The sequence below is a fragment of the Diospyros lotus genome, chromosome 8, assembly GCF_014633365.1.
Source record: "Diospyros lotus cultivar Yz01 chromosome 8, ASM1463336v1, whole genome shotgun sequence".
NCBI classification, from domain to species: domain Eukaryota; kingdom Viridiplantae; phylum Streptophyta; class Magnoliopsida; order Ericales; family Ebenaceae; genus Diospyros; species Diospyros lotus.
In genome coordinates this window covers 10,994,098-11,054,887 of record NC_068345.1, presented here as the reverse complement: position 1 = coordinate 11,054,887, position 60,790 = coordinate 10,994,098, and the positions used below count along the sequence as shown (strand labels likewise).

The following is a 60,790-nucleotide window of genomic DNA, read 5'->3' as shown; positions in this document are numbered from 1 at the left end:
TCATACAAAATGATTTTGCCCTTTTCTTCTTTTATGAAAATATTTTCTTTGATTGTTAAAGTCATTTTTCAATTCTTTCACTTATTTGTTAAGATTTTCAAGAGATACTTTAAACATTGGTTTTTCTCTTAAAATTCATCTTTTTGAATTTTCCTAAAATCATTCTCAGTTTTCAAAGACTTTACTTCATTTTCTAAAGACAAAATTTTCCTTTTTAACAAAGCATTTTTCAAAATTAATTTCTTAAAATCATGGATTAGTTCATCAAAAGTATATTTCAATTCTTCAAAAGAGAAATTATCTTCATGTTGAGCCATCAAACATATATTGTCATCACTTGATTTATTGTTTGATGTGGATTGATCTTTAGCACTTCAAGTTGCAAGTGTTTTCTTCTTGGATTTTTTCTCTCTCTCCTTAATCAATGGACTTTCTGTTTTGATATGTCCAATTATTTTACACCCATAACATTTTACTTCCCTTTTAAATTGCTCCCCTTAAACTTATCCTTCTATTCCCTTGTGTTTCTTCTTTCCACCAACTTTTTCCATCCAATAAATATCTTGAACTTTCTTGTGAGTTATGTTATATTACCATCCTCCTCACTTCCTTCTTCCTCACTTGAAGATTGTGAAGTTTGAAAGCAAAAGACTTATATTTTTTCCTTAAATTCTCATTTTCTTCTCTCTTCATCATAATGAAATGAGTCAGGAGAGATTCAATCAACTCATCAAAAGATAAAATATCTAATTTTTTGGCCTCTTGAATGATCGTTACTTTGAGATCCCACTCTTTGGGTAGACTTCTTAGTATTTTTCTAACCTTCCCCTCATTTGAGTAAGTTTTTCCTAGAGCTTCTAAATTTATGACAATATCACTAAATTTTGTAAACATATCCTTAATTGATTCCTAAGATTTTATTGAAAAAAGCTTATACTCATGCATAAGTAAATTTATCTTTGTTTCCTTGACTTGATTTGTACCTTCATGAGTGATTTCTAATTTGTCCCAAATCTCTTTGGTTGTTTTGCTCTTATGTTTTGGTTTTGATAGTGAAAAACCACACTCTCTCATAATGAGAGGCATATTATATTTTTATTTTGTGCATTTACCTTGTATCAACTTATAAGTCTTATAAGTTGTTTATCTTCAAAATATAAATCAATTTCAACTCGTCTTCAAATGCAAATCATTTATTTCTCAAAATATCTTGATGCAACTTAAAAGATTCTCCTAAATTTGATTCAAATGTGGTTTAAAATGTTGGAGAAAATGGAGCAATTTCTTTTAAGAAGCTAAGGACTAACTGTTGATTGGTTCTAAGGAAATGTCAACCATTTTTGTCCTTACTGTCGACCAACCTTCATAGGTTTTTGATCGATCGTTAGGTCTTGGCCAAGTGCGGTCTACAGCTATTGCATAAAAATTGGTAAACTGTTTTTTAGCATGTCGATAGTTTTTGCTCTTTATATTAGCCGTTTTTTGAAATTTACACATTAACCTATCGATAGATTCTATGAATCTATTAACTGTTTTTCTTGCAGACTTTCCAACGACTAGTTTTGGAAGCTCATTTAATGCCGCCAACTACCACCAAATGCCAATTTTTTTTTAAATAGCTCGTTAAACTCTATAAATATAGATCTGATGGAGTAATTAATAGGGTTAGAGAATTTATTACAAGCATTCAAATCATTCAAGTGCTCAATTATTCTATACTTTTGCTCTCAAAGACTTTGTATTTAATTTGTATCATTTGATTTCAAGTTTTGTATTTGATTTTGAGAGATCTTTTAAGTAAGAGATTTATCTCTTAAATTCTCTTCTACTGTAAAATCTCTTGTATTTTCCTAGAATGGTTGCTAAAGGGTCTACTTGAATAGTAAGAAATTGTAATGTCACGACCCTAAATTGAGTCTAGGTGTTTTTAATATTTAATGTTAATGTAATGGCACTCTAAATGTGGGTTTAAGTGTTTTAACACTTGATGATAATCTATTTTGATGGCATAAAAAATAATGTTGGATTAGTATGAAACTTTCTTCGGGGCATGAGATCATGAAATTAAATGAATGGGCCAAAATTAATTAGTTAATGAGTTCATGGGTTTATCAGATGGGCTATTTAATTGTTGGGTTGGGCTTGGGCCCAATGGTGAAGGAATTTAAATATTTTATGTGGATAGGAAAAAGAAAATTGAAATAAAAATGTGTGTCAAATACCAAAAATGCCCTAAAAGGATTTTCTATAATGAGATAAAGGAAGGGAAAATCAGTCTTTTTGGGGGAGGGGGCAGCGCAGCCTGCACTGTTCCTTCTGCTTCTTTTTTTTCTGATTTTGGCCAGAACGCATCTCCTATTTCAAGCAATGCATATCCTCTCTTTTCCCTCCTTCATTGTTCCATTGCAATCTCTCTCTCTCTCTTTCTCTCTCTTTCGTTGTCATCTTCTTCCTCTTTCATTTCTCCGTTTGCTCTTCCCTTCATCTGTTATGTACCATGTCCCTGTTCTTCTTCTTGAGGTGAGTCAAGGTTCAGAAGAAGCAACCTCACACTAGTGTTGTCTCTTCTCCATCTACCAAGTTCTCTTACCCATTTTTATTCTAGTGCAAGTTCTTCTTTTCATCTATCTCGTCTTTATCTTCTGTTGAGCTTCTGTGTGGAAGAAATATATACATATATATATATATATATATTGGTTTGCTACCATTGTTTACTGTTACATTATTTCATACACTTAGATCTTTGATTCTCGATGAGTTGTGGGTCTCGTTGATGTCTCTAAAGGGGATTTAATTATCTCCAAGTTCTTTCAGTGAATGGCATTTATTTGGGTTTGAATCAATATAGAATCCTTGCTTGTTCTATATCTATGTAAAAATAAGTGTTAAGCTATAACCGAATGTGCATTTTCCTCCATGCCTCATTCGAATCATATACATATACATATATTCAGCACCCCATTTGAACCGCCTACTTTCATATATATACATACGTATGCGTAATTAGAGAAGCTGCAAGTCTGGGAGCTCTCCTCTGTTTTGAGCAGCCTCCTATAATGTTGGGATAACCATATGTATACTCCCTGTTTGATTTTAATCGCCACTTAAGGTATGCATATATACCCACGATCCTATAGCTCCTCACTTACATATATATCTATACATATATACATACCCAACCAGCATTCAAATGCCCAGGCCCCTATGATTATTTGGAAGCCTATACACACATGTACATATATATGTTCATATAATTACCCACACCCAAGCTATTGGATGCCCTACTCAAAGCAAACCCTTTTGCATTCACTTATATATTCAAAGCTCGCATTCATAGTTGGCAGAAGCTTGGGCATAGTCGACAGAAGCTTAGCCATAGTTGACTATCCATAATCCCATAGTCGGCTATCCATAAGCCGCAGTCAGCAATCCATAAGTCCATAGTTGACTATTCATAAGCTCATAGTCGACTATCCATAATCCATAGTCGATTATCCATAAGTTCATAGTCGACTATCATAATTCCATAGTCGACTATCCATAATCCCATAGTCGACTATCCATAGACATAGTCGACAGACCATAATCCCATAGTCGACCATCCATAGGCATAATCGACAGACCATAATCGCATAGTCGACTATCCATTTGAAAAATTTGAACACTTTTCATTTCCTAGCTTCGTTTCTTTTGAAAGCAAGTTGAGATTATCAAAAGGTTATATGAAGATTGATTTTCATATAGTCATTATCAAAACTATTTTATTTTCTAAGAGTAAAATATCAATTGATTTAATGAATTCTTGAAATAATTACTATAGCATGTGCATACTTGATATGAGTGAACAGCTATCCAGTATTGTGAGATGGGTATAAAATAAATATAAATATGGCAACAGCTTGTGAGATGAAAATCTTTTTGGGTTGCCATTCTTTATTATGATTGAAATATGAGCATAAATGCAAGTAGTTGTATATTGGAACCAATTAAATGAATTCAAGGCAATTATAAGAAGGGAAAAATAACATATTAAATCTCTAATACTCCCCAAATGTTGAATCAAGCTTTAATCTTAAATAGCATCTCCCAAAATTACTTCTAGCTTATAATTTACATCTTAAACGTGGAAAATGTTATGAAGTAAGATATGTTGAATTTATCTGATGATGGAAAAATGCTCGGTATGGGTAAGTGATGTTGAAACTATGAATATTGCAGAAACAAAACTTGAAATACATGTGGTTGTCAAATGCATACATGTACATGTTACATATATATATATATATTTTGCGCACCTATTATTTTGCGTGGATGGAGAAAGGGTACCCTAGAGCACTTGGCACAGGACGAGGTGGCCATAGCCCATTAGGTTAGCTCCATATTTATTTGTGAGATTTTATTGAAATTATGCTCTTTTGCATGCATCGATTTATGACTTGAGAGCTGGGAAAATTGAATTGATAATGAAATGACGCACTTTTGCATGTATTGATTGATGGCTTGCGAACCTGTGAGAATTGATAATGATATTGAAATTTTATGCACATTTGCATAGTGATACATGGTGACATGATATATTAAGTTGAATTGATAAATTCATGAATTATGAATCTTATATATAATTGTGGAGTCCTCGATTACTCTTCTTGGTGTCATCATGTTCTTGGATCCTATATATTGTCCATTGTTTCTCGAACTTGTTGAGCCTTGTGGTTCACTTGATCTTCTTTGTCATTCCAGGTAAAGGAAATATTGTTATTGGGGGCAAGTCTAGTAGAACTGTAGTCTAGGGATAATGATGTACGGAGACACGTCCTAACTTCAAAGATCCTAGTTAGTGATTTGGTGAAGTTTTATAGTGATGAGAATCTATCATGTTTATTGGTATTTAAGCCTCTTATTATTTTGTATGGCCATCAAGCCTAAGGTTATGAGATTCTGAAAATGTAATTGAATCTTAATTTAATTTCTGCTGCTAGAAATGAAATGAGTTGTTAATTGAGTTCAGTTTTGTTCTATATCATCTCTATAATGACATTCTTTCGAATATTCTATGTTAAACGGGAATATTCGGAAGCGGGCCTTACATGTAATTTCTAGTCTTGGGACTAGAAAGCCTACTTGTGATCAAGTAGAAGGATTTAGTGAAGTTTTTGAAATTCTTAGTGAAGAGTTAAGGTAGTGGATTACGTCATTTGGCTGAACCACTCAAAAATTGTTGGTGTATTTATTGCTCTTGATTTCTTTGCCTTAAGTTTTTCAAGCATTCATATCAACCCATCTCATTGACACTAAATCCTTTCTTTGAGGCAGAAAATTTTCAAAAGTAAACCAAAGTTTTTAAACAACTAATTCACCCCACTTATTGGGTTATGGTGCCATTGCTAGATAATTCTATCACACTCCCTCATCTTTTCCATTAAGGGTAGTATGACTCCATTCATAATGGTATCATAGACATTGAAGCCTTGCATCAAATAGCATAAGATCATTTTCTTCCAATATCCATAATTGGATTCTTCAAAGAATGATGGCCTTGATGTCTTTTAACTTCCAATGATTTGTGCATTCTTAGGATCCTCCTTAAGTGGTTAAGCCAAAAATAAATAAATAAAGGAGATTGTTGCGCAGAAAAATATCAAAAAAGAGAGGTAAATTGAGTTTTTCAAAAATTAATAATTTTAGCACTTGTTGAAAACTCTTGATTTTTGTGATCTTAATAAAATGTGATTGAGCAAATATATGAAAATTTAAAATAATCAACCACAATGAACAAGAGATTTTTGTAGAGGTTCAGTTTTAAAGAGTTTAGTCCCTTCTCTCAAGATTTAGTTTGAAGCTCTTAAGACTTAACTTGAAATTTCACTAGGGAGAATCAACATTAGTTTTTAATTGGAGTTAGAACCAACAAGCAATCTCTTGCCTTAGTAAGAACCAATAGCACACAGCTAACAAATACAACTCCTCACACAATAGATGAGTAAAAATAACAAATTTACAGCTAGAGATAATATCAAACAAGTCACCAACAACTTGAAAATTTTACTAGCCAGCAAATTTCCAACACTTGAGCTTTCTCACTCTTATTTGAATGTTTTATCAAGTTTGTTCACTGTATTGTATCTTTATTTTCTATGTATCTTTAGCTTTCATACTTACCTTGTATTTATACATATCTCTAGAAAATTAGCTATTACAAAAAGAGTGTAACATTCCGTTCGAACGATAAGAATGACCGGAACAACTTATCCTGATGGGCCTATGCGAACTTTCCAGGAGGGTCACCCATCCCTGGATTACCCCAGGTCAAGCACGTTTAACTTGAGAGTTCTTTGCCAATATTTAGCCCAAAAGGTATCCAGCTGGTGTTGTTTCCTTTCTTACACTATTCTCGATATATACTAATCTCTCTGGGCTCTCGGGGTATTACAAAGAGGTTCCACCAACCAATACACTTCTAGTACTTTAGTTTTCTCACTCTTATTTGAATGTTCTATCAAGTTTGTTCATTGTTTTGTCTCTATTTTCTGTGTATCTTTAGTTTTGATACTTATCTTGTATTTATACACATCTCTAGAAAATTAGCTATTACAAAAAAAAGTAAGAAGCAAATTTGAAATTCAAAAATTCTTTCAGCATTTTTAATATCTCCAACTAGCATCTGTTGGACCAAAGAATTCAAACAAATTTTTGAAAATTTTTGCATAGAAAAGTCAATAAAGAAAATTGAAGGAACAACATTTTCAAAAGAAAGATTTTCATGCATATGATGGATCAAATAATTCAAATATATATTTGAAAATTTTTGCATAAAAAAGTCAATAATAAAAATTGAGGGAACAATATTTTCAAAAGAGAGATTTTCATGCGAAAATCAATTCATGACTTTGAAGGTTAAGGTAAAAATAATTTTTAAAAAATATATTTTGACGTGCAAAAAGAAAAGTTAGTGATATTTTAGTGGGATATTAATTATGAGAACGGTTGTGATTGAGTATTTAATTATACATGTATTATATTACACAAAGAAATTAATTGTCTTATCAAAGGGAATTTAATGGTTGAAAAGTCAAAGGGAGTAATTGAATTAAAATGGTAATTTAATATTGGAGAAATAGTCCCGTAAAGAGGTATGGCAATTTGAAATGAATCATGCTAGATGTATATCATTTTTATATATTTTAGACTATACAAAGGAATATTATGACCAAAATACCTTTTATCTCCATATGCCTCACGCGCCTCTATGCGCCTCATGATGGATATTTTTGTCATTGATATACCTTTATGTAGTCCACGATATACACAAAAATATACTAATAGCATTATTCATTTGAAATTAGAACGGCCATTTGACATGGGAAAAGTAGATTGAAGAGCCAAGGAGGGGATGGGGGAAGCAGAAGCAATGACTGTGCCTGCAAGCTGTAGAGAGAGATTGAAATTGTGAGAAAAGTCTCCCTTAGTTGCCGATTTATTAAGTGTATATATATATATCTATAATATGAAATAATATGATATATTATTATTAAAAAAAAAAGAAACAGTCGAACACCCTCTCTATTTTGGAAATGCGTTGGACGCACATGGGCAATAGACTTATTTACACACCCTTTCTTTTTCTTCATAGAAGTTGATAAAATATATCTATATAAAAATATTTTTATTACCATTAAAATCTTATTTATTTATTCTTGAACTTAATAGAGACCAATGTCTGATATCAGTTGTTAGGTTTGTGTAATCTAATGATACTACACACCCATGAGAAAGGGTGAATTAGGTGTTTATAATTTTTAAAAATCTGTAAATATTTGCAAGAGAAATATGAAAACAATGAATTATAAGTAAAAAGTATAAATCAAAATATGTAAAAGACACAAAGAATTTAGAGTGATTCGCCTCAACCAAGCCCACATCTATTACTTTAGCTCTCTGCTAGACATTTTAATCTACTATAAAATTAGTTACAAACCACAATCCTTTATACCAATTAGCTCCAAGATAGTTCTATTAGCACAATCCACTAAAAAGATACAAAAACAAGAGATACAAATCTCTTAATCACTCTCTTTGAAATTTATTTAGAACAACAATTGAATAAATTTTTATAATGAATAAAACAACTTTGATAGAAAAATGAGAGTAAAAAATAAAACATAATAAAACTTGAGAATGAATGATCTAAAACTTTGTAAGCACACTTGTTTAATCTTCTAAAACTTTAATTCTTCTTCTATTTATAGGCTTCATCGTCCCTTTTTGAAGATATAACTGTTATATAGCTGTTAGGGACAAAATCCAACCTATAGAGATCAAGTACAGTTAGCCATTGGAATTTCTACGACAAAAACGGTCAACAAATTTTCCAAAACGGTTGACTTCTTTTCAAAACTTTTTTTGGGCCGATTGACAATTTATAAAATCTGGTCAACAATTCTAAAACTTTCTACTAGAAATGATATAGTATCGGTCGACAACAAACAATTGAGAGTATGCTAAATAAATGGTCGACTATTTATGAGAACCGATCGAAAATTTGGACAATCGATCGACTATTTGTAAAGCTCGACTGATAGTTTTTACTCCAGAATGAGTGTTTTATTTTAAGTTTTGTGAAACCAATTATCATCATCAAAATTAGTACGACATAAAGTTCTTATTGAGAAAGAATCTATGTATGAGATAAAACTTTGAGAATTGATAGAATAGGAGAATTTACTTCAACTAAGTTTAATATTTTTTGTGAGAAAAATGACATTTGACGACCTTTGACAATTTTTAGGTCATCACAAGAGAATGGCGTGGCTGAAAGAAAAAAAAAACAAAACAATTCTCAACATGCTTGAAGCATGTCGAGAAGTAAAAGGAATACCTAAGGAGTTTTGGGTAGCAATAGTTTTGTATTGTATATCTCTAATCACTTTTTTATCAAATATGACACCCTAACAAGTTTAGAGTGATCCAACTGAATTAAGTTGAAGAGGGAATGTTAGAAATTAAACTTAACTTTTATAGTTATGGTTAGTTTTATAATTATGGGAAGTTATGGTTAGTTATTGGGGGTTATGTTAGTTTTTTTTTTTTTTGGATCTAGAAAGGCCTATATATATATATATGATGTATCTCTTCTATTGATGAATGAAAGATGGATGTTTTGCTTTGCATTATAAAACTTATTCCCAGTTGTTCTCCCCCCCCCCCCCCCCCCCCCCCCCCGGCGTCTCTTATTCTTGTTTTTATAATCTCCAACAATTATTCTTGTTTGTACAATCTCCAGCAATTACATCCTCAAGGCTTAAGGTCTCAACCAAAGAAATAAAACAAGAATGTGCAAAAGTGCTATCCAATATTACTTTCTTTCGTTCTTTTCATCAACTTCGTAAAAATTATACTTATACTATAATATTTGAAAGAACTTTCCAAATCGCCCCTCAAGTTTGCAAAAATTGGATGTATGCTGTAATATTTAAAAGCTTTTCTAGCTTCTTGTGTATTAAATTAGGTATTACTAATTTCATTTTTAGGATGACCGTCCTTGCGCTGTCTCCGGTGCTCATATCATTGATTACGTCATGAGAGATAAATTGTAAGTTGAGCCTTTGGCCCTTGTATAGGACGATGATCGAACTCATAACCCAACGAATTGACACCGACATATTGTTCATCTGACTACTTGACCTATGCTCTGAGACTACTAATTTCATCTTTAATAAATGTTTGTTTTGTTGTCTATTTAAATAAAAACCTATATTTTTCAAGTGAAATGCTAAGGATGGATGTGACTCGTCTAGGTTTGCTAGTTATTCTTAAAACAATTAATAAAATATTTTTTTTAAGACTTGAAAAGATTGATTTGAAGGCAAGACTCTACATAATTAGGCCTTATTCTTTTTGTTATTTTAAAATTATTTTTAATTTTTAATTTTTTAAAATAATAAAAACGTGTTTATTTTTATATTTTTAAAAATAAAAAAAAATTCTGAAGAAAACTTAAAATAACTAAAAAATTATTTTGGCTATTTTTATCACAAACACCCTTAAAATTTTCAAAACGCAAAAAACGTTATTGACAAAAAAAACACGTTTTCAAAAATTTCAAAATAAATAGTCAAAACACAAAATTAAAATTAAATTTAAAACTCAAAATTGAAATAAAAAAAGAACACTACCTTAATAATCGCATCAAATGATTCATACACAATTTACATTTCATAAATTAAATTCAATAATATTTCCACCACTTTCCACTTTTGATCAATGTGACTTCACTTCTTAAGTCCCAATTAAATTGACTCACAAGTGCTCTACCCTAAATCTTAAGTGCATGTTGACCCTACAACTCAACAGATATAAGAACTTATGAAAATGGCCCATTGACGAAAGGGCAATTGGGGATCTCATTCAAAGAAAATAGATACGTGGTATAAGCTATCTTTTTTTCTCACCTTATGCTTTAAAGTATACTTTCTCTGTGGTTAGTTATACTTAATAATTCTTGTGAATCAATTCATTTCTAACTTAAGTGTTAAAGGAGACATTATAGTGACAACCTCAAGACAAGTTCAAGTTTAGTTTTCAATTTCTCATTCTAAACCTCTTACAAAAATTTTGTAATAGAGGAGACTGTACTGCTACAACTTGGGGACCAATGCCCAACTCAGACTACTCTTCTGTAAATTTCTAATGCATCATCTTCATAAGAAGTAAAAGTAATTGTCTCGTGGCATAAGTCGAATGATAAAACGATGGACATTATGTGAGTATTAATTTGGAGAAACATGAATTCAATTTCTTTTCAAAATAAGGATGAAATTTTACTAATGATTTATCTCCTTTCATGTAATAAAGAGCATTAGCATGGGTGCACGAGACGATTGTCTCAAATAAAAATAATTTTTCACTTTTGTTGTCTAATCAAACAGAGCAAATAAATTCCTCAATTCCACTCAATTCAATTTCCTTCAATCTACATTCAAAGAAATGTTCATGATATTAATTAGAATTAAAATTCAGTAGTAAATGTGAATTAATGAGTGATAAATTTAGAGGATGGATGGATCTTTACTCCTCAGGCTGTGTGTGTCATCAAATTATCAAACAAGGCGAATCAATCAAATTCCTTCATTTCCCCTCAATTTCCTTCAATCCATACTCCATACACAAGTCCAGAAGACGAGTGATTGTGATGGTGACAGTGATTGTGACGGGTGGCAAAGGCAAAGCAAACCCGCCTTTGCTGCGAACCAGAAGAAGATTTTGTCGTTATTATGAGAAGAAGAAGAATTTGAATCTTTTGGAGCCACAGAAAACACAGACCCACGTTCCCAGGCGATCGGCGGGCTGAAGAAGACGAACGATGACGAGGGTAGTGACCATCGCAAACTTATCATCAATTCCTTACTTTCCGATAAAGCCAAAGCCGACATCACCATTATTACCTCACTCTGAGTCTGCTGCTGTATCAGTATCTTCCAAGCACTTGAGGGCAATCGAATTCATATCAACAAGAAGAATACGAAGAAGGAGATGGAACCTTTCATCGTCGGACAATCAGGCGGCGGCGGCGGTCATAGACCCAGCAACAAGCACATCGTCGGCCGACGACAAGGACGAGTCATCTTCTCCGTCGGCTTCGGAAGTGGTGAGGAATTTCTACGCGGGTATCAACGGCCACGATCTTTCCTCCGTGGAGGACCTCATCGCTCATAACTGTGTGTACGAGGACCTTATCTTTCCTCGACCGTTTGTAGGCCGCAAGGTAACGTACTTCCCTGTCCATTTCCAAATATACATGGCTGCGTTTTGAAGGGAGGAATTTTAAATGGATTTAAAATGCTTTTCATTTCAACGAGACTATGGAGGAGTCGTTTCAAATTCTTTTAGCCTACGCTTGGGAGTTTTGGAAGCGAGGGGAAGGAAAGAAAGGAAATGAAAGGGAAGGAGAGGGAAGATGGTGGAGTTACCTTGCTTTTGTTTGGATGTTTAATGAAGAAAAGGAAGGAAACTCTTTTATCTGTATTTCGGAGTTTAGGTGAAAATGAAAGGGAAGGTAAGGGTTACAGGTTACAACGCTAAATTTTCAGTATGGCTCTTACCCTTCGATTTGGGAGGGATGATATTTTAGAGGAAGTGGGGGGGAAGGTCCAATCCCCTCCCCCTTTTCTTTTAAAATATCTTCCAAACAAGGGGAATGTTTTTCCTTTCCTCTCTGAACCCTTCTTTCCCCCTTCATCCCCTCAAACCAAATGCCTTCAACAAAAGTCAATCCAAACAATGAATTTGGAATTCCAAACTCTTAACATATTTTGACTTGTGCCATATTGTTTTGAGTTTTGGACTGGATGGTCTGGACATTTTTCCAAGTTTTCAGTTCATGTTCTATCAATCAAGTAAGTTGGAAAAGAGTTGTCACTTGTCAACAAAAACTGTATTCGGATTTGGCTCAGCAGTATGACTAACAATCACAGTAGCAAACGAACAGAGTTGGGAAAAAAAGTTGAATTCCTATGTAAAGGTAAAATTTTTGCCCACAAGGTCTCAACCTAGTGAGAGACAGAGTCAGCCTTGAACAGAGAGACTAGATGTTTCAAGTTCAAATGTTTTGCGCTGCATGGGACTTAGGTGGCTGTGTACCATGCATCATTTGGGGTTTAAGGGTGGAGTCTGATGATGCTGCCACTTATCAAAAGATGGTTCTCCTTGTGGCCTGGATGGCCATTAGGTGTGTAGTGATCAACGGAGTATCAGACAGGCCACAAAACTTACCCTCATGGGCAGGGCAGGGTCCTATAGCACTCTCTGGTCATCCCTTACACTGTGTTAACCCTTTTGGTTAGCCCAAAACAGGATATTTTTTTTCCCTGCAATTCAGTTTTGTGCAAGAGGAAGGCTCAGCCTTTTACCATATAACTAAATGTCAGACTGCATTAACACATGAAAAGGATTAGTCAATGAGAGGAAAATTGCACTTCTTCCCTGTACTATTATAGAAACTTGATGTTTTAGCTCTTACTCCTAAGTCCTAATTTTATTGCCAAGTCAGCTATTCAAATGAATTACAAAATTCTGATTTTTGAATTATTAAAATTAAATTGGTAAAAAATAAAGAATAATTAATTGATATTTGTGCTTCTTTTTAAGGGGGCTTAGCTTTAATTGTGGATATTAAATAACAGTTGTCTGATAATTTAGGTAATGGTCCTGTAAATTAAACTATATACTCAATGTGCCAGTCTGTATATTAAGTAATAAGACTTCTATGTTCATAATGAATAGGAAAGATAAATGTAGTAAAATCCATCTACATAGAAAATAGAAATCCAATAAAATCAGGTAAATCCCTTCCATTGATGATAGACTTGAGAAAGACCTAGCTGAAGGGGAGAGAGATGTAGTTACATATACTGAACCTCTAGCAAAAACAGGTTGTGCATTCTAGAAACATAAATACCCTTCATATATTTTTATTTTCTAAAAAACCAACCTCAATCCCTGTTACCGATGTTTCCTTCACAATAATTACTTTCAGCTTCCATTATTTGTGCAGGCAATCCTAGATTTTTTCCAGAAGTTCATTGATTCGATCAGCACAGATCTGCAGTTTGTAATTGATGACATTTCTAATGAGGATGCATCGGCTGTTGGAGTTATGTGGCACTTGGGTATATTGAAGAATATATTCTCCTTTCAATTTCTTATTCTGCCCTTTTATGAATATTAAATTTTACATCAAAATAGACTTATAGTGGAAGTAATTACAGAATGGAAGGGAAAATCTTTTCCTTTTAGTAAGGGATGCAGCTTTTATCGGTTGGATGTGGTAAATGGAAAGAGACAGATAATGTAAGTGAACCCTTTCAGTACTGAAGGATACTTTTTAAAGAATGTCTTTATTCTATTTCAAGTATTTGGTTTTGGTTGTGATGTAGGACAGAAATTATTTTGGGTGGAAAGGGGGGCGGGCCCCGGGGGGGTCTTTTTCTTTTCTTTCTTGTTTTGAACTACCAAACCAAGTATTGGATTGTGGATATTGATTTAAAAGTATTGTTTAATAGGAATAAGAGCATGTGTTATAGGGAAAAAATTCATTATTGGTGAAAGTAGTGTAACTTATAAGAACACTACTTCTAGAAGGTTGCAATTTCAATTCACACCTACTCCCTGCACGCCTAATCAGGGAGGCAAACTTGTTTGCAGTAGTAATTTCTTGCCCAAACATGTGAGGAGCACTTTGCTTATTTGTACTTCTTGGCTAGGGTTAATTTTACAATTACGGCTCATTTTGTTTATTTCACAAGCTTGGTAGGGATAGGAGTTGTTTCCTCAAGCCACATATAGGCAGGGAGATAGCTTAGTTACTCCCTTTTTGCCCCTTTACATTCAAAGGCATTCTCATAATCTCAATGCACAAGGAAACACTTTATGAGAGTTAGGGGAGAGTCATTTTTATATGCAGTCTTACCCTTGCTTTGCAAAGTGGTTCTTCCCACATGTCGACCCGTGAGATTCTAGTCACAAAGGAGGAACCTTATCATCACTACTAAGGCTCGCCCCCTATGTTCCCAAAAAAAAAAAAAAAAAAAGGAAGAAAGAAATTAGAATTGTAAACCTTAGGTGGGAGGTTCGTAGGTAGGAGGTCAAGGTGAAGTCTTACAGCTTCTATATGGGATAACCAATGAGGTCATGCAATGTGACTTTAGGTGGAACTCTTTTGAGTCCTAGAACGTTGAACTGAAGTCCTTTTTAAGTCGTTATTTAAATAGAATTTTTATCTTGGTAAATCTCGTTGGACCAAAAGCATCCTTGCAACTGTTCTTTTTGCCCTTTTTTTTTTGGCTAAGCCTGGCCTTTGTCGATATGCAGAGCCGGTCCTGGGTTTTCTAAGGCCCAGGGCAAATTTTTTCAACTGTGCCCCTTTATACAAATTAAATAAAAAAAAATAAAAGTTATCAACTAATTAATTTTATTAAAATTATAAAAATTTACAAGAGATAAGGAAGAATACTTTAGGGCCTCATTAAAATCTTGTTTGGGAAAAACCCAATGGGACAAAGTCCCAAACGAAGGAAAAATAGTACCCCGCATTGTAAACATTACATTATTAAACGAAAACTACATATTTGAGTAGATTTCAAATTTTACAAAATCAATGGTTTATTGATATATTGTTGAGAGAAAATTAAAGGAAGAGAAATAGAGAGAATGGTGTTGGGTTTCAAATTTTTGCCGTGAAGGAGATGGGGGGTGGGGGGGAGGAGAGAGAATAGTAAGGGAATAAAGAGATTAATTTTGTGGAAGTGGAGGAGGTAGTTGGAGACAAAATGTAAAGTATAGGGGACAACTTTTGAGTGGGGGGGGGGGGGGAGAATAGGGGGGAAAAATAAATATAATATATATTTTATTAAATTTTTTCTGATCACGGGGATAAAAAAAAATATAATATATATTTTATTAATTTTTTTTTATCATTGGGCCCCCCTTAGTTGTGGGCCCCGGGCTGTAGCCTAGGGCCAAGGCCGGCTCTGTCGAAATGCATGGGTAGATACCTAGATTGGGATTGAATACTTGATTAAGAAAGGAAAATGTACCCCAAATAGTATTGCATGAGCCAGGAGCAGTGTAATTTGCAAAATGGCACTTGTCATTTGGAGGTGACTATTTCCTAATTTATCACTTTACATGTCGGCTAGAATGGGGAGTGGGAGGTTGCAAAAGTTTTACATCCAAAGTTAATGTGCTAAAACTAAAGTTTATTTTGTGTTATTATCAGATTTTATAAAAAAAAATCTTTATCTCAATTTCTTTAAAAAATATATTCTTGATACTAAATTAAATCTGCTAAGTTTATATGGGATATTCCTTGACCAAAACAATCTTTTATAACTCATTTAAAACTAATTTTATTTTTGTACTTTTAAGGTTGTAGTTCGAGCGTGGAAAAAGATTACTTGACTGGATTTTATCTTGTAAGATTCAAGTATTAAGACATGCATGGATGAGTGGTGGGTGTTTGTGGAGTGTGCTAATCAGTTTTGTTGATGTATTCTGATCCTATGCAAGACAAGTCATGGATAATGCTCGGTAAGTTGATGTTTTTTGTAGAATGGCATGTGAGGCTCATTAAACTGGGATCAGCTAACCACTTTTAGAAGCAAAGAAAGAGTGGAATGGGCATATTAGGAACTATTGCACAGTGATCTTCACTCAGATTGCACAACATACTAGGCCTGTTTCCAGCAAGTTTGAGATCATTCTTCCTTGAACTTTTGCCAGATTGTCTGTGGCCATGACTTCAATGAAAATTCTGATCTTGTTTCTGATAGATGCAAGTTCAGAAGGCCTCTTATTAGGATTTGCAGCTTATAAATGTTTTTTGCATGTTGCATATTTTCCCTTCCAAAGTCATATGTTCAACTTCAGTGATCTATTTCTAAACTGTTAAGATTTGTCTGCAAAAACTGGAATTTTGTTTCTTCCCATTCTTCAACTACCATCTTATCTTTATATTGGCACTAGAATTTATGGAATATATTCTTGATAATTCTGGAATGATAATGAGCTACTTTTTGTGTGGAAGCTACACATGTAATCACCACTACCTGTTGAAAACATAGTAAATAAAAAAGTAGTAAATGGATATACAAATAGGGGGTTCCATCATTTATAAGGTTACTTCTTAAACGGTGAGGTCTTCTCTATACACCGGAGCCTATCTATCAATTTTATTGGTAACTTGTACAGTTCATGCTCTTTGGATCTACCTATACAGTAACAGTATTTAATTATGAAAGTTAGCTGGGTAGCTGACCCTATTAGTCCATTCTTGCAAGAGTGGGAGTCTAATCTTTCTGTTTTTCAAATAAGATTTCTGTTTAATGGATAACCTTAAGCTCTCTTGAACTTTTTGAAAGTTTTTTTTTTTCTCTTAATTTTTTTAAACCCATTTAAATAAAATAAATTACTGCTTTCAGTTCTAGGTGTTAGTCCTTCCACAATTGCAATGCCTGGTAGGTACCTAATTCAGTCAACAAACAACTTGAAAAAATGTATTTTCATTCATACCACGCTGAGCAATATATTTGTTCATTGTTATCTGGGAGACTAACCATAACTTTTGAAAGCAGTTATGGTCGAGACAGTGTGGAACCTGCTGTCAAGCCAGGGGAGATGGCTTTGGTATGTTCACTTGCTTTGATATACTACATCAGTGGAGCATAGCATTTAAACTTTGTTACTGATCACTTTACAACCTTTCTGGTTTACAACAAACCTGCAAGTTTTAACTCTTTGTAAACCATATCATGGACTACAATAGTTCATTGGATTAAAAGAATGGAATAGCTGAAGCAAAATACGGTTGCCTAATGCATGTATGAGATACAATTTAAAGTTTAAATCTGCAGGTATAGGTAAAATGATTGTGCTGCAGCATAGCATGTTAAGATCCTAAATTTTTAGTCACTAATAGGAATGCCTAAATGTGATAACATGATATTAAAGATGGTTATCTGTGGCTTTTTAAGGGGAGTTTATTCTGTTGATCCAGTTTTCTAATACCTCTGATGCAAGTATAAGTTGTAGAAACTGGCACTTAGGAGCTCCATAGAACAGCTGATTGGTTCAAGGCGCATTATCATTTGTGAAGATCAAGCATGAATTTCTCAAGCACTGAATAAACCCTAAGAAATAGTTGCATGCTTCTAGGCTCAACATTTGTTTCATAAGAGCTGATGGAACTGGTGAGTGAAACAAGGAACATCATTTTCGTTGCTATACAAAGTAAAAAAAAAAAAAAAAAATGAGATAATCTTTCACATGTGCTAAGTAAGTTCTCCCTGTGATAGTTGAGTGCTAGTATATATAGGTAGATCTTCCTTTCCATTCATCCTGGTAAGATTAATCAAGTCATTGAGCGGAGTATTATATGTAGAAATAGTTTCTTCCTAGTTTTCTCCTAAGTTTTCATATGGGATTGAAACTTTAATTGACAGGAGAACAATTTGTCGTCACTAGCTCTATTGTTCGTCTTTTATTTGCCTGCTGATGAAAAGGAAGTACAAGGTCCATATATCTGGGAGTTTGAATGCTAACACCTTCCCTCTTTTGTATGAATCTTCATTCTTAGTGTGAATATGCAGGTTGCCATCAGAGGCGTCACATGGCTTCTGCAGCAGTTTCCGCAATTGGCAGACCAGTTATGAGTGAAACATGTGTTTTAGCTGTCAATAAATGGTTTATCAATTTGTAGCTTCGTATATGGCAGTACACACTCACCCATACAATTGGATGAAAAACAAGATGTTAGAGAAAAGAAATGGAATAGTCAGTATTTAGTTAATGGAACATAGCGTTTCTGGTATAAGATTGTTCCGACTGACCTGTTCCACTACTGAATCTTATTATAGCACTCAGCCATTTTAATTTGCACCCTCTTTATTCCAGCGAGTGCCCTTTGAAACTAAAGTATTTTATATCATGTAATTGGTGAGTCTATACCATTGAATATTTGGAGCATTATTGATGTAATACTATTTCTTACCCACATGTTAGAAATATGGGCCACTGGCAATAACATGCTGTTCATAACTCTCTGATTGGTGGTAGTAAATGTGGGTGCTGAAATGGACCTTTTTTTGTCTCAACGAAAGAAGCTATGTTGTAAGGAAATAGAAATGGGAAACGTTTCCAATAGAAAATGGAAATATGGAAACGGATATTTTTTTTAAAAAATAGGCATAAATAGGTTTAAAACGGGAATAGAAAATGTTTTCAAAACGTTTCGGAAATGGGAAAAGGTCACCTATGATGTGTTTTCGTGTAACATAGGAAAGAAGGTGGCGGGCCAATCAGTATAGCAATTTTCTATGAATATAACTAGAATGATCCTTTCCTTTCCTTTCTTTTCTTTTTTTTTTTTTTTTTTTTTTGGGGGGGGGGGGGGGGGGGGTTGTTTTCATGATTTCTCTTGTATGAGACTGTACTTGATGTAATAGGCTGTTAAATACACAAAATTTCTCACTTTGCAAAAATCAAGTCATTTTTATACGTCCATCTTATTTTATAAAAGGGTTATTTTCACAACTCAAAACTTATAACCTTTCTACAAAAATAATCTTGCTGAACCTGTACTTATTTAGTAACAAACCAATTCAGTTATGATTTTGAGTTGAAAGCTTGTAGGACTACAAAATTGATCTGTTGCCCGGCTGGACACTGACATGGCAACATATCATTGGATTGGGTCCCACTGCCTGTAATTGAGGCCGGCACCCTCAATGATTTGTTGTCATATCAGTATATCAGACAACAATACCAGCAATAGATTAGGGCTCTGTAAGACTATAAGAAAAGTATTATAGCTGCTGGAGAAATGCAGCCTTCTCAAATCCTTCCATTTGCTGGAATATGAGAAGCTGAGTCACTCAGCTTGCAGCTGCTTTATGACCCATAATGTTTTTTCTGTTTTTTTCCTTTTCGTTATCTCATATTACTTGAGTAACAAATTCTTTAGACTAGGAATGAAAACAGCCCTTCCAAAGCAGAAATCTCGTGCATTGGATTTGAGAAGATCAATTCAATATAAATCTACAAAATCTGTACATAGTATGACCACTAAAATTCATATATTGAAAAAGAAAAAAATTTCTCTCCTCCCCTTTATGTAGTTACTCGAAGGGAAAGCTCTACCAAGAAAAATTGTTCAGTATATTACATGATTTAAAAATGTTGTACGAATGTCATTTTCCTAGCACACCCATCAGTTGGAAGAATGGCATATGGAGGAGTCATCAGTGAGCAGAGAAATGACACTAGTTGCAGTAGATCCTGTGCCAATGAGAACAATAGAAGCAGAACTTTGTTATAATATGTCTATAAGTAGAAAAATAGGCAAATGCATAGAGATTATGATGTAGTATATTCATCGCAATTAAATAACAAGAACATATGAAACAGCAAGTGTCCTCATCTTTCCTTCTTTTTCAGATTCACCAAAACTTTTAATGGCCGCAGTTCAATGCAACTTGTTTCGACATTTGAAACAAATAACTATTACCTAACAAAAAAGCAAAAAAAAAAAAGATCCAAGAAGTATTCTAAGAAATAATAACAACAAAAGAAAACTTAATAGGTGTAATATTTCCTTTTTTTTTAATAAAATATTTAGAATTCTTCATTAAAAATGAAAAAGAAACTTTGCACTATCCCTTCAAAGTACCATTTTGAATTGATTAAGATTGTCACATGGTGTAACGGACTTTAATCCTTGCCTATTCCCTTTTACATGGGTATCACAGATTGTGACATCAAAATCCATAAAGGATGGGTTAAAGGCAGGAAAGGGTTCGTATGTTAAATATGGGTGATACTAGATTCTACCACATCTCGCCTTCACAAGTCTACACACTGCACCCTTATATCTCCTAATAAAGTGAATGATTCTCCATGTGGCAAGGCAAGTCCCATGGTCTCTCCATATAATTCTCCATAATTCTGGCCAAGTATTGGGCTAATTCAATGGATGCCAATACATACTCGTATATGAAGAGGGACTACCTCAGTCAAAGGATATCAATTTGTGTCAAGAGTTCTATCAGCTTATTCTCCTTAGAGCTTATTCTCCTTAGAGCCAACCACTGTCACATAGTCTCAAATACATCCAAATGGTAGATTACAACAACATATTCAACCTTTATCCTATTATGTAGGGTCGGTTACATGAATTCTAAACTTTCATATATTTTTGTCTTTTATCATATATTCATTTAAGCCTATACACTTTATATCAAATTTTAATATCTCTCCCAAAATTTTCTTAGATCTGCCTCTACTTATTTTTTTAACTAATTATTCCATTTCATCAACTCTCCTCACAGGAGTGTCTCTTGGTCTTCTTCTCATATGACCAAACCATCTTAGTCTAGTTTCTCTCATATTCTCCTTGATTGACACTACTCCTATCTTATTACGAATAACCTTATTTCTAATTTTATCTTTTCTTGTATGACTGTACATCCATCTTAGCATCCTCATCTCCGTTATGCTCGTCTTTTATTTGTGCTAGTATTTGATTATCCAACATTTTGAACTATATAATAAAACTAGTCTTATAGCTGTCCTATAGAATTTTTTTTTTCAGTTTTAATGGAATTTTACCATCACATAACACTTTTAATGCATTTCTCCATTTTAGCCAATCTGCCTTAATTCTATGCGTGATATCCTCGTGAATTTCTCTATCTTTTTGAATCAATGATCTCAAATATCGAAAATGATTTTTTTTTGTATGATTTGGTCTTCCAATTTTATTATAATATCATTCACTCTTGCATTCTTACTAAATTTACATTCCATATATTCTGTTTTCTTTCTACTTAATTTAAATCTCTTAGATTCTGTTGTGCCATGACAAATAGGTTGAGAAAAAAATAAGAATTTTTAAAGAATAAAAAAAAGGCTCGCGATAGTGTGCCACATGCCCATTTGCGGCAAAGTGCCGCGAGCTTCCTTTACGACAGCAACCTTGCGACAATGTGCCACGAGCCCCTTTGTGGTATATATATAAACATAAAGAAGAAGTAATCTTGTAATAAGGATATGTAGAGATCAATGTCATGATTAAAACTAAATGTCTAAGTACTCCAAATATATACAAGTCTCCCATATGACAACAAAAAATGACTAAGTGTTCTTTCTCTTCCTTGTGTATCGCTGGGTAATTGGTGCCCGACAGTGTGGGTCTGAACCAACAAGTGGGGGATTTGTGACATCTGTCAATACTGGAGGTCAAATTGTGCTCGATGACGAAAGTGGTGGACTTGAACTAACAACTAAGGGATCTGTAACCGGTACTGGAGGTGGTGGACTTGAACCGACAGGTGGTGGATCTGTGACTAATGTTGGAGGTGGTAAAATCACTATCGATGGTCGACCCACTATCAATGGTCGAACTATACCAGGTGATGGAAGTCGAACTCTCATTGGTGCTTGAGGTGGTCAAACCGACATCAGTGGTCGAACAATACCCGGTGATGATGTCAGTGGTTTAACCATACTAGATGCTGGAGGTGATGTGATAGCAATAGCTGGTGGATATATAAATGATGGGGCCCTCAAACGTACAAACAAAGATGTCGACGGTTCAATGTCACTATCACTACGTGACGATATCGATGCATGAGAGCCACTAGAAACGGATAGAATACTATATACCTCAAGACACGTCTCCATGTATCCAACTCCTAACTGGATCTACCTAATATGACGCGATAGAAAGTAGATAATGTCCTCAAAATGCACTACAAAACACAAAAACGTCAAATATCAATACTTAAATAAAATATAAACAAAAAGTTAAATATGAACTTTTAATCTTACCATATCAACCATAGTAAATCTATCTTGACCACCTACGTCAAACTCTGATCTATGTGTAGGGTTTTGAATGAATTGATGTGTAATGCGTTGATACCAAGCCATACAATCTATCGTATACTCCCATGGGACTTGGACACGTTGATTGCGTCAGTGTGTCAATAATAAGTGGATATCCCACCTAATCCAATTATCATCCACAAATTTGTAAATAACCATATATGATGACGTGGACGTATCCTGCTTGGCTTCAACAAGGGATAAATGGGGTGGAGAAATAGTTTACAGATATCCAAATTGTCGCAGAACCCTCTCAGGATGATATGGTTCTATAACGCTTCCACGCTTCATGCAACCTGATAAGAATGTAATATCAGGTAGTGAGTGATGTGCACGAGACCTCTCATATGGTGTCCAAAGACTTGTATGTGTTTTCGAATTTCAATGTCAAAATATATTAATTAAGTTGCAAAACATGCTCTACAGACTAACTACCTAATTTGCAGTTAAATTATCAAATTGCTCTCAAATAGACTGCAAACTATCGTAATCTTGATTAAGTATCCAACAATAAGCACATGACAACTCGTCAATATATGACAAGTTAGCATTCTAAGTCTAGTGAATGGAGAATGCTCATATATCCATGCATGTGTACATTAGATGTGAACAATTGTTAACACATATTTAAAGATGTCAAATATATATATATATATATATATAGGAATCTCAATTTTAAATAATTATCTCAAGTAATATTAGATATCCGCTCATCACTTTTACCTTTCTTTTGCTCGCAAAACCAAGCTATCTATAAAGATATGTCAGGCAAACAACTTCCCATGCATATGTACCTGTCATATTTAAGTCATCCAACAATGTCAGATAGCCTACTGAAACCAATGTATCACTCTTGTCAACGAACAATGTACAACCTAATAAATATAACAAGTACACCTTACTATCATGACTGATCTGTTCCTTAGAAGCTAAAGCTAATACATTCTTGAACATTTTTTTAAGCTAGTCCAACTTTACATATGGTCTCCATGTCTACTTCATCTGTCCGACTGCCACAATTGTTGACACTCCCAGTGAACGACACAATATGTCACGTGCTTCATTAGTTGTCAAATGAGGGACAGATATAAGAGTGCCGATGACTATTATCGTAAATATAATAGAAACATCATCCAACGTTATCGTCATCTCACCAAAAAGTAAATGAAATATGTTAATCTCAGGTTGCCATCTCTTTGAAAAAGTTGACACAATTATAGGATTAGCAAAACAATAAATGCATTCCATCAAAGGTGCCAAATGAGACTCTACAATCATGTCCTGAATACGTTGCTGATTATCCAATGACCACTCAGAATTTTTTTGTCTATGGCTTCTACACTTCAATAAACCTCTCTTTTGTTACAAAAATAAAACAAATAGTTAATAAAATTATAATAACTAATATTTTTATAAAATCTTTTTCATAATCCATTTCTTAATGGAACGTATCTCTCTAACCAATATGCCAATAACAACATGTTTTTTAAAGCTCTTCAAAATTGATGGATCTTCAGGACCTCCAAGAAATGGTCCAAAAAAATTATCTTTCAATGACTTCTCAGGAGTACTAAGATAGGGCTGCTCACTTGCGTCGATGGTAAGCCAAAAGCAGGTGTAGATGGCTGCTTAGGAATATGTGTCACCCAATTTGGAATGGATGCATTGGTCGAAGGCTGACCACCATGAGCCTCAACCTTTCTCCTCCTTGCGAAAGTTGTCGGACGATGGCGAGATGAAAGTGAGGGACCTCTCTGTACTCCATCTCCTCAAGTACATGCCATACCTACACAAATAAACAAATGAACATATACAATTAATAAATAATATGAGTAGCCACAATAATAACTAATTTACAGTTCATCATTCTTAATATACAATTACCACATCTTAAAGCACTTATATAGTTTGATTTGCATATCCACTTTCAATTTAATTTATTGCTCATCATATTGTCCTTTTCTTAGACTTTGTATCACTCAAATTGATGTCAAGTTGGCATCACCGGCCACCAAGAAATTTTAGTACTCTTCTAGTTTAAGCCATGCGCTTCTAACAACACCAAGTAAAAGTCTAGTCATTGCACTCCAGCCAGGCTTCAACTACAGGCTGGACCAACTCAAGCATCACTTTCACATCTCAGATCAAAAAACAGGTTTGGAATGGAAGAATAAATCAAGCCACTCATATTTCAGACAATCTCACTAGCCTGTTCCGTTTAGGATATCAATGATCTACCAATAATAGAAGGTCAAAAAGATTGGAAGCAAGTCCTGTATTTGCCTTCAATTTTCAGCATGCAACTAAAGAAAAATCATGCAACTAAGAGCACAATGATAAATAATCCTAATGTGATTGAAACTGAATTACCTGATATGTCGTGAGAGCTCACTAGCAAGAATCAGCAATTCAGCAACACTAACATTATAATCGCGTACAAAGACAACCTAACATAGCAATTCAAAATATGATATTACAGACTAGTGCACTAATCTAAATAAACTCCTTATCAGGCAACTGAAGAAGCTCAGGCTTCAGCATAGTAGACATGGTTCAATAAAAGAGAGCAATGGTTTCAGTTGTATGGGCGTTGTAACAGACTTTTGTAACTTTCCCCATGCTAATTTTATTATTCTAGGCATACTTTTGTTGCTGTGGAAGTTACAAAAGTCTGGTTGTAGTTGAAGCCTGTCAGTTGCCATGCCATATCTGCCTTGGTGCCTGATTGGGTGCAGGGCATAACCAATAGTTATGAGCAGACAAGCTGGATCAAGGAGATTCTGACCAGCCTATCGGTACAACCCCAGGAGGATTCAAGGTATGCTCTTAAGGGGGGGATTACTAAGATACCATGATAGGGTGATAATTGGGGAGGATGAGCAGCTAAGGAAGTGAATCCTACAGTCCCTACATGATTCTCCCATAGGAGGGCATTTGGGGCTGAATGTGACCTATCACCGAGTAAGATAGCTCTTTTATTGGCCAAGACTTAAAAGAGATGTGACCAAGTATGTCATGCAGTGCACCACTTGTCAAAGGTGCAAGCATGAACCCTTGGAGAAACCCTTCCAAGCGTGGGAGCAGATTTCTATGGATTTCGTAGAAGGGCTGCCCAAGTCGGAAGTATTTGACACTATCCTAGTGGTGGTTGATAGAATGACCAAGTTTAACCATTTCATCACCCTAGTGCATCTGTTTACTGCTATAGAAGTGGCAAGAAAGTTGATGGACTCGGTGTTTAAGCTACATGGATTAGAAGGGTAATATTGTGATAGGGATATAATAAAGGGGTAATATTGTAATAGACTTATATTAGTTTGTTAGGAGATATTTGGTTATTTGTTAGGAGCACATGGGTGTTGTTAGAAATTAGTTAAGGAGCTACCTATGCCTATAAAAAGGCCCATTGTAAGAGGAGATTATCATGCTTGAATTGAATGAATGAAAATCTGATTCTCTCTCTACAATTCTCCCTCTCATTTTCTCTCTACTTCTCTCCCTTATTTCTCTCTACATCCTTCCCCTATTTCTGTCCAAATTTCCCTCTAAACATTTTGTTATCAGTTCTACTCAATCGAATCATTTCGATTGCCAATCCAACCCTATTATGAACCCTAGGTTCATGACAATGGGTTGCCAAGGGCAGTGGTCTCTGATAGAGATAAGATATTCACAAGTCAGTTTTGGAAAACCTTGTTCCAAGGGTTGGGAATTGGGTTGCAGTTGTCATCAGCTTGCCATCCAGAAACTGATGGAAAAACTGAGCAGGTAAATCAATGTTTAGAAACGTACCTAAGGTGTTTGTGCTTTACAAAGCCAAGGAGTTGGAAGAGGTGGATGGCTTTGGCACAATGGTAGTACAACACCAACTACCATACAACCCACAAGAGGACTCCATTTGAAGCACTTTTTGGGTATCCACCCCCTTATAATTCCTGTTGTCATACATTACACTCCAACAGAGACCACAATAGATCAGTATTTGCAAGGAAGGCAGGAGGCATTGCAAGTGATAAGGAGGGAACTTACTATGGCACAACAGAGGATGAAGCAGATGGCTGATAGACACTGCATAGACAGGACCTTCGAGGTTAGGGAGGAGGTCTATTTGAAATAGAGATGGCAAATGGGCCGGCTCGGCCCGCCACCAAGTGGCCCGTGGGCCAAGCGGGCCGGGCCAAATCGACCCGCTTAAAAATGGGCCAGCAGATTGCTAGCCCTACACAGGCTTGCGGGCCAAACGAGCCAGCCCAGCCCGCCCAGATGAAGATGAAGAAAAACAATGACAAGGGCGAGGGCGAGCGAGGGGCGAGACAGAGGGCGAGGGCGAGGGCGAGGGCGAGGGCGAGACGAGGGTGAGGGGCGAGGGCGAGGGCGAGACAGAGGGCGAGACGAGGGTGAGGGGCGAGGGCGAGAGCGAGGGGCGCGGGCGAGGCTGAGAGTGAGGGCGAGACAGAGGGTGAGGGTGAGGGCGAGGGCGAGACAAAGGGCGAGAGGCGAGGCTGAGAGCGAGGGGCGCGGGCTGTTTTGGGGGGGGGGGGGGTGTGGCCGATTAGCGGGCCAGCCCGGCCCGCCACCATTTGGCCCGCCGGGCCAAGCCAAATCGACCCGGCCTTAAATGGGCCAGCAAAATGCTGGCCCTAGCCCGGTGCCAGGCCAGCCCATCGGGCCAAGCCCATTTTGCCATCTCTAATTTGAAGGTAAAAATGTTTCAACAACACCTTTTTACTAAGGGTCCTATATCTAAAATCAGCCCTAAGAACTATGGGCCCTTCAGAATCATTGCTAAGGTGGGACTCGTGGCCTATTGGTTACAACTTCCTGATGGAGTAGGGTCGTATCCAATGTTCCATGTATCCCTCTTGAAGAAGGTAGTGAGAACAATTGAAGGAGTAAGCAGGGAGGTCCCTGAGCTGATTGAAGATATGATTGTGGAAGTGGAACCCCAAATTGTGCTAGATAAGAGAGTGATCTACTATGATTCCCTTCCCCTCACATAGGTCTTAGTGCAATGACCCACTTGCACCCTGACAATACCACTTGGGAGTACCTCCTAGATCTTCTCCAACGATATCTCACGATGGCCAAGCTTTTTTGATTTCTTGGGGACAAGAAATAATTCAAGGGGAGGGGGTTTGTCACAGGCCTAGGGTAAATACTATAATTGAATGAATAAGGCTGGGGGGAGGGGGTATACGATTGTAATTAGAGGTTGAGATGTAGGTGATTAGAGCCAAGTGCACATGGCCACTTGAAATGAGTTGTTATATGAATTCTCTAGACTCTGTAACTAACTCTCCTATAAATAAGAGATGCACACAAGAATGGGGATCATGTGAAGATTATTCCACAAATCTTTTCCCTCCAACTCTCTCTCTCTCGTGTTCTTCATTTCCTGTCTATTCTTTATTCTTCCTCAACTACGAAAGAACCTTCTTGTCAGATTCAAATCTGACAGGAATATCATTGTGGCCAAAACCAGTTGCTCCAATTTCTATTGTGATAGTGAGGCTACTTTGGCTAGGGTCTATAGTCAAATCTATAATGGAAAGTCAAAACATATTGGACAAAGGCATAGTCAAGTGAGAGACTTGATATCAAATGGAGTAATCACAACTGACTTTGCAAGGTCAAGTTAGAATTTGGCAGATCCTTTAACAGAGGGTTGCTAAGAGACTTGGTGAACAAAATGTCAAGGGGGATGGGTCTCAAGCCCATGGAAATTCAACTTAACGCTTGATACAATGCCAAGTCTTAAGTTTAATGAGCTAAAAGTACATCATGAGTGTGATTGTAAGCACTAAATTGTTTAAATCATCCCAAAGTTGTGTAGTGCTTGGCACCCGTATTGGTAAGAGTGAGGTTGAAAATTATTCTCTTAATAGACCTAAAGACAGTTTTGTGGTATTGCAAATGTGAGGGCACATTAAAGGGGTCTACACATGTGAGTGCAAGTGTGGCCGTTTCAAGGAGCTAGAAGGGCTTGGCTCTTAAGCATTCATGAATGGATATTGGGACACAAGGCCTATATTGAATGTGTCAGTTCAGTTTATGCAGCTATTGATGTAAGGTTATATGTGTGCAAAGTTTGTTCTGCTTATCAAATAGAATATGTGGTTCAAAGCATAGTCTACCAGCGTATTCTGATATGTTGTAATGAACTCACTATGTAATGGTTCAAATCATAAGATACCATTATTTATGCATGTAATGACCAGAACAGATGTTCGATCTGTAATTTTTTTGTGTGTGTAACTATATATATATATATATATATATATATATTGAAAATGGCAAGGGATTGTTGGGCATTTTCAAAATATAAAGTCAGTTTTTTTTTTAAATCTTTATCTTTATCTGATCAGATTATCTTTTAACTATTTTGACTTAATCAAATTTAAGTCAATTCTATCAGTTTTAATCAAATTTGAAACCATTTTAAACTTAAACTGATCATATGATTTCCACTCTCCCTATAAATACAGATCATCTGGGTTTTTGTTTGCTGCAGAACACAAAAACCTAGGGTTTTCTATCAGTTCTAAAAAACAAAAAAGCTGCTCAGTTCTAACTTCACTATTGCAGGGAGCAGTTAGGAGCTTCATTGTATCCTAAAGGATTTGTGGATTATCTTTGCAATTCAGAGAACAAATTAACCTTTAGGAAAGTAGCAGAAGATTACATGCTTGAAGCATTGTTGTCAGACTCTCTGTTCTAACATTTCCTTATCATCAATAATACCCCACAATCAAAAGCATTAAATTTAAGCGTCTATTACACAATTTTGAGGATTTCCTCGACGTTGTATAATCAGCAGCAACTCAGTATAATTCATGTTTCATACCTTGGCAATGTAAATTCTTTTATTGCCTTTCTAAGTAATATACAACTGTTTTCATAGCTATTCAAAATATGGACACAGTGGATCAATAATAAGATAATCATAGTTTTGACAAATTTTCAATTTGCATAGCTTGAATGTCTACTGGGAAACTGAGAAGATGGATGCTAAATTAAACCAATTATGGAAGAAAGCTGCAAATTCCATATCCATTGATTATGCGTATCATTCCCAAAAAATTTGAAAAGACCTCCCAGTGCACCTCTTTAACTAGCATAATTATATTTAAATTTGGATCTACATTCTTCTTCTCTTGTATTATGAATATATATACTTTAAACTCTTACATTTGTGTCTATTAGGGAATGGCTATGGATTACAAGCTTCACATGGCAGTGGTAGTGGCAACTGGTGAGTGGCTCACAGGGGAAAGGGAGATGGGATAATGTGCCCAGTTTGCATACGCATATGAGACAGGTCAACATCTGACAGCTTGACTCGCTCAGTTATTACAATAGGTAATCAGTTTTTTGTTTTCCTCAATTTGAAAATCAGGGTCACTTTTTATTTTAATATTTTCTCTCAAAAGTTAAGGGTGGAATAGTCTTTGTATCTTCGGCTGTTTGTTACATTAACTAAACCAATTCAGACAGAAGACAACTCCAGGTTATACCTCTCAGGTATAAGAGATGTACTCAAAAAAGAAAAAGAACAAAACAAATTGTCAATCTCCTGTGCTGTTGCACTTAGTAGGAATTCTTACCACAAGAGGTGTATCCGGTCACTCCAGCAGAGTTACTCCCAAAATTGGAATCTGGCATTGGCTCTGAGTACCAAAAGGTTCTGAGCTTGTCGTTCTCCACAGATTCCGAAGTATAGTCACTCCAACTCAATATGAGTGAGAAATGTGTATTTCCTATCACCATTTGGAATTAGTAAAATTAGCAAGCAGAGATTATTTAAGGCTTCAATGTAATAACATGCTGAAGTTTCTGACTTTATGTTTCTTAACCTCATTAAGGACTACATACAATTGAATTTCCAGGGAAAAGAAAATACACTGGAATGATACTGACAAGGCAGAATAGAAAACAGTAAAGAAACAGGAAACATAATTTGGCAAGACTAAGCCATAAAGGAAAAAACAAATTTCCAAATCCAACATGATCAACTTAGCCATTCAAATAAGAATATTAAAATAAGCAGACATATAAGAAAAGAAAAAGCACAGAAAACTTGGGTCTATAATGATTATCACAGTTCTTTGTGATGCACAAAATCCAGACTAAAACACATTATCTATATCTCTATGGAGATGGATTAAAGTACTCTAGTACGTTAGCATCTGCAGCTCATAGAAGTATGCTGCAAAGGAGTTCAAATTCAGAAGGTCATGCACGTAAACATGGCACACTTAGGCTTCAATAAAAATGATGGGCCAAACAGAATACGCATACAAGTGAATTTCCCTATTTGTCTATGTAAATGGCACCACTAAGGCATGTGATAGGAAGGGCTGAAATAACATGTTAAACAAATTCTAATATAAATAAGATATGAACCAATCCTACCTATAAATCAATTCACTTAGGGCAATGCTTACAATATGGCATTGGATGGGTTATATATAATACATTTAGTTAGCATACGATAAAGAATGGATAATAAAGGGATTGTTTGTCAAAAAGCATTTTTACCCTCATAAAGAATTGTATTTTTTTAACATCCATCAAAATACATTAGTATATATCAATAAATAAGTTAACATATAAAACTATTAACAAAGATGCATTACATTATCACTAAAAAATATTAAATATGACATTGCACGAATAAATATAAACATTCGTATTAATAATATTAACAAAGGTAGATTTATAACATTTGGTATCAGAGCTGTTTGTTCCTAGGCAGTTCTCTCTGTCAAGTAATTCCGACAGCTCTGGCCATGATTCAAAATTCGTAGTAGTTAGCCAAGGCGATTCAGTGCATTTAATTCCGACAAGATAGGCGATTTTCAATGCTTCAGGCAAGTAAAATTTGGCTAATAATTGAAGCAGATTCAGGTGACAAAAGCGAGAAGGAACAGCGCCAACAATTTTTGGCGAATTGTAGGAGAGGCGGCGAATTGTAGGAGAGGCCAATTCCGTAATCTGATTCGACTTGAGTTTTGAAGGTGATTTCAGGAAGCTGCAACAGATCCAATAGCTTCTCGGATCCAATTGATTCTTGAGGCTACTAAATTGTGTATTAGGTGAAATACCAAAATTGGTGGGATCTCAAGAAAACTGATAGGATTCCAATTAAGTAAAGGAATTCACTGCTGATATTTCAACTATAGATTACAAGGGAAAAAATGTAAACAAATGAAAAGAATGGGCATTCGAGAGGCCCAGAACTCTCCTGTAGAATCTACTCAATTTCTTCACACCTTTCTCTCTGTTCTATTCCCTATTTATAGGTTGTTGTTCTCCTTCCATAACCGCATCTGGTTATGCACGTGCTGGTTTGTTACACAAACCAGAAAAGTTTCGATTCTACCCTTGGTGCACATGCTGGCTGTTATGCAAACCCAGTGGTTTTACCATTCTGCCCTTGACTCCTGAAGCGCCTTTGATAGGTCCACTGCACCGGAGGCCTATCAAGAACATGAACAACAAAAACAGCCCAAACAGATCAAAACCCTCACACCACCAGATGAGACTTAAAGACAAAACAGGTCAACAGCCACCCAATCCTAAAGGCAATAGACTGCAAGAAACTGAAACCAACCTCAGCTGCTGTCAGTAGCCAAAAGACAATCATACTCAAGGAGGCAGAAGCGCCCTGAAGCTGAGGCTGAACTGAAGCTGAAGCTGAGACCGACCACCTCCTCTACTGCCAAAAAATGCAATGGGTCCGCACTCAAATATGAGTTGTGAACAAGAGTATGGGAAAGAGGGTCCCAAACCCAAATCCAGTAAAATAGATGAGTAATAGTCAGTCTGAACAGATCAGCCGAAGGAACCAAAACATTGTCAACACCTCCATTTCTCTCAACCCATAAAGTTCACAGTCCGCTGAAGAAGACACAGAACCAAAATCTTTTAATAGTTTTTTCCCACAGACATAACACCTTCCTCCCCCCCATTCCCCCTTCCCCCTCTTTGGAGCCATCCAACATAAACCCCATCATTGAAAAACCTCACACCAGACACTCCAACTTACCTCACAAGGGAGGAAAATGTGATCCACAGATTCATCAAAGTGGCCACAGAAAGGACAACCAATATCATCAAAATTTAGAATCCCTTTCTTCAACAAATTCTCCTTGGTATTAATCTTGTTAAGTGGAGCCAACAATATAAAAAGTTCCATTTTAGGCAGGCCAACAGTAAAACATATATTCCCAACTGACCCCAAAGCTTGAACATAAAATTTAAGATGGACTATTAATAAAAGATTAACATCATAAAAAATAAAAATTTTAATATTGTAACATAATATCAAGGTAAAACATATAATATATATCAACGATGTCTTGTATAAGACTTCCATTTTGGACACTTTATCCTTTAGCAAGCATGGGATCGAATGGGGCCTATGGATTTTCAACCCCTCTGAAAACATGCCTTGTAACCTGTTTTGTTCTGCAGTGGCAAACTAAAAAAGTTATTTTTTGAATAAATGCGCTTTTGTTTGTTTTATGTGGTGTTTGGCAAAATTTAACACGAGTTTCTACACTACAACAAAAGCTATTTTTCTGTTATGGAACAAAAGAAAAAGTTTGAAGCTTCTGTTGTAAAGCAAAAGCAAAATTATCCTCAATAAACATTACAAAGTACAAACATTACCCTCAATCATATCTAATCTTTGTTCCAATCCTTTTTCATCCTTAAGAACCAACAAATCGATATTCCTTTTCAGACAATATATCATCTTCTTCATCCTCAAATCAACAGTAGCTCCAAAAATTGAGTGGCAAAAATGTGGTTGGTAGGTTATGGAGCACACACAAACCCACAGAGGAGCTACTTATGGAAAAGAAAGAATGAGGTGAACAATGAGGGTTCTTGCATTGTCACACTCTTCCCAAAACCTTTTGATGTGACCCATAGCCCATGATCACTCCCTAGCCAAAGCATGTCACAGTATCTATCATGGCACCGGCCATTCAAGATGGAGGAGAAAAAGACTCGCCAGTTTTTTTTTCTTAGTTCTATTCAAAGAGAAACCAAATTTCTTCATAGCCATCCACTGATTCTATTACCAACCAGCCAACCAATGAGAGAGATACCATTGAATTGCTAACCACTAACTCATTTAAAAGTTTAACCTGTTAGATAAAGAGTTAACTTTAATTTTATATTATTATTTTCATTCTCAACAGATACAACAATCAATCTCTCGTAGGATAGAACATTGAAATTCCAAAGATTTTAGAAATTATTAGAAGATTTGTTAGATTCTAAGGCTGAAATAAGCTAATGGGTATGCTACTGGTATGCAAGTCGTGGGACAAATCAATGGTCCGGGTATTTCTAGGTTGCTTTTGAAACCCTAGGATCAGTAGCAACTTTTAAAAAAAAAAAAAAAAACAAAAAACACAATCTATTGTTCTTCACTGAAATTTTCCTCTTGATTTGGGATCTACGATTCACATTTCTTACCCTGGTAACATATGTAAGATAATTTTTTGTCAATGTTTTTTTCGGTAATTTGATCATTAAAAGCACTTTTTTTAATCATTAGCCAAAAATATATAACAATACTAAAAGTGTTTCTTAAACAGTATGGCCAAATGCTAAACTACTTCTTCCTAAAAGCAAAGCTTGCAAAAGTGCTTTCTATAGAAGTAATTCTCATGACAGTACAAATTTCACAGCAATTCCAAGCAAGCACTTAATGTCTAGAACATGGGACTGCAGGGAGTAGAGGATTTTGAGCAAATTCACAGGAATTTGAGACAAAGCATATATTGAAAATCCAGAAAGGAAGGGGGCTAATAAAACATTTAAGACAAATAATAGTAATAATAATAACCATAACTGACAACAGAAACAAGTATATATAAACAAATAAGAAAAGATTAAAAGAAAAATGATATGTAATTTCATAATATTACCTCGAGAATGAAAGGAGGCCTTTAAAAAACTCTCCCAACGAGAATTCACCTAACAAATGCAACTATGCATTTTTCACATACAAGTTTTGTCCTTCATCATACTCCTCAAATTCATCATCAAATTCAGCATCTAATTCAAAATCTTGCATGACAACATAACCAGCATCTTTCATTTGCTTGGTTAATCCCCCCAACAAAGGGTAAATATCATTTGCTTGAGGGTGTGACTTATCTTCCACTAAGAATGGAGAAAATCCAGCACCCACATCAACCCAGGCACAGCCAGGAGGCTTTCTCACACCCAAGTCCCGCATGAAGGTCCTCACTCTTGCTAGCTTGTTCCAACAACCAGCAGCAGCATACATGTTAGCGATCAGAACATAGTATCCTGGATTTTCAGGCCTCATTTCCAACAATTTTTCAGCCGCCCATTCCCCTATCTCCGTGTTTCCATGGATGCGACATGCTCCAATAAGAGTGGCCCACATTGCAGGGCTTGGTTGATAAGGCATCCTTGTGATAATCTCCTCCGCTTTCTTCAGTAAACCAGCCCTACCAAAGAGATCGACCATGCAAGCATAGTGCTCAAGACGAGGAGTTATACCATAGATACTTAGCATATTTCCAAATAGCATTTGGCCTTGACTAACAAGACCTGAATGACTGCAAGCTGACAAAATAGCAACCATAGTTATATGGTCTGGCTTTATCTGAAGCCTGATCATCTCTTTGAAAAGTTCTATTGCAGCATGCCCCTCTCCTTGTATCCCATAACCAGCTATTAACGAAGTATAAGTCACTTTGTCCTTATTGTTCAGCAAATTAAACAGCCTCCTTGCTAGTAAAAGTTTTCCTGATCTTGCATACATATCCACGAGAGCATTCCATAGTAGTAGATAATCCTGGAACTCCACATGCCTTGTAATGTAGCAGTGGAACTCCTTACCATGTTGTAGATTTGCCACTCGGGCACAAAGGGGAAGAATACTTGCTATTGTTACATAATTAGGTTCAACTCTAGAAAGCAACATTTCCCTAAATAGAAAGGAGGCTTCCTCAGAGCAGTCCCAGTACGTGTAACCAGAAATAATGGAATTCCAAGTCATTACACTTTTAGTACATCCTGGCCTGAACAAAGTATATGCATGTGCAAGGTCTTTGCACCTGGCATACATAGTGATTAATGTGTTTTTAACATTATCAAATTCATCAAAATGACTACGAATTGCTACACAATGAATCTCTTTCCCCAATTTTAGTAAACCAATACGGGAACATGCACCCAGACCAATGAGCACTGCAACAAAATCCAGATGAGTGTGACAAAATCTCATCTGAGAAAGCAATTCAAGTGCCCCCTTATAGTTTCCAGTTTTCAAGCACCCACCAGCAATAATATTCCAAATTATGATGTTCATTTCTATTCCCTCCATTCTCATCCTTTCAAAAAGCTCAAAAGCTTCTCTCCACATACCCTTGGAAGCATATCCAGAGATCATTGAGTTCCATGAAACTGCATCCTTCTCAGGCATTTCGTCAAACAGCTTACGAGCAATATTAACTTCCCCACATCGCCCATACACAGAGATTAAAGCATTGTGCACAAACAAGCACCTGCCACGGCCACTAGCATTAATAGAGCTATGCACCTCCCTACCAAATTCTAGATTTAGTTCATCACCACAAGCCTTGAGAACACTTGGGTAAGTGAAGTTATCAGGCCTAATCCCCTTGTTTACCATTTGCCTATAGGCAGATAAAGCCTCCCCAGAAAGCCCATTTCTGACATAAGAAGAGATAAGCAAGTTCCAGGGCAAAGGGTGCTGTATTTTTGATGTCTCAGTTATAATGTGGGCATCACCAAGGAGATTGAAAGCTGAGTAAAAGGTGATTAGCTTGGGAACCAAAACAGGATGTTCATCATAACCTGCAGAGATTATGTAGCCATGAATTTGTTTACCTTGTGAAAGTGATTTTGTGTTCTTGCAAGATAACAAGAGATAAGACAAAGAATGCAAAATAAGGTCAGACAGTGACGAAGAAGAAGAAGAATGGCATTGGATGAGGGAAAAGGTCTTGAAGGCTTGAAAAAGACTGCCTTTGGCTGCAAAATCTTTCAGGGAAGTGAAGAAAGAATCAACCATAGAATCATAATGTTCACTATTTTGGTGTGATTCTAGCCATGGCCCTTGGTAATTATAGTCAGATGGATGTTTGCTTCCATTTTTTGATGGCTTGACATTTTGTTTCCATTTCTTGGGGATGAATTTCTGGATTTGAGAAACAAAAAAGTCACTCTGAAGCAAATAACATGAAAAAGATCGCATACACTATACATGCAGGTGTTTAAGTATAATAAAGCAGTTGGTGGGCATTGATCACATGACGGAAAGCACATTTGCAGAACTCTAGCATAGAGATTGGCTAAGAGCTCACTGAATTCCTTTTCTTCTCATGAGACCAATACAATGAATCAGTTTCTTTAATTAATAGCCATACGCCGCCATCCACAGAGCTCCGGATGATTTGACATTTCCCTGCAAACATAGAGGCACTGTGGTAAGGAGAACCATCAAACAAAGGATTTCCCTTAACAAGGGTGTGAAGAACAAACTGCAAGCCCCCAAAATTATGGGCAGAAACCTCAATCATGTTTCCAATTACATTCTCATACAAACACTACCAGGAAAAACGGTGCAAAAATGGTTTGACACTGACAATGACAGTAGTATAGAAAAAATAGAACTAATCTCAATGGAAAAAAGATCCTATGCTTGCATAGTCACGTTTGCATAAAAAATTTCAACACTAGAGTTCACTCATGTTTGCTACTGATCTAAACCATGAAACAAATTACCTCACCATTTAAGTACTAAAAAAAATAGAAAATGGTAAAAGATGAGGACATTGAAAATAACAACAAACTGGATCTTAAGTCATCAGTTGAATGCAGATAAAAAACACTCTTTCTTTATTTCCTTCTCCTAACCTTTATTTTCTAAGCAACCAAACAACAGATAACAGAGATAAAAAAGACAAAAGTTGCACTTGCAGTAGTTCTTGAATAACAAGGCTTTAAACTTGGCCAGAAGCCACATTCAGGTTAACTGAAACATAATTGAATGCAACAATGATCAAAATGGAAACAATTTCATATAGAGACCAGAATTTAAAGACGGAACAAACTTCACATTTGACTCTGAGAAAGACAGAGAGGAGAAAGGAATGCGAAAACTTGCATGAATTGGCAAAAGAGAGAGGGATTTATTGGAAGATAGAGATGGAGGCGCTAAAACCCCACTGGAGTTGGAGGCAATCTGAAAATTGTGGTCAGGATAGGGAATTTTATATTTAAACAATAAATTCTGTATTTAATTAATAAATTTAGGAAATTTGTATTTAAATTATAGAAGATGAAGGTGGATGCACAGATTGGAGATTAGGGATTTGGGGAGTTTGGCATTGTGTTCTTTCAATTCTTTGAGGGCAGAATGATCTTTTATTGGTCAAAATCAGCTTTGTATCTTTAGTTTGTATGCTTCAAACATGATAAGTTGGTTATTTTGCTCAAACCTTTTTACAAAAGTTGGTGAGAAAGCTTTTAAAAGTTAGGTAGCTTAGAAGTTATGTAAAGCTTTTAATTTAGAGAAAATTAGGTGCAGAACCTTTGAGATTTAAGATAATTGCAAACATTATTCTTGATAATTGAGAAAATATAGTGGGGTACCTTGGAGGTTTAACACCATTTTGTAGTCCCCCCCCCCCCCAACCATTAGTTAACCCTAGCTAAATATTTTAAAATAAAAAAATACCCTTATATTTAAAAACTCCCCCCCTCTCTCTCTCTCAATCCATTAGCGGCGACATCCCATGCCTCTAAGTTTAGATGCTACATAGTCAATGTTTAATAATCATCAAACTACAGAGATCAATCAATGATGGTTAGTCTATGCTAACAGTGTTTCAAAAATAATCATTAATAATTAGTCAACAACCACTTAAGAAGTGCCATGCTCCTCAAGTGATTTGGTAACCTAATTCCAAAATCCTCTAGATAATCTCAAAGGCAATGATAAGATGAGTTCAAGCTTCAAAAGAGTCCTTCAGTTGTTGAGACTCCATGACATGTGTTGGTTTCCTATCTTGGCAATAGTGTTTAGTTTTAGCCACCTTACCATAACTTTCACTTCTCCTAGGGACAATCGTTTCTAGTTGGTTAGGTATGATATGACAAGTCAAATGACTTAGTTAAAACTTGTACTTCGAGTACTAGCCTGTACAGTCTGCATGCCCTAACAGGTTTGCAACATCGTCCCTATGCGGCTTGTAATCTTTATCTTTCTTGAGTGAGTGATGTCACCAATGAACTCGATGACACCTCCCACATTCCTTGAAATTAGGGACAGGGTTTCGGCATCACAAAATCCATATAGCACCGCTACTAGTACCCACACCATTGCATACAGGAATCTATCATTAGGGATGTCCAAACCCCTCATCCTTAAATTTGGCCATTCTCGGGTAACAGATCCTTTCCAATAGTCTCCATGGCACATGCCGATTGATCAATGTCATCATAGCAAACTAGTAGGCCAACCAAAAGACCAGTTTCTTTAGACAAGTGAATCTCATGGTCAGATCCCTTACAAATTATGGTTTTACAACCCTAAACAAAGGTAATGAATGACAAAATAGTTAAGGATAGGGGGTTAGATATCAGAAGACAAACAGTCGCCACTGATACAAAGTAACAAGGAACAAGGAACTAAGGAAATTGATAAAAGGAAAAAGAGAAGAGAAATGGCTAGGCAATCAGAGAAAATCAATTACAAGGGGTAATATGGTTTCAAGTTCAGTAAATAAAGCTGAAACCCTCAGTTGGACCTTGATGATCAAAACCCTCGAGTTAAATTCTCCCACATGGACCTTACATACAAAATTACCAATTTATATCACTCTAAATGGCAAGAATTTAGTTATCAAGGACCAACACCCAACTTCCTCTAACCTCAAGTCCAAAACTGGTGTGACTAGATATCAAACTAGCTCGTACTACATTGCATTAGGTTTCACAATTCTAAACAAATGAGCTTACTGGTATACTCCTACCAACTATGGTAGTAATGTATTAGTGGTACAGTAGGCTTATCCGTTCAAGTTGGTTTATTTCTTATGAGCTTGACCTTCAAAGATTAGTTTCCACATAACTCTTTCGCATCTCATGGGGTAGAGTATTGTCTCAAGTTCAAAAACATCTCCATCAAGTAAAAAAAGCACGTGTATCAAATTAATATTCCCACGTGGCACTAGTAACAACTGGAATGGGATAGAACAATGAAAGAGCAAAGAAACTGGGAACAACAATCAATGGCTATGGGGGTCCCATTAGCAGTGATAGATCAATAACGAGTGAACAGGGAGATAGGGCAAGGAAATAATCATGGAGGCAAGTAGAACAAGAATAGCACCAAGTCCCTGGGAAAACTTCAGGTCTGACGACCAAATGTACTAAGCAACCACATACCAAAGGTGGTTGGAGTAAGAACTCTATTTATTGCTCCTCCACTTGCTTCATTTCATATCACCACCAATTAAGCCCCTTACAACTCCATTGTAAAGGTATTTCAAATCTAGGTGAGGCGGTATCTCTACTGATATTGGCAATCACATGTGGGACCCATAATTAACTACTATAGGATAGAAAATGCACAAAGAACATAGATGAGACAATAAACATTGGTCATAATGTTTAAAAAGGTAGTGACAAATTAGAGAGGGGTGGATAAGGAGGTATTGAGGAGACAAGCATGAAGGCAAATAGAATCGAAAGGGCACCAAGTTGCCCAAAACTCCATGCTTGGTGACTAGTTTCAATGGCACACATATCACATGTGGTTTTAATATGGGCCCTCTTCATGATTTCTCCATTTATCTCATGCCACACCATCATGCGACAAGCTCCTTACAATTTCTTTGCAAGGGCACTTCCATTCTAGAGTGATGTGATGCTTCTGCTAGTGTTGAGTATCGGTTTTCCAAGCTTAACTTGTTCTATCACTCAATATCTCTTTCTATTTCAAAGTGTACCTATATGGCACACTATCATTTCTTGGCCTTTTGGAATGACACCCATTCCACAACCTATTGGGATAGGTAATCACAATCGAGCAAACTGGGAGGTAGCTCCCTTGATATTCACCTCAATATTAGCTCAATGCCTCGTTCGTACCTTTTATCAAGGTTCAAGCAATGACATATACCTCCAAAAGGATCGAGTATCAATATAGGGCTACCATTGTCAATTACTTTTAAAGAGTCAAATTACTTGTTGAGTCCTTTGACAAGGGATTACTCAATCATTCCTTGGGATGGTCATTTCACATTATAACTTCCCTAAGGTTGTCCTTAGGCCTAATCATGGGACCCACAGTATCTCTTGAGACTCCCTCAACTTAAGGATGTTGTGATGAGAACTTTAACACCCTGAAATCAAACCTCGTTCTCTTTAGTTCCAAACATCTTATGAGGCTTTGCCTCTTTTGCTTTCATCACATGGAACTAAATCTCGATACCCAGCTTATTACTTCATAGTTAGTAATTGATACGACCTAGGGTTTGGTTGGGGTTTAGAAAGGAATTTGATGAAAATGCGGGAAAGAAAGGGCAGGGAGGGAGAGAAAAAACATAACAGAGAGAATTGGGGGAGAAGAGAGGAAAACTGAGGGAGAGTTTGGAAAATTGAGAGAGGAAAATGGAATTCAAATTCATTCATCAGCTGCCATTCTCTACTTCTACAGCCTATTTATGGACTGTTACATCCCTTCTGTTAGTAACTAACTGTAGGTACAACACTCTAACAGCCTAAGGTACAACAAAGACAAATACATGTAACAGAAAAATTACTCCTATGCCCTTGGGGTTGTGACAGTAATCTATAACACATGTAAAATCATCAATAGGCAAGTCAAGAGTCAACCATTCCCACACTAAGAATAGTTGAAGCCATGCATGCTTTAGCCCTCATAACTGTGCCAATGCACACCTGTGTGCTCCATAATTTCGAGCTAAACCTCACCTTTAAGAGGCATTGTACCCCATAACAATGATGTACACATAATATGAGATGTTCAAATAGAATAAACGATAGACAAACACAAGCACTAAATAATAGAATCCTTGGACTCACAGCACAATCAAAAGCCAGCTAATAACCTGTTCTATGGGACACATATGACAAACCAGATGAAAGAGAGAGACAAACAGTGCAACAACAGAAGAACTGATGGATAGTGAACAAAAGACAGGAGACAGAAGACATATGATATCAGATATAAGCCTAAGCTTTGATACCATTTTGTCACAACCCAATTTTCGATGGGTTCGAGATTGGCATTAATCCTAGGACAGGGGGACCCTATCACAAAATTAGTAAGCCACAAATATAGAAATTATACAACAATTAAATAGAAAGACAGCTTTACTAAGGAATCTACGACCAATATGAGATACATATACAACAAAAATGCGATGGGAAACCCATCCACCAATACAAATTACATCAGAAATAAGGTGGGAAGTCCATCTACCAGAACAGAATTTAGAAAAACAGTAGATACACCAAGATCCTTAATAACAATATAGACTCAAATATCAATGCACACCAACAAATTCCCAAATAAGAGAGATAACTACACCATATACAACAAATTAATCAGTGTGTGTGCCGCTACAGAGCGTGCCTATTCAACAGCAATTGAATACAGGATTACTGGAGATCTTTATTGAATGACCAGCTATACCAATAGCAAATACAAATAGCAAACTCCTTGAAAAATGCTAGGGGATGAGTCTTGTAGACCCGCAAGTATAAGGTATCCTATGCCCACTAGGAGAGAATGCAAAGAGACATGGTATAAGGGAAACGTGAATGCTACCATAATACATTTTTAAGTAAACATAAATACTACTTTATTTTCATAGGTAAGAAAATTTGGGAATTAGAGAAGAAGATGCAGTTAACAGCATGGTAACCTTTCAACCGCCTCTAAGCCTACTCCACTGCCCTTTTCCAACAAGCCCCATTTTTAAGCAGTAAAAATTCAATTATGCAGCAAGTAAATCAGATACGACAGTAAATCAGGTAAAGACATGAAATGCAGCAAAGTATGGGGTAGGTTAACAGAACTAAACAGTTTAGATACTATATATAATAGGTGGCAATATATAGCACCCAAGGTCTCCGAAGAAGGTTGAGTAGAGCCCTATCGAGATAAACAGATATTTGATAGTCATAGCATGCCAAGGTCCACAGTGTCATCATACCGATCCTACAGCGGACGCCAGTGTTCTGTTCAACCTAGTCCCACTGTGCCATAATGATACCCAAGTGTCAAAATCCTACTACGAGTAACATATAGACAGGTATCAAACATATACAAATAGAATGCAACAAGTCTCTCCCAATAGGATGAAAACATTTCATGAATTTTAAAGTAATAAAATTTGCATAGACATCAGAAACTGAGGTAGCCGGAGGCCTTACCAGCAGTCGGATGGCGACCATGCATGTCGGAAAACAGGTGAGGCAGTGGTTGGCGAGGTGGTGGCCGATGGTCGGAACAGAGAAGGCGGAGCTGGTGGAGGTGGCTGTCGCCAGAGAAGACGAGGAGATGGTGGGTGATGGTTGTCGTTGGAAAGAAGAGATGGTGAATGAGGCAATGGTGGTGGCGGAGAAGAGGTGGCCAGAGGAGGCGGTTGCCGCGGGAGGCGATGGCGCACCAGCGGAGAAGTGGTCGGCGACGTTGGTATTGACGCCGGCAGTGAGAGTGAGAGAGAAAGAGAGGGCAGCTAGGGTTTTGGGGGAGCTGGAGGGTCTCCCTCACCGTTTTATCCCGACTCAGTTCCCTCAGGTAGGATTTGGGTCGCCCAGATCCGCCCCTTCTTTTTCTTTTTTTAATTAATACTTATTTATTTATTTATTTATTTATTATTATTGAGAGTGTTTGGATTACCGATATTTTTTCATAGTTTTAAACCTATTTAGCTTTTAAGTTAAAAGTTAATAATTAGTATTTAAACTGACAATGTGTTTGAATAAATGTGTTAAGTAATTCACACTAAAAGTTACAAAGCTACAAAATTTTGATGCCTTTTGTAATTTAGTAACTAAACTTTAATTAATTATAGTGATCATAAAATTTTTAAATATTTTGTAACGTGATCACGAGAATTTCCAGCATGCTCTCCCTAGAGTTGCTGCATCGCTAATGTGTTTTAAGACGTGGCAATACAATCACTGACTCTATAAAAAATAACCAATAAAAATATATCACGTGTCAAGAAGCAAATCCCCATAAAACCCATTCCCCCCCCCCCCCCCCCCCCCCTCCTCTCTTTCTTCTCGCCCGAGACTGCTGCCCTCCATCTAGCATTTGAACATTTCAACCAGACACTTCTATATGATAATGAAAAATTGTCTTCGCTTTGATTTCTGATGATGATAAGTTGATAACCGTATGCTACGATGACCCATCAGCAACGATGTGTTCAAACATGGATATATACATACAAAAGGAAAAACACAATCGAAGCAAGCTACTTATGAGGATCAGATATATCCTATCAAGCAGCAAATTTACACGGTGAAAGTAATGATCAAGACAGGTAGCACCATTGGATCTAAAAGCTGTCCTGAAATTTATATCATACATTCTGAAATCTGAACACTCACACAAAGAATATATAAAATTGTAGGAATGCTACAAGACAGTCAACATTCAGTACCAATAAACGCACCAAGTAGACAGCAGAATCCCCAAATCCTCTATAAAACTCTTTACCACGCACTGATGCACACAGAAGCATGAAAATCCGGTCTAAGTTTCAGAAGTAATCCGGAAAGCCTTGGTCTTGAACCAACGGGTCACGGCGGCGCACGGCGATGGAGGCGGCGCACGGCGACCAGAAGGGGAGGGTAGCAGTCTCGTGCGAGAAGAAAGAGAGAGGGAGTGGGGGAAGCAATGGGTTTTATGGGGATTGGGGGGAGGCAAATGGGTTTTATCGGGATGGGAGGTTTTGACGTGTGACATAATTTTATTAAGTTATTTTTTATATATTTAGTATTCTTGTGATTATATTGTTATGTTAGTCACGTCATTAGAATAACAGCAATTTTAATAAGAGCATGTCGAAAAGTCTCAAATATGATCATATTATAAAATATTTAAAAATTTTATGATTATTTTATAATCAATTAAATTTTAGTAATCAAATTATAAAAAATACCAAATTTTTATGATTTTTGGTGTGAATTACTCGTACTTTTAAATAATTAATTAATAATTATGTATCTGATTTAAAAAACTTAATAAGATATCAAAATTTGACAAAAAAAATCAAAATAGATATGATATTAAATGATGTAATTTTTTACATTAAATGTTGATGAATTATACATTTATATTAAAAATATATTAATACAATATTGTTATATGTATTATATATGTTAATTATTATGTGTTATATATAATATATTATTATATGTATATATGTTTATTGTTGTTATATATATATATATATACACGCAATAGGGAGAAGAAGCTCGAAAATGATGAAAGTGGGGACGGCGATGGGTAGCGGCCAATGGGGTGATGGATAACTGGCTATGGAGGAGAAGTTAAAATAGATGGGGTAGTGGGCAATAGGGGCAGTGGTCGACCGGCACGACCCACCAACCTGACGATGGCTTGCAGCGGCCCTGTTGGATGACAACGACGACGAATCTGGAGGAGGGGCGACAATGATGCCGAATCTGGAAAAGGGGCGATGACGATAATGGCAAAAGTTTGAAAGAAGATAAGAGAAGAAATGGATAAGGGGTGTAAATATTAAAAATGTTTGAGGACAAAATAATAATATCAGTCAACGCAATAGCTTTTTTTGTGAAAACTAGGGGTATCAATTTTTCTCAAACTCTATTATAGTAGCATTTAAGCTATCTAATTTTTAAGTTAATTTGTATTGTCAAACACTTCTGAGAAAAATATTTTCTAGCTTATAAGCTGCATAAATAACTTATAAATGGTCAAATCACTTAGCCAAACACCCTCATTATCATCTAATTAAGGTTTTTACAGACTAGCTTTTCTAAAACACCATAAGAAGAATTTTAAAAGTATGTAGTTTTTAAAACTTTTGTATGGTTGTTAAACACTTCAAAGTTTTATAGCAAAAAGTTGAAAGCTGGCAAAGAACTTAAAAGCTCAAGTTTGACCAAAATTAAGCCTACCCAAATAGGCTCTAAGCTTAGTCAAACAGCCCTTTAGTTTTATTTCCTTAATAGTTGCGAACTTAACCTAATATTTTCAAGCCCAATCCAGGCCCTATTGGGCTAATTTGGAAAGCAAATAATTAATGACTTACAATGCCTTTGAAAGTAGTAAATACAATGAAACAGGTGAAGAACAAGAAATGGATCCTACAAATTCAATGCATTAGCATTTCGGCACTTTGAATACCTCTGTTTTTTGTTGAGAGCTTTAAACGCTTGTAAGTTTGAATGTTGGCTTTATTTAGCACTTTTAAACAAACTCACGAGCTGTTAACAATTGGACAGAGGGAGAATATCATGATCCAAATCCAAGCCATGATGATGATCGGCACTGCCCTCTAATAAAACCTTGGACCCCATTAGAGAGCAATAAACCTTCCTATCATTTAGTTACAACTTTGCCAGTGTTTATTTATTCCAATATACTTACAACATATGGTCAGTTCAACAAAACCAATTATTATAGTAAATTTAATGTAGATTTGAGTAAATTTGATTGATCTCTTAGTCTATGCCTGCTATAGTTAGATAGGAACAATCAGGCAATTTCATGCAAGTTATTCCATTGCATAATTGTGGGTTTCATATGAAGTTTTTTAGACCAAGAGTAATGGCCATAGTCACAAGAAATTAGATAGAGAGGATGCTGGTATTATAATCAAAGACAATATGTCACGAAAGTCTTCAGTGACAAGAATATCAGTGGGGGTTCTGCTCAAATTGATTGGATTCACAAAGTGCATTTTATCTCGTCAATCATCTATTTCAATAAAAAAAAGAAAAAGACAAAGGAGCACACACCCCGAATGGAACTTGAACATTATTTGCACCTGTTTGAAGGTGATGTAGAGGATAGCAACTTGAAGTAGATAGCTCTATCATTTTACACAGCCAATAGGGTTTTTCTGTGGATGTAATTACACACTTCTCTTAGCACTTTAATAGCAAATGCATCCATTGAACCACCAAAGAAAACAAAAATCTCCTTTTAAGGAATCAATGGAGCTTTGAGAGGGTGAGCAGGTGCATCAAGTGAAAGATCTTCATTTTGTATTAGGTACAAAATGTATACAGACTTAGAAGAACCAGAGCCAATGTCGTTCTTAAATTTTTTAGGGCTCACGGCAAAAGTAAAAATTAGGCCCCCATATATATATATTTAAACTTAGTGATTAATTCACTCTTATTTTTCAACCAAGATCTAATCTGTCCAAATTAACTAAAAATTTGACATTCAACCCAAATAAATTATCTCGATTCAAATTTCAATATATTAAAATTTAGAAGTGCTTTGGGCCGCAGACTTAAACTTCAATATATTATTCAAGAGGGCCCAAAGCACTAAGCGGACTTGAAGTTCGCCAAAGGCCGGAAGATTTGAAGTGCTGACCTTCAGGAGACTTGAAGTTCGCCCAACATTGCTGGGCATTCAAGGTTTTTTTTTTTAAATATTAAATTAATTAATAATTATAATAATATAATATAATATTTCCTAAAAAAATTTTAGCCCCCCTGAATAATGGGCCCAAGGCAATGGCACTGATCGCCTCGGTTCAGGGCCGGGCCTGACCAAAGCATAACAAATAACAAACAGAATGATGTAAGGGGTGCTTCATTACTTGGTAAGACCTAACAACATGTTAGAAAAAATAAATATTCATTAAAGTAGATATATCGTCCAACATTTGTTGTCAATCAAATAAGACCTTAAATAATTACAACATTAAAAAAATTGAAAGTAGAGTTAGAGGTAGTTTGATTGTAGATCGGGGCGTGTTGACGTGCTTTCCTAAGAGTAGAAATGCCACCTCTTGCACCGGATATTACGACATTCTCCTCTTAAGATACAACGATCTCTTCGGAGATTCTCGTGTAGCATAATCACTCCTGCGAACTTCCTTTATCCTATATAATCCAAGAAAAAATATATATACATTATATGATAATAGCTCCTTGCCAAAACAAAGAGAAGAAAGAATTAATTTGCCAAAACAAAGAGAAGAAAGAATTAATTTTCTTTCTTCTAATGTTGCACGACTACCAAGGCTTAAAGTGAGAGAGAATGAGAGTGAAAGTGAGAATAAAAAGCCAACAAAAGATGTATATATTTTCTCCACCACCTTTTCAAGTGCTTATATATTGAATTCTCCCAACAAATTTTCTACACATTGGGATGTTACTGATTTTTTTTTTATTTTATCTTTTTTTTAAATGAATGTGTAGCTTATTTAAGGATTGTTTAACATCTTCTTCAGCCCTATCTCATTTCAAAATCTAAAGACTAAGTCGCTATATTGTTAATTGGTGTTGCAAAAACTACAACAATTAGATTTTATAATATGGAACTAGCAGTTACGGGTACCTAAGCTTGATGTTCAAGCGAAATGATACTGCTAAAAGAGAATTTATGTTGTTGGAATGGCATGGGATGCTAAGTGTACCATAATTGTATAGAGGAACAAAGCTGCCACAAGAATAAAACTACCTCAAGGATGTGAGTGCTGCAAAAATCAAAGTATCGAAAGAATGAGAGTGCCATAAGGATCTTGTTGCCCCAATGAGGTTGCCGTAAAGACTTGGTTGCCACAAGGATGTTTTTGTCACCACAAGAATGTTGTCGCAAGGATGATGTTGCCTCAAGGATGTTGTCGCAAAGATGATGTTATTTTAAGTCTCTTGCGATAAGACCCATTATGCCATAAGAATCACACTCCTACAAGGATTATATGGTCGCATGCATCTTGGCCATGTAAGGCTTTTATCAAGATAATTCCCAAAGTGAACATCATCATACTACTGCTAATAACACACTACCACGAGAGTCTTTGGCCTTGTGAACCTCTTTACTAGAAGGATTACTTAGATGCTACAACCATACCGCCACAAGGCAAGTTGCCGCAAGACACCCTGCTTCAAGACCAATTCGTGACGAGATTACACCCTTGACGCAAGGCACACTACCGCAATGATTATATGGCCACAAACATCTTGGCCATGCAAGGCTTTTGTTAAGATAATTCATAAAGCGAACATCATCACATTACTGTTAGTGACACACTGTCGCTAGAGTCTTTGGCCTTGTGAACCTCTTTGCCAGAAGGATTACCCAGTTGCTACACCCATACTACCGTAAGGCACACACTTGCAAGACATGCTACTTCAAGACCAATTCGTGCTGAGATTACACCCTTGCCGCAATGATCCTTCTATCCCAAGACTAATGCCAATGCCCCAAGGTCCCCCTTGCCACAAGGCTACCTCTACCGTAAGGTTCTTTTTAGAGATCTTTTTTTGTTTTAAAAAATTCTCTTTTTTTCTTTACTATTTTTCTGTAAGTGGTACAATAATTGCCCCCCATTCTATCGCGAGATCGATTTTTACCCACGGGATGATTTTCGCGTCGTTTATTGGTCTTTTGGAAAGAACTCCTATAAATTCCATTCTTTTTTACCTTGGTCACTCCTTGTGCATCTACCCTTGGTGATGTTATTCTATTCCCTAGAAAGAATCTCTCTACCACAACAAAACTTCAAGTAACTTCTCTCTACCGCAAGGATTTTCTTTTGTTTTACCGAAACTCTTTTCCTCCCATGTTCTATTGCAAGGATTTCTTCTCCCTTCATGGCCTTTACCACAAGGGTACCTCTTCTTTTTGGCCTTTGCCGCATGGATTTTTGCTCCTTCTCCTACTTAGCCTTTGCTGCTAGGATTTCTTCTTTACCACAAGGATCTCCCATATTTTTCCAAAAGAGTTTTCTCCCCTCATATGTCACAAGGATTTCTTCTCTTTTCTATGTTAATTGCTATAAAGGTTCCTCCTTAGAGAAGGTGCAACCAAGAGGGAATTCCACGGTAGAGTTTGGGTCACTTCTTTCGAAAAGGTCCTAGCATGACTTCGTTGGAGGGTTCCGAAGACGTCTCAAGCTTAGACTGATTAGGTCCTCCACACGTGAGAAGGCGAGGTGGTCACCTGATATTGCAGTTTACTTGTGGGAGTTCATTTGGATAGCAAGGAGAAGGAGCACCTCATTAGACAACGGGCACCAGCATTCTTCGTTGAGGTATATCGATAAACCCCTTATGACATGATTTTATCTTTTGATGCTTATGGATGATTTATACCGATTCTTGTAATGATTGTTTTCACTTCCGCTTTCTACTGCTCTGATGTATGTTTTGGTTTAGAAAATGTTTTAAAACCCATTAATCCTTGCAATATTGATCCACATAAGTCTTTCTTTTACATACAAATTATTTTATGCAAATACATAAATTAATGACTTTAAACAGAAAATACACGACTTTCAAAAACTGTAAGCTCTCAGATCACATGTAAGGTATAATATTATATGTACAATTAATAATACATAATTAAACATTATACTCATAAATCATAAAATTAATGTAATTCACATAATTCAATAATTAAACACGTACTGATTTCTTATGACTTTAACCTCAATCATAATGATGGATATAAAATATGACTTTAATTATTTTTCTATATTGGGTAAAAAGAGAACTAAATTTTTTATTTATAATAATAAAATAGTCTTTCATCAAGACTCTTTATGACTTATCTTTCACATCTTCTAAACCAAATAGAATTATAAGTAATTAATTATATTATTAAATCTTTTGATTATCTATTGAATTAATTTCATCAGATAAACACCATAATATCTGATAAAATATTTTTAGTAATTATATTGTAATATATGTATGTATGTTTGTTTGTTTGTTTCCGTTTAATGTTTGATGTGTTGTTCATCACAAGACATATTAAGTTGATTTGTTTATTCTTTTTACTGGGTTTTCTTTAACTGACCCACTTAAAAACTTAATTGCTTTGGGTTTCATCGTCTTTGGGACTTTACATTACAATTCCTAGCTAGAGGCTTCTCCCAAATGGTTTCAGGTAGAAATTCTTTGAGGCTGTCACAAATGTCATCAGGGGTGTGCATTAGTTTGGTTAGACCGAATTAATCGAATCGAACCGACCGAACTGGTCAGTTCGGTTCGGTTATTAAAAGATTGTTTATCGGTTCGATTAATTTTAACAAAAAAATTCAGTTAATTTTATCAGTTCGGTTATTTCACTTGAATTAACCGAAAAAATCAAACCCTCCCCCGGCGCCCGCCAGCAAACCCACCTAGTGCAGCCCCCCAAAACCACCCCCTCGGTTAGTTCACTCTTCTTCTTTTATTTCAGCCGTGCCCCGCCCTTACAGGAGAGAAATCTCCTTCTTCTTTTCTGTCGGTCACCCCCCACCACCATCCACGGTTGCCGTCACCTCCACTATCCCTCGGAGACGAAGACGAAGGTCGGAGAGACGAAGAAGGAAAGGTCAGAGAGGTCGAAGAGTCGGAGACGGAGGGCTGACTGGTTGACCTTTTGTCTTCGGCCCTTTGTCTCCCTTCGAGTTGCCGACGCTGACCTTTGCATCTGAATTCGGACTCCCAACTGAGAGGCCGCCTCACCTCGAAACCCTATGTTCCTAACGCTCACTCCAGATCTGCTGCTTGGCGTTCATCTCTAGATCGAACAGCTAACTGCTATTCTTCTTCCTCGCTGCTTGAGGTTAGTTTCATCTCCAGATTTGTGCTTCTTCGTCGGCCATCGGTACAATCTTGTCTTGAGCTACCGTTTTTTCTTGTTTTTGTTTCTCTTATCATGTTCATTTAATCTTATTTTGTGTCCAACTCCATGCATTTCTCCTATATGTTCGGCCATATGGTAGTTAGTTTTTGGGTAGATTTTCGGTTCGATTTTTGGTTCGATTAGTTTAAATTTAAAATCGGTTAGTTCGGTTTTGGTTACTTCGGTTAGTATAGTAGTTCGGTTTGGTTATTTGCTTAAGATCGGTTCGGTTCGGTTAGCTAAATCGGGCGGTTCGATTCGGTTATAACCGAATGCACACCCCTAAATGTCACTAGAGCTGCCAACTTGAGATCATAAAGTTTAAGCTTGTCTTGTTAAGAATTTTATTGGATTTAAGTTTAATTAAACCAGTCCTAACTAAGCTGAGTTTCGAGCTTTCTAACCCCTAACTTTTAGAGATTTTTTAATTTTTGATTGAAAATTTGGGATAAAATTGAATAATATATTTTAAATTTAAATTAAATAAATATATATAAGTATTTGATGAATATCTATTACCAGACGATCATGGAGATAAAAAACTAAATATAATTAATGTTCAATAGGTACAAGTGAGTGTTAATAATAAGGGGATGTGGAATAAGGGTGACAGTACATTCACTTCATATCGATCAATGACCTTAATTTATGAGAAGAAAATAGTGAAAAATATTTTAAAGAAATCTTCTAATGGTTAATATAAGTTTGAAAGACTTAAAATTGATTTTTTCTTGGTTTTTTATTTAGAAAATGTTCTTATTTAAACTCATTTTCTAGTTTTTTTTTTTTTTTTTTTTTTTTTACTTTTTATAAAAAAATTTCTGATAAAGAAACCTTATTTTCTTCAACTAAACAATAACCTGGTATTTGTTATGATAGTGCACTTCGGAGTTTTGGCATGAGTTGGCCTCAGTGCATGTCCCCTTCTTTGGAGTTGCTTAGCTGTATGTTTTGACTCTTGAGTACTCATCTGGCCACACAGGTAGTCTCTTATCATTTTGAAAATATCTTTCTTTTAGTCAATTGGTATGGTTAAGTGTCTAGTTCATATATTAATTATGTAACATCTCAAGATTTTGAAGATAATTAGTAATTATTAATTAGGATATTTGAAGTCATTATGAAATATTTAAAAATTTAAGAAAAAATAATAGTTTATATTGTTTTGAGGAAATAGACAATTAGGATAACTAGTTATTTTATTTAGGGACATTTATGAAAAACAATGAAATAGTAAAATAAATTAAATGAATTTCTAAAAATTATGGGGTGAAAGTGAAATAAGGGGTAACTGTGAAGTGGGGCAAGAGTGTCAATTTCTGAAAGTTTTAGATTGCTGCTGCAATTTTCGAGAAAGGGTCGCGGATCACGTTAAAAGAAACCGTGTGCCCATTATGGTTGAAGGTCACGTGTGGCGCGGGCTGTCGCGCGCGAGGGACGCGGGATCAAGCTGGGGCCTTGCGCGTTGGGATAGAAAATGCTGATTTTTATCAGCAAAGGGACCTCGAAACGATGACGTTTCGAGGGAGAAAGGGGTGCTCGCACAGCTGGCAAGGGACGCGCCACGTGGCATGCTGTAGGCCACCCATGCGCCTTGGCTAGCAAGCAGCTTCGATTTTGCTTCGTTTTTAAGCCAAATTTGGCAATTTTGAGGCCATTTTGGTGTTGGAAGCAAGGAGAAAAATAGAGGAAGAAAAGGAAGCACGGGCAGCTCGACGAAGAGGAAGAAATTGGAGAAAAATAAGAGATTTTGAGTATTATTCTGCGTTTAAAATAGCTCGGTAAGTGGATAAAATTGTTAGAAATGCTATATATACTTGAGTTATAGGTTTTTCACGGTTATATTATGCGAATTACGCGGTCATATTTAATTAATTTAAACCATGATTCTATTAATCGTAACAAAAAGTTTTACTTCATAGCGGGAGTGCGAAAAGGGCAAGAATTGGCCAAATAAAGGCAAACTCCTAACCTTTCCCTTATGTTCTTCATTTCCTGCAGAGTCTCTATTATTTTTCATATTTTATTCCCTCCCTCACCGTGACTCAGTTACACGCATTAATAATAATAATCCGCGTGGTAATCACTCTATGACTTATATTTTATTAATGAGTTTATTGTTAATGGAATGAGCGAAACAGTGATGTCTTGGTGTCATTCATTTCGACTGTCACGGAGCCTTGTATCGCTCCGCTTCCCTTGGAAATGATGCCGAACCCGTTGGGGCTAAATTCTTAGAAAATGGATGTGATTAAGATTATGGGTTATGTTAATAATTTATTATGAATGTGGAGATGGTTTCCTATGTATAAGAAGAGATGAGAATGTGAATGTCATAATGGAGTCTATGTTGTCATGGATTAAGTGTGTGAAATGATAAGTTTAAGTGACTAAGTTTAATGTCGTCTATGGGTGTCTAAGGGTATGGGGTTCAAAGCAACTAACTGTTAATCGTGGGTCATGGCAGTTGATGGCTGGATGTATGGGCGCTAGTCATCGGCTGTTACGATAAGCGTTAGACGGGCCAGAAGAACTGGTACTGCTAGATTCCCGCCTTGGTTTGTGCATATCATGATGTGTGTGCTGCATAGGGACTGTGTTGCATTAACTGGTGGGACATGCTTTGTGTGTGATGGGATGTATGAGCATTTGCATGACTCGGTTGGTCTAAGAGCCAATTTGGGTTTTCTATGTGAGTCGGTGCATTTAGAGCATATCGCATGCGTACATTCCTATGTGGCACGTAGCATGGCCTGATGCTTGGTTTATGGGGGCCTTGTCATCACGTTTATGCTACGAAAGTCATTGCATTTCCTATTTGTTGCATTGCATGGTGAGAATATGCGATTTTAATGGATGAGTATGGGTGATGGGTGGCGCTCACCACGAATCGTATGCCGTGGAAGTGGCACACAGAAAGACCTTGGGGTGAGACCCACGACAACAATAAGACCTTGGGGTGAGGCTCATGAGAACAGATTATGTTGTGAATGACAGGAAGGGACATGTAAGGGATATGGTATTAGCTGCTAATAGGTTTGTATGCTAGACTTAGGCACCAATGTGTGTTTGATGTGGGCCCCAAGGACCGTTTATGTGCAGTTTACTTTATGGCTATACATTTAGAGTTAAGGCAGGTATTGGACATGGCATGGTATGGTGTTGCATTGATATGACTTGCATGGGATGTTATGGGAATAGTTTTGTCTTTAACCTACAATCTTTTTTTCATGAACTTGTTGAGTCTTGCAACTCACCATTTGTTTTCCATCATTCCAGGTAAGAGTATCTTGAGATCGCATGTGCGTTTGACAGAGTTGGGTTCAGATCGTTGGGTCATGATAGTAAGTGTAGAGTCCTCTCGAGACTAGGTCCTAGGTGTCATTGTGCTTGTGTTAGAGTAACGTTTTATAATTTTGAGAGGGATATATATTATGTAAGCCAGGTGGGCTCACGGTATGAATGTTTATGTAAGAACAACTATGAGATGCTATGTGATTTAAAATATATGTTTTAATAAGGATAGTGTTTGAGTTTTTAGTTTGTGTTATTGTTCTATATCACTCAAATAATGACCCTCTTACGGATCCTCTATGCTAGCAGGGGCTCCTGGAGGCGGGCCGTTACAAATTATGTGGTATGGTCAACCTCTTTAGTGAATTGGTATGGGGAAATGGTTAATTCATATATTAATTAGGCAGTACAGTCAACCTCATTATATGTACTTTTTTATCGCGGGGGGGTTGTATGACTTGTATTGCATATGAAAAGAAAAAAAAAATTAACAAAATAGGTTACTAAGTTTTATTTAAATTTATGAGATTTATTGCTATTTGAATATTTCAAGATTTTTTTTATTTTTATTTTCTGAGTCCAAGATATCAAGGGCATTTTAATTATTTTTAGTTAAAATATTTTGTTATGCAAAATTTTCTCTCTTTATTTTGATGTACAAGTTTCTTGTTTAATTCCTTTTATTTTAAGAATATCTTGTTTCTTCGTGGCTAAAACACTATTTTTGTTTAAAAATGAGTCTTTCTTTTTATTTACAAATATTTTTGTAAAAATTCTTCAAAAATTATTAAATTATTAAAATGAGTTTTTAGTTATTAAATTATTTTTTAAATTTTGTGACAATTTTTTAAAAATTACCTCAAAATTTATTAAATTAATAAATTTTACGACGATTCTTCTAAATCGTTGCAAATGTTAATTTAATTTAATATTTTAATTATTATTATTTTTAAAATTTTATAATAATTTTTCAAAAATTGTCATAAATGTTAATTTTATTTTATTTTTTAATTATTAAATTATTTTCTAAATTTAATGACAATTTATTGATAATCGTCGTAAAATTTAATTTTAAAATTTAAAATTATTAAAATTTTCAACTATTTTTTAAAATCACTGCAAAATGTTAAAAAATCGTTACAAAAAAAGTAATTTGCAGGGTTTTTAAACCACTAAAAATATCATGTTTTGTGACAATTTTTAAAATTGTCGCAAAAAAAACTATTTTTTTTTGTAGTGATTTTTCTTAGTGAGGTTGATCATCTTTTGTATATCAATTTAATTCAATTGTCTCTCACTATTATACATAATTAATTAATATATATAATATTTATATTTTATCTTATAGTTATAAAATTTTAATTTATGTTTTTTAATTCAAATATATATATATATATATATATTAAATTGAGGTGGCAGCCAACTAGGCTAACTCTGCAAACTACATCAATAGTTAATGGTTTTTATTAATAGGAGAGTAATCACTGTTAAAAATTGAAATAAAATTACAGTTTTATGCTACTATATATTAAATAAAATAAAAGTTGAATCCAATATGTATGTTTGTTTGTTAGTTTCCCTTTAATGTTTGATGTGTTGTTCATCACAAGACATATTAAGTCGATTTGTTTATTCTTTTTACCGGGTAAATAGAATGGGCCACTTTCATATTAAGTTGACATTGAGTCTTTCTTTCATTCTTTTACATACAAATTATTTTACACAAATATAGAAATTAATCACTTTAAACGGAAAACACACTGGAAATCATAAAACTTATGTAATTTACATAATTTAATAATTAAATGCGTACTTAGATTCATAAAAAGATAAGCCGCAAATCGAATTGCCAGTCAAAAATGAAAACACTAGAATCTAGTTTCTTTCCCTTAATCTAAACTTAAATGATGGATATAAAATATGACTGTAATTGTTTTTTTGTGTTGGGTAAAGAAATGATCAAATTCCTTATCTATAATAATAAAAATAGTATATTAGATTTAATTATTTCATTTAAGTACCATAATATTTGATAAAATATTTATATTAATTATGTTAGTAATATATCAGATAATTATTATTATTAATTTATCTAATGAGATTTTTTTTTATTAATTATTACGTGGCATACAAGATAATTCTTATACGATACTAATACGTGAAAGGAGAGTCATAATTTATTTATATATATATATATATATATAGTTTAATTGCTGACGATAGCTGCTGCAAGCAAGCACTCTCTATCTTTATATATGTCCATTCGATCGCTGAGCCTCTTGAAAACACTCACAGCAACTCTCAACTAAAATTAATGGATTTCTTCACCATTTCTCTCTACCTCGGCGTCCTCTTCGCTTCATTCTTCTTCATCTTTCTGCTTCGGAAGAGCAACAACAATGGAAGATCCAATTATAAGCTTCCACCTGGTTCAACTGGGTGGCCACTAGTCGGCGACCACGCTGACTTCGCCATTTCCGGCCCCGAGAAATTCATAAAGAAGAAGCTCGCCAAGTTCCCCTCGTCGGAGGTCTTCCAGACCTCCTTGTTCGGCGAAAACATGGCCGTCTTCTGCGGCCCGGCAGCCAAAAAGTTCTTCTTCTCCAACGAGAACAAGCTGTTTACCTCGTGGTTGCCTCGCTCCATGATAAAGGCGATCCTCTTCCCTTCCTCCGTCGGCGACGTCATTAAAGATGTGACCATTCTGCAGCGCACCTTCTTGCAGGACATTCTCAAGCCGGAAGCTCTCCGGCAATACATCCCGATAATGGACTCCACGGCCCGTGAACATATAGACGACGAGTGGGTTCCCAACAAAGACCTCAAAGTTGTTCCCCTCCTGAAGAAATACACTTTAGAATTGGGATGCCGGTTGTTAATGAACATCGACGATCCGAAACGGATAAAAACCCTAGTGGAGCCTTTCAACCTCGTCGCCTCCGGCATGCTCGCCGTGCCAGTGGATTTTCCTGGGACGGCTTACAACGGCGCCATCAGAGGGGGGAAGAAAATGCGGAAGGAGCTTCTGGACATCGTTAGGGAGAGACGCGTAGAGCTCTCGTCGGGGAAGGAGGATTCTGGCGGGCAAGATTTGCTGTCCCTGATGCTCCTGGCGTCGGATAAATTAGGAATCGACGAGAGGGTAATCGAGACGGTGGTGACGAATAGCATGGCCGGGATGCTGCTCGCTAGTTACGATTCCCCCGGTGCGGCTGTGGCCATGCTCTTGTACTTTCTTGCTGAGCTTCCCCATGTCTATGATGCCGTCTACAAAGGTGAAAACTTTATTTTTTTTAAAATTTTATTTGCAATATATAGAAAAGGAAACTAATATGATGAGGGAGCGGTGGATTTGGGTAGTTTTGTGTTTTCTTGTATGTTAATATGGCCAACACTCAAAATAAAAATGTCCATGTTTACAATATCACTAATATTTGTGTGTGTGTGTGTGTGGTGGGGGGGGGGGGGGGGGGATTAATTAATTACAGAGCAAATAAAGATTGCGAAAAGCAAAGCGTCGGAAGAGCCACTGACGTGGGAAGATATAGAGAAGATGAGATTCTCATGGAACGTGGCGCGCGAATCATTAAGGCTGTCATCGTCTACTCAGGAAACCTTTAGAGAGGTCACCAACGACTTTACCTTCGCTGGTTATACCATTCCCAAGGGATGGAAGGTAATTATTTGTCATATAATATAATCAGTATTAATCACTTAATCATATGCCTCCCAAAACTAAGGCACCTATTTCGTATTTGACAGTGACATTGAATTGACTATACATTTGTACGATAAATTTATTTGGATAGAATCTATCCGGATAGAAAAATATTTAATGCTTGTTTTATATTATTTTATAATATTTTAATTATATTAAACAAAATAGAAAGACAATTTTAACCTTATAAAAATTCTAACTCTTCATTCGTCTAAAACTCCCGCCTAAAACTACTGCCCAACATATTAAAGTTGCACATTTTCAAAGCAAAAAAAATTAATTATGAAAATGAATAATGACAAAGCAAAAAAAAATTAGTTATAAAAATAAATAATGACAATCATCTGTGTTGAAGTCTGCCCAATGTGGGCGGACTGCATGTTAGATGCAGCTCGATGCTGCATCTAAGATGCGCAGCGGACTGCATGTTAGATGCAATCCGCTGCTTAGATGCAACATCGGGCGGACTGTTGTAGCAGCGGGTTGCATGTTAGATGCAGCCCGCTGCTGCATCATGTAGCAGATGCAGTCCCATAAGAAATTGGGGGTTGTTTGAATTACTGGACGGGTTTCATTACTGATATTTTTGTTATTTGATGTCTTTAATGATCTCGTGCGTCAATTAATTCAAGCAAAGTAGAATAATTTGTATTTAAAGCCATTATGACTCTTGAGATTTTAAAAATTTATTAACTTAGGTGAGAGACTAAAATTTAAATTTAACAAGAAATAGAGAGAATGAAATTTTGACTTGGGAATATAGAGGGTATTGTTGGTAAATAAAATGTTAAATGACATTCTTATCCTAACATCAATAATTGAAATGACAAAAAAAAAGACAATTTTATCTAGACCGATTCTATCCAAATAGTAAGGTCCACATTTATAATAACAATACTAAACTATGTGTGTGTGTATATATATATTGAAATTTTAAAATAATGGGTTTAAAGTATCTTAATTTTGTTTTAGGCACTCTGGTCAATGCATTCAACGCACAAGAATCCAGAATATTTCCCGAATCCAGAAGAGTTCGATCCTTCGAGATTCGAAGGAAGCGGGCCTCCGTCGTACACATTCACACCTTTCGGAGGAGGACCTCGAATGTGTCCCGGAAGGGAGTATGCGAGGCTGGCGATGCTGGTTTTCCTTCACAACATTGTGACCAAATTCAAGCTAGAGAAAGCTTCTAAATGGCAGAACACAACATACCATTCAATATCCCCAGCTTCAAAAGCTGCCTTAGAAGTTCGTGTTCGGCCTCATGCAAAATAAATTAATCACCCACCAAGAAAAAAAAAAGAAGAAATAAATAAATTACTCAGCAGCGCAGCAGTTGATCGTCACTTCAATATTATTCTTAGCTTTTATCTATATGTGGTGTTGTTTTATTAGGTTTTTATGTGTGTTTTTGGTTAGTATTCAGTGTTGATCAGTAATAAGTTCCATGTACTTACCACCTCACTTGAGTGCCATGCACCATGGAGGGGCTCTTTCCAGCCTTCAGTTGTGTAACAAATGTTATGATGTATTAGTAATAGAATTAATAATACATTAGTTGTTCTATTAAATAAAGATGATATTGTGATGGTATTTTTGTCACAATGAAGAACCTAGCTATGTATGATGGAAGTAAAACAACGAGCATTCTGAGCTTGATGGAAGTTCAACCAAAGGTTTATCTCGTGCCTTGTAACAAAGAAAGAGATAAAAGACTGTCCCTGGTTCTAGCTACGAATTATTTATTATTATTTGTTAATTTTTCCGGAGAAAGAAAGGAATGAGACAATAAAGTCTTAAAGACAATAAAATTACAGTTATATGCTACTATTAAATAAAATAAAAGTTGGAAATGGCAAGGACTTGTTCAATTTTAGAGACATATATGTATGTATGTTTGTTTGTTTGTTTCCGTTTAATGTTTGATGTGTTGTTCATCACAAGACATATTAAGTTGATTTGTTTATTCTTTTTACTGGGTTTTCTTTAACTGACCCACTTAAAAACTTAATTGCTTTGGGTTTCATCGTCTTTGGGACTTTACATTACAATTCCTAGCTAGAGGCTTCTCCCAAATGGTTTTAGGTAAAAATTCTTCGAGGCTGTCACGAATGTCACTAGGGCTGCCAACTTGAGATCATAAAGTTTAAGCTTGTTTTGTTAAGAATTTTATTGGATTTAAGCTTAATTAAACCAGTCCTAACTAAGCTGAGTTTCGAGCTTTCTAACCCCTAACTTTTAGAGATTTTTTAATTTTTGATTGAAAATTTGGGATAAAATTGAATAATATATTTTAAATTTAAATTAAATAAATATATATAAGTATTTGATGAATATCTATTACCAGACGATCATGGAGATAAAAAACTAAATATAATTAATGTTCAATAGGTACAAGTGAGTGTTAATAATAAGGGGATGTGGAATAA

At 35.9% G+C, this 60,790-nt stretch overlaps 3 protein-coding genes across 11 annotated transcripts; 2 read left to right on the top strand and 1 right to left on the bottom strand.

Annotated features, from left to right (window-relative positions):
- Positions 1-11,140: 11,140 nt before the first annotated feature.
- LOC127808334 (uncharacterized) lies at positions 11,141-18,544 on the top strand. 3 transcript variants are annotated; one of them, XR_008024920.1, is made up of 6 exons: positions 11,142-11,761; positions 13,550-13,664; positions 13,764-13,845; positions 16,974-17,009; positions 17,127-17,178; positions 18,141-18,544. XR_008024920.1 is itself a non-coding variant. In XM_052346838.1 (5 exons), the coding sequence occupies exons 1-5, from the start codon at positions 11,360-11,362 to the stop codon at positions 18,201-18,203; spliced, it is 714 nt and encodes a 237-aa protein (XP_052202798.1). In that variant the 5' UTR covers positions 11,150-11,359; the 3' UTR covers positions 18,204-18,544. The 3 variants fall into 3 exon arrangements, 2 of the variants coding, with proteins under 2 accessions (XP_052202799.1, XP_052202798.1); XM_052346838.1 differs by lacking the exon at positions 16,974-17,009 and having other exon boundaries at positions 11,150-11,761; XM_052346839.1 differs by lacking the exons at positions 16,974-17,009; positions 17,127-17,178 and having other exon boundaries at positions 11,141-11,761.
- Positions 18,545-19,521: 977 nt separating this feature from the next.
- On the bottom strand, positions 19,522-44,402 carry LOC127807966 (pentatricopeptide repeat-containing protein At1g71490). 7 transcript variants are annotated; one of them, XM_052346225.1, is made up of 8 exons: positions 42,922-43,068; positions 42,702-42,744; positions 34,380-36,916; positions 30,039-30,191; positions 24,024-24,220; positions 23,158-23,228; positions 22,378-22,730; positions 19,522-19,827 (listed from the first exon to the last, which is right to left on the bottom strand). In XM_052346225.1, the coding sequence occupies exon 3, from the start codon at positions 36,704-36,706 to the stop codon at positions 34,442-34,444; it is 2,265 nt and encodes a 754-aa protein (XP_052202185.1). In that variant the 5' UTR covers positions 36,707-36,916; positions 42,702-42,744; positions 42,922-43,068; the 3' UTR covers positions 19,522-19,827; positions 22,378-22,730; positions 23,158-23,228; positions 24,024-24,220; positions 30,039-30,191; positions 34,380-34,441. The 7 variants fall into 7 exon arrangements, with proteins under 7 accessions (XP_052202185.1, XP_052202184.1, XP_052202186.1 ...); XM_052346224.1 differs by lacking the exon at positions 22,378-22,730; XM_052346226.1 differs by lacking the exons at positions 22,378-22,730; positions 23,158-23,228.
- A 12,510-nt stretch (positions 44,403-56,912) lies between these two features.
- Positions 56,913-59,936, top strand: LOC127808882 (beta-amyrin 6-beta-monooxygenase-like). The gene is made up of 3 exons (XM_052347576.1): positions 56,913-57,918; positions 58,132-58,319; positions 59,334-59,936. The coding sequence occupies exons 1-3, from the start codon at positions 56,958-56,960 to the stop codon at positions 59,634-59,636; spliced, it is 1,452 nt and encodes a 483-aa protein (XP_052203536.1). The 5' UTR covers positions 56,913-56,957; the 3' UTR covers positions 59,637-59,936.
- The last annotated feature ends 854 nt before the right edge of the window (positions 59,937-60,790 follow it).

Coding starts and splice junctions, on each gene's coding strand:
- LOC127808334 (XM_052346838.1), top strand. CDS start 11,360: ATGACGAGGGTAGTGACCATCGCAAACTTATCATCAATTCCTTACTTT. Junction 11,762..13,549: donor GACCGTTTGTAGGCCGCAAG/GTAACGTACTTC, acceptor TTATTTGTGCAG/GCAATCCTAGATTTTTTCCA. Junction 17,179..18,140: donor AGCCAGGGGAGATGGCTTTG/GTATGTTCACTT, acceptor GTGAATATGCAG/GTTGCCATCAGAGGCGTCAC.
- LOC127807966 (XM_052346228.1), bottom strand. CDS start 36,706: ATGCGATCTTTTTCATGTTATTTGCTTCAGAGTGACTTTTTTGTTTCT.
- LOC127808882 (XM_052347576.1), top strand. CDS start 56,958: ATGGATTTCTTCACCATTTCTCTCTACCTCGGCGTCCTCTTCGCTTCA. Junction 57,919..58,131: donor CTATGATGCCGTCTACAAAG/GTGAAAACTTTA, acceptor AATTAATTACAG/AGCAAATAAAGATTGCGAAA. Junction 58,320..59,333: donor CCATTCCCAAGGGATGGAAG/GTAATTATTTGT, acceptor ATTTTGTTTTAG/GCACTCTGGTCAATGCATTC.